We start from the raw sequence: 62,062 nt of genomic DNA, 5'->3' as shown, positions 1-62,062 counted from the left end.
CATGTACCAGCAGTGGACAGGGCACCCTTCTCTTGCAAACATTCAGTTATGCTGCTTCATGGGTTTTAATGGGTCTGTGAAGCTAGTGCTGCCTATCATGTAGAACAAAGCCTGTGGGCCAGATTTGCCTGTGAACTGTGTGCTAGGTTTTGGGTCCAGCTTTATTTACTTTAGGATGAGCTGCTGTGTGTCCTAGTGTGCAGCTATAGAATTAAGCTGTCAGCCATTACTGCTGTCTAAATGATTAGGGAGTAGTGTTAACTACTTTATTTGAGTATGATGATTTACAGCTGTAGCATGGCTCAGGACACAGGTAGGTCACAGAACATCATGTATTAGCCTGATTCCCTACAGAACAACCATTTTTTGCTGCTCTTCAGAATGACCTGCTGTTAGTGCACATGTATAGACAGCAAGGCTACCACTGCTCCTGCCTTTTTGCATGCATGCTGAGAAGAGCAGCAGAAAGGCACAGGGCAAAGCTAGCTGTAAAGTGGATTCCTGTGTGGCTCCTTCCTTCCTTCCTACCTAACAGTATACCAACTTGTGTTCAGTTTGTCTCGGACTTGGTCTCTGTCTGCTGCCTAGGTCCTCCTCCAGATGCTGATGAGGTCATGTTGCTAGTACCACACAATTCTATCAAGTGCTTGTGGCTCTGTTGGTCCTGGGCCTGGAAAGGATGAAGACATTTAGAAGATATAAGGATTGTAGCTTTATTCTTGACACTTAAAAAACTTTCCTTCATTCAAGCTACATGGAAATAAATTATTTTGATTTACCATGGTTAGAACAGTTTGACAATAGATTACTACTTGGCCTGAGGTGTAGGTTGAAAGGATTGTGATTTTTGTTCCTCTAACAGGGTTAGATTTCCTGGATTTTAAGAGCTAATTCAGAAATTACACTAGCTCAACAGAACTCTGGCCAAAGACCAGACTACTATGAGAGTTCTTTAAGTCCAGTGCCCCAGCTGCCTGACAGCAGAGAGCTTGCTTGTCCTCAGGTGAACATTCACAATTCAGTTCTGAGGTAGTATATTACATTATATGTAATTACCCTCTGAATCATGAAGTATTGTGTATTGGAAGGCAATCTCCCTTGCTTATCCATACTAATGTCTCTCATAAGAGTCAACTAGGGGTGGGCACCCCAAAAAATCCAGATCCAGGTTTCAGGGATCCACAAAACCTCTGAAATTCCTGAAATCCAGGAAAGATTCTCTTATCTGGTTAAGGCAGATCAGAGAATCTCAGATTTATTCAGCTGTTATTCCTGATGGGGAAAACTATCTGGAGGTTATTTATGGGGCTGGAGGAAGCATTTCTCAAGCAGAAACTTAAACAGAACTACTTAAGTTTGAGGAGAATTTTTAGGCTGGAGGGGGAAGGTTGAGTGGAGTGGCAGGATACAGGCCATCATGTTTCACAGGAGCGTGGTGGCTATTTTGCTCTACAGATGCATTACTGCCTTGAACAGTGCCTTCAGCAGATATTGGAAAGCTAGTGCTATTGTATGCATATCCCTAAACTTTATTGCCTAAATCTTAATACAAGTCATTTCACCAGTTCAAAATTTCTTTCTGAGAGTATAGCAATGAGAAGACAACTGTTAGACTTTTAATTTATACCTTGAATACAAAAGAATAGCATAATTTATAATAATATTATATCCTTCCTAACAAAACTTTTTATAGGTTTCATATAGTCTTTGCAAATTACAAAGCATTAAAAGTAGGATATCACATGTAACATGGTATGTATTTGCATATGCATATGTAAGCAATGTACATTCCTTAAATTGTTTTTTGGAGCTTTGAAGGTAACTTTTATGCTGTGAGATAGACTGAAGCTGTTGGGAGTGGGGAGTGTATATTACTGTTACAGCTGAATAATATGCCACATGCACTACATTAATTCATGGTGCATCACTCTAGTGTAGTGCAAAACCTCTACAGTATTATTTCAGAGAGCTTGCATTGCCTTTGTATGTAGCTGTCTACTATAATATTTATTGATTTGATTTGATTTATACCCTGCCCTCCCAAAAATGGGCTCAGGGCGGCTAACAACCTTCATAAAACCAGTGAATCAATCAAAACCATAAAATCAATAATAATCTTTAAAAGTCATTAAAATAGTCCAGATGCAGGCTATTTAAATAAATATTTGGGAGTCCATATATGGGCATAGCAGATGGCCAAGGGCACAGAACAAAAAGTGGTGGTTTTTGATGGAAGAAGGGGGGCACACACTGGCAGTCAGCCGAAGGCCCAGCGGAACATCTCCATTTTACAGGCCCTGCAGAACTGTAACAGGTCCTGCAGGGCCCAGATCTCCCAACGGGAGAGTGTTCCACCAGGCCGGGACCAGGGCAGAAAAAGCCCTGGCCCTGGTTGAGGCCAGACGGATGTCCTTCGGGTTGGGGACCACCAGAAGTTGCTTGTCTGCAGAGCGCAACGCCCTGCAGGGAACGTAATAGAAGAGGCGGTCCAGCAGGTATGCAGGTCCCAGTCCATGAAGGGCTTTATACACCAAGGTTAACACCTTGAACTGGATCCAGAACTCCACTGGGAGCCAGTGCAACTGGCACAGCACAGGATGAATGTGTGCTCGGATTGGTATTCCAGTAAGGATGCGTGCCACTGCGTTCTGGACCAGCTGTAACTTCTGGGTCAGGCCCAAGGGCAGCCCAGCATAGAGTGAGTTGCAGTAGTCTAGCCTGGAGGTGACCATTGCATGGATTACTGTGGCCAGGTCCCGGGGCAAAAGATAGGGTGCCAGTTGCCTGGCCTATTGAAGATGAAAAAAGGCAGACCTGGCAACTGTCGCGACCTGGGCCTCCGTTGAAAGTGTGGCAATCCAAGGTCACACCCAGGCTCCTCACCGTCAGTGAAGGTTTCAGTTGTACCCCATCGAGGGCTGGGAGCCGGGTCCCCAACTCAATCGCCCCACGACCCAGACACAGAACCTCCATCTTCAGGGGATTCAATTTCAGGCGACTCTGATGTAACCATACCATCACAGCCTAAAAACCCTTGGCCAAGGAATCCGGAGCAAGATCAAACTGGCCAACCATCAGCAGATAGAGCCGGGTGTCATCCCAACCCAGCCCAAAGCTGCGAGCTAACTGGGCGAGGGGGCGCATATAGATGTTAAATAGCATCGGGGAAAGAATCAACCCCTGAGGGATGCCGCATACCAAAGAATGGCGAGCGGACATCTGTTCCCCGACTGCCACCCTCTGTCCCTGATTGTGAAGGAAGGAATTCAGCCATTGCAGGGCTGTCCCACAAATCCCCACATCGGCAAGGTGGTGGGTCAGAAGATTATGATCGACCATGTCAAACGATGCTGTAAGATCTAAAAGTATCAGCAGTGCTGACCCACCTCGATCCAAGTGTTGCTGCAGATCATCTGTGAGGGCAACCAGAGCCGTCTCCGTACCATGGCCAGGCCTGAAGCTGGACTGGAATGGATCCAGGATAGAGGCATCATCCAGGTATACCTGCAGCTGTTCTGCTACCACCCTCTCAATTACCCAGGAATGGAAGATTCGAAACTGGTCGGTAATTAGCTGGATCAACAGGATACAGTGATGGTTTCTTTAATAAGGGCCACACCACTGCCTCCCTCAGTGAGTCTGGGAAAATCTCAGAACTCAGAGAAAGATTAATGATATCAGCTAATGGTGCCCGAATCCCATCACCGCTAGTTTTCACCAGCCATGATGGGCACGGGTCCAGTGAGCATGTGGTAGGTTTCACAGCACACAGGACCCTGCTTACCTCCTCTTGGGAGAGTGGCCTGAATTGGTCTAATAACAACCCTGTAGACGATCAAGGGACCCCCAGTTCACATACTGCATCAACCGTGGTGGACAGGTCCTGGCGGAGTGACAAGATCTTATCCGCAAAATAGTCTCCAGAAGCCTCGCAGCTTATTACCAATTTACATTTTTATTTGTCCTATGTGTGAGGGACATTAAAGACCAAATCACTCTGGTATGTTGTGCTAGGTGAGAACTAGTGGACGCAATGGAAGCTGCATAGTGTCTCTTTGCAGCTTTCACTGCTATCTCATTAGGCCTCCATAAACGTCCTATAAGATGTTCTTGTCACTTCGTCATGGAGTCGCCGTCACACTCGCTCTAGCCGTCTCAGCTCCCGTTTCATTTGTCGTAGCTCATCAGTGTACCAAGGAGCTACTCTAGTTCGGGGGCGGAGAGGGCGACAGGGAGCGATCTCGTCGATAGCTTCAGAGAGATGGGCATCCCAGTCCTCTATCAGCTCATCCAACGAGCCACCAGGAGGCATTGGATCCCGCAGAGCGTTCTGGAATTCAATTGGATCCATTTGACTCGGCGGACAAGCATAAATCAGCTCGTCACCCAAGCAGGGGCGGGTCATGGAGCCCTGATGAGCCCTCAGGACGAGGTGGTCTGACCATGGCACTACTATAGGTTCATCCAGATCCACCTGTATCCCCATCCCAATGATCAAATCCAGAGTGTGTCCTGCTCGATGTGTGGGCGTTGATACAAACTGGGAGGGTCCTAATGCCACCATGGAGGCTCTCAGGTCCATGGCCTGTGAGGAGGTAGCATCATCAGCATGGACACTGAAGTCCCCCAAGACCAAAAGCCTGGAGTACTCAAAGGCCCAGCCACCTACTGCCTCCAACAGGCCAGGCAAAGCATCTGCTGGTGCGCTGGGCGATTGGCCAGACAGATGTTTATACTCTCCTCGACATCCCACACCAGGCCCACACAATCAATGCCGGCAATCTTTGGCATGGGGAGCAGCCTGATGGGGAGAGACTCTCAAATGAGCACTGCCACCCTACCCCGCCCCCAGCCACTGTCCCATGACTGGTGAAGGACCGAGAAACCTGGGGGGGGGGCAGCTCTTTCAGGCTGACAGTTTCACCTTCCCATACCCAGGTCTCGGTCACGAACACCAGGTCCGCCTCTTCCATCGCAAAATATTGCTGAAGGGTTGCTGTCTTGTTAATATTTTTGTAACATTATAACATTAATATAGTTGTAACATTATAACATTAAAATTGTTAATATTTTTGTAACATTATATTTAACAAGATCATTTCTCCCCAAACCCAGCAGCTGCTCACACAGACAACTAAGATGCTTCTGGTCTCCTGACGCCTAATTTAGCAACCATGTCATTAACATGCTACCATAAACAAGTAGCCTAGACAGGCCCAGGGTCCTAGGTTTATTGCTCTTGCCTGAGCTTAATGCATCAATACTACATGTAATGTCATATCAGAGTATTAAGTATGCTACTGCTGACAGACTGATCCCCAGATCACTCTGAAACAGCCCTTCTACCCTGGTTCACTAAGTCCTCATGCTTTTCTCATCTTCTCTCACTTTACCAGTTTGGTGTAGTGGTTAAGAGCACGGGACTCTAATCTGGAGAGCCGGGTTTGATTCCCCACTCCTCCACAAAGCCAGCTGGGTGACCTTGGGCGAGTCACAGTTCTCTTGAGCTCTCTTATCCCCACCCACCTCACAGGGTGATTGTTGTGGGGTAATAATAACACTTTGTAAACCGCTCTGAGTGGGCATTTAGTTGTCCTGAAGGGCGGTATATAAATCGAATATTATTATTATTATTATTATTATTATTATTACCTGCCTCTCCAGCCCCCCTCTATGCACCTGCAACATTCTGTGAGCATGAATTTACTCTTTGCAATCAGTTAACATTGTGATATAAAACTGTCATTAAAATTGAGATGACAGGCTCTGCTTTATTGGGGACTGCTGAAGTAGAGTGTGTATTTTTGATCTAACCTTTCCCACCCATCCATCACCCCAGCTGTAAAAGGTGTTGTTGGAGTATGAGAGGTGAGAAGAAACCACAAAATATAATTCAGGGATCCTTTATCCCACAGAGATGTCTGGCCTTGAAATAGAGATAAGGGGCTGGCTGTAAACATAGTGAATCTATGTTGCTTCTCTTAGCGCATTGTAAAGTTTTCAGTTTGGATCATCTTGTCCAAGATTACAGTGACCCATCATTACCGTAAATCAGGGCAATGTAATCTGCCCTGGGCTTGCTTGTGTGGGGAGGGCGGAATAAAAATCGAAAACAATAAATAAATAAATCTGAAGAATATCAAAGGAGTTCTATTATGTAGAAAATATTTCTTTCTCCAGACAACTGACCATGAGCAGAACAACTTACTGAGCCAATACTATATCAACATACATAGGAACTGCCTCCCCCATATATCTTCTACAAATGTATTCTATCATTGAATCATCCTTCTTATATTTATTTAGGGATTGAAACGGCAGCATTTGTACTTGAGAGTCCTGATGTCATAACCTCATTAGTAATGTCAACAAAGCTAAAAATCATGATCTCTGTAGTCTTACTTGGCTAGAGACTCTGCTCGAGACCACCTCCCTCAAAAAGCTTAAGCAGATTAGCCAGGCATTGCTCAGCAGATGAACCCTTCTAAAAAACCTTGGCTGTTAGGACAGAGAATTCAGACCATGCCCAGTCTCTATGACAAAGACCCACAACCAAGAAGGACCCATTTTGAACCTTAAAAAAAAGCAAGAAAGAAAATTTATATTCATCTATAAACACAACAGACACTTTAACAATAGACTTGCCTTGTAACAAAGACTTAAATGTGCACTTTCTGCATTCTGCAATGTCCACAATAATAAATCCTGTTCTTTCAAAAACAGTAATTTGAATTCTTAATTAGAGTGCTTCTGAGTAATTGTGGAGTACCAAAAGCCAAAACACTACATTCAGGTTGGGGCACTGCTCTCTGGCATCAGGGTTTAAGGCAAGTCTTAAACTGGTGCTGATTTCAAAATGTTTCAGGAAGCACACACCCTGGCTGTAACTGCTGCTAGATCCATATAATTATTTGGCTCATACCAGAGCCCGTGTTAACTGTTCTAACTTGCCTCTGCCTGTGGCATTATGTGCTATCAAGCAAGGGTATTCAAAGGAGTGGAGAAAGATTTTTAAAACATAAATGGTTAATTAAGTGGAGCTAGATTTTATGACTCATTTCCTGCACCTTCAATCTTGGATGATAGTTGTCCTTGCAGCCTTTTTGGAATAGTCATGCATACACTAAAGCAATATAACCAGAAAAATATATAAAGGAGGAAATCCAATCATGTATCAAGAAATGGACCATAAACTGCAGATCTTATATATATATATATATATATATATATATATATATATATATATATATATATATATATAAAAAGACAAGTGTCCTGACTGACTCATCAATGACCAGCCCAAACCCCTGGACCTAGAAACGTGAAATTTGGGGAGAACATTCCTTTTGTGATGTAGAGGCTCACTAAGAAGGGATTTTAAGAAATTTGCCCCCTAAGGGGGTAAAAAGGGGTAAAATGTGCTTTCCCATAGGGATACAGCTTCCGTGTGTGGCTGGCAGGGTGCTCCCCGCCAATTGCCAACTCAGCCACTCTTCCCTAAGGTCATTTGCATATGCGGCCTGATTGGTCATCATCCCAACATTCTAAACAGTATGCAGGACACATACAGTACCTCAGGACACAGTCAATGACTCCCAGTCATTGAATGTGTCCTGAGGTAAAAATACACCTCCCCGTCTTCCCCTCTATGGTTGCCAATCTCCCTGTGTGGCTGGCAGGCTGATGGGTCAGCTGTGGAACTTTGTGTTCTGAGGTAAAAATCAGGTAAAGGAAACTGCAGACAGTTGAAGAAAGACAGCACAAGATTCCTGAAAAGGGATTTTATATAAAAGTCAGTATGGCAATTGAGTTTTTAAATGTTCAAGGGGAGATGGTGCACAACCTTTCTAGGGGCCATCTCAATGCAAACCTCTCACATGAACCTGCCGAAGTGCACACCACACCACCCCGCCCTCAGTCCAACTCCACCTCACACCTCTTGCAGCCATCACCTCTTACTGCCCCCAAGAAGCCTCCTGGCAGATGTTGTGCAAGATATACCGATGCTAAAAAGAGGAAGCAACTTAGAGATGTGGCAAAGAAATATGCACATCATACTCCTGCAGTGCACTGAGCAGCAGTGGCCAAGTGCCAGCAAGTCCCAAGTCCAAGGGAAAGGTAACCATCCCCTGCAGGCCTGGGCACAGTAGTGACGAGCCTAGCAGACCTAACAGCCATGATATACCCTGATATCACTATCACGGAGAAGTCCATGGACTGGCTGTGCAAGCGTGCCATTCTGACTCCCAAGAACAAAAAGGCTGCCATCATTAATGAAACACAACTCCCTCAAAGGGGCAGAAATGGAGTACAGATCTGTGGACTCAGTGGTGCAAATGGATGATGCGGTCCACTACCCTGTGGAGTTCCTCAACATGCTCAACCCTCCTGGCTTCCCAGCCCACAAGCTTCTCCTCAAAGTGGGGGCAAACCACCAATGAGGTCTACAAAGAGGTCCTTCAGTAGAAAAAATAAAGGTTGTACGTATTTTTCACTTTATTTCTTGCACTACAATCTTTTCCTTTTAAAAATCTCTTCAATAAAAGTTACATTTCGAAATTCACTTCATCAGTTTTTTGCATCAACATGCTTCGCTTTATTCAAACACCTTTGTGAAGCTTGGGCACTATGCTATTATACTACAAAACCAACTCAACTCCCCCCCACCCAAACCAAAAAATGTTACATACCCGTAAGTATTATAACTGGATTTAAAGTAGTTAAATACTGTAGCGAAGCACGGGCATCAAGCTAGTGAAAGATACTCTCTGTTCCCCAATCTGTAGAGTATGGAGGGGCAACTTCTGTATACTCAAGGGCCATTTTCAGAGGAAAAGTATATATTGATCCATACATTGATCTTATAGATGACTAAATTCTATACTAAAGTTGGAATCATGTAGCATAGGCAGGATATTGCATATAAAATTCAAAGAGGCAGATATAATATCAATGTGTAGACATACACAACTTAGAAAATGATTCTATGACTCTTGTAACTGAAATGTTGGCATTTTTTAAAACCAGGTCTTGATTTAAAAGGATAAACAAAACTGCCTTGTGAATTGCTCTGCAATATGTTTGGATATTCAGTTCTGTTCAAATTGATTTAGAAATTGCACTTAACAGTATATTTATTGGACATTACTCCATTAAAAAGTCTGAAGCAACTCGCAGTGTTCAGTGAACTACCATTAGACTTTTTGCCTGACTTATTAGTCCTCTACCTGAAACATTTTTGTATTAATGCACATTTTGTTTTGCTAGGCTTCTCCTTTAATCTACACACAAAACTAAGCTTTCACAAGTGGGAGCTACGAGCTGAGCTACTACAATGAGTAGATGGAGTAAACCCCTATTCCTTCCTTCCGCTAATCAAAAACACCCCCACGAAATGATGACATTGCCCTTATTCTTGCAACAAAGTATTTGCAGTCCAAAAAACTGTTGCAGAAAACCACATTATGGTAGAAGGCAAGCCAAAATTTTGAGCTGACACCTCAAGGTGAACATAAAAATAAGATTTAGCTAGTATGCATGTGGGTATGTTGCGTCTGCTCTTTTTCAGGTTTCCAGAGACACACCTGAAGTCCTTTACACACTAGCTTGGGAATAAACCCTCTTGGACTCAAAAGTGATTGTCTTCCAGGTAGATATGCAGAGGATCTAACTCATAATTTCACAGTACCTACAGTATTTTCAAATATGCTGAGTGACAAATGTCTAGAATACAAAATAAAGGATAAGATAGTTAAGATCCTCAGAAAAAAATGTGCACGGCCATGCAAAACCTACAGCCTATTTGCTCCCCACAGCCTAGAGGTGCCAGGTAATACAAGAGATTTAACATTTCATCCAAAAAAATCTCTGTAATTTCAGATTCCCTTAACAATGGGAATTAAATCTCTCACTGACACTCACGCACACGCACACACAAACAATAAAGGGCCTTGTGTAACTTAAAAGTTTCCTTTAAGATGCAACCTACATGTATCACACTTGCTGTGTAGGTGGCAGAACGAACACCCCACATTTTTTTTTAATTAACATGGTTTCACACAACACTAGACCTTCTACAAATATTTATAAAGAAGGCATTGTTTGAATTTGGCACTTAATCTGTAGGGCTGGAGCAGTTTAATGAATAATAAGTATATTCAACTATTTCATTTTTGCTGGTCTGACTTAATTTTTTAAAACTTACCCACTGATTTCCTGTGAATTGCAAAGGCAATCTTTATTCCAGTGGAAAAGGTTGAGCTTTTTAAAACTAGCATATGATCCAAGAAGAACATGGTGCCAAGACCAAATTATGCTCTATTACTATAAAGGCTATGGCATACTGGGACAAATATTTACATAATACTGTTCCCCAGTTCTAACAGGTTCAATATCAGACTTCTCCCCTGCTCCCCCCCAAACCTCCACAAACTCACTCCAGAAAGCTTGCTCTGCTGGTCATCCAAACAGGGTCAGCAACCCTTGTACTTCTTTGATCCTTACAGCGTGGTATGTGGCCAACAACAAATCTACTTGAAGAAACACTAGAGATGGGAGAGAAGGGTAAGTATACTATTTAAAGTCAACTATACCGACTGAAATCTATGTATATATAAAATATAGAAGGTATTTTGGTTTTGAGTATAGCATTTTAATAACCTAAATTTCTGTTGTAGTTGGACTACAGATTATTGGATTTAAACATATATGATACTTCCTTATACCGAATCAGACTATTGGTCCATCCAGCTCTGAGTTGTCTACTTTGAACTGAAGTAGGTCTGTATGGTTTCAGGTATAGAAATGTCTTTTTCAACACCTGCTACACGGAACACACCTTGTGATCTCCTGCATACAAAACATGTGCTCTATACCACCATGGCCCATTCTATAAAAGTTTAAGGTCTTAGCTGTAAGAAATGTCATGGAGCTGACTGTGCACAAAGGACTTGTCCAACGGCAGCTACTATTATTTTAAGCAGGCCTGGAGACCCTGTGAAAGAATGGTGAAATATAAATACATATAAAATAAGAGTCCACGTTGCTGAGCCAGTGTTTGCAAGAAAGTGTGATATTAGGCTCATTTGGAACCTCAGAGACTGACAGAGCCAGTTTGGTGCAGTGGTTAAGAGCACGGGACTCTAATCTGGAGAACCAGGTTTGATTCCCCACTCCTCCACTTGAAGCCAGCTGGGTGACCTTGGGCTAGTCACAGCTCTCTGGAACTCTGTCAGCCCCACCCACCTCACAGGGTGGTGTTGTGGAGATAATGACATACTTTGTAAAGTGCTCTGAGTGAGTGTTAAGTCATCCTGAAAGGTGGTATATAAATCGAGTATTATTATTATTATATTATCTACTAGCCATAACAACAAAAGGAGGAGTAGCTATTTTGTCCTGTTTCCAAGCATTTTTTTCCCTTTGGATGCTGAAGCTGAAAATCATCATGGCTAAGATTAGGCTGCCTGGCCCCATGACAAGTATTTTGGTTGGAATTGTTTTTTATACCACTTTCTTGCTTAGTTTGATGTGTTACTTACAACATGAAACAATGTCTGTGAAGGCAGAATGAGAAGGCAAGCTCCTGCTACTATATTTTGTTACTCTTCCATTAAAGGATCCACTTTAAAGAAACATGCACCCTCTCTAATGAGAAATGGAAAAGCAAAAAGACACAGAGTTTAAGAGTTGTTCTAAATGAACACTGCCTTATAACTGAATCAGACATTGGTCATATCAAGGTCATTACTGTCTGACTAGCAGCAGCGCTTGGGGTTTCAGGTCCAAAGCTTAGACTTTGGATACTTCCTGATCTTTCTACAGCTAGAGATCCAAGGGCTTGAACCTGGGACCTTCTGCATGCAAAGCAGATGTTCTACCACTGAGCCATGGTTCTTCCCATACAGTACATTTGATGTAAGTTTTCCCTGAGGTGCATTTTATTATTCCTGGCACTCTTAAAGAGAACAACAAATGATGAAGAAAAAAATTAGCATACATGTTGCAATTTGTTAAGTTTGCCTTTAGAAAGAAGCAGCCAACTTTATACACTTCCAACATGAAGGTCCCTACATATATTTGGAATATCTCAATCACTCTTGCTTAACTGAATTCTGGTTATAGTATACCTGACAGAGACATTTAAGTTATGATCTTGTGAGATTTAAGAAAAAATGCATTTTTCACTATTTATAGGCAACAACACACAAAATTTGGGGGAAGAGCTCTACAATGTAATTAAGAGCAAAGCAGTTGAACCAGCTGATGGGAGACGCTTCAGAGCTGGACGCTAAGTGTTGAAATTAGTGATGGTTTATATTTATTTTGAAAGCATCAGTTTGACTTGACCCCATTTCCCCTGCAGTGTACTCCGTAAGATGTAATTTTTAAATGAGGAACACACGCTATGAACACTAACCTTTGACAACTGCCCTTTGCCACATTGTTTTGCTTGAAAACAAGAACAACCCCAGTTGTCTTTAAATTATTTTATTCTGCTCTGCAGTTTAGCTTTACTTTTCAGGTCACAAACAGCTGGACTTTTTTCAGAGTATACATGCTTTTCATTTTAGATGCAAATACTTTCCCTATTTTGTATAATTCTTACTTGCAGCATTATCATAAAATACAGATCACTTAAAATATACAGAAATAGATTCTTATATAAATTTTCCATAAAAAAATAACAGGTATTTATCTATAAAGTATGATACTACAAAGTAGCACTTTCATATTAGATCAGACACATTTACATCTAAATATCAATAGTCTTGCGAAGTGAAAATGTCAGTTTCTTTGTACCTTTGTCTTCAATGTTTCATACACATACAGTGCTGCCATATTTTTCACACACAGAGCTCAGACATCATGCAAAACCATGATTTTAACTATGGTTAATTTTGTGAAACCAAAATTCTGCTCAGAAATTCTGGATTACCTCAACAAAAGTTGGTTTTCTCCAGGACAAAACCTGGATTAAGCCAGGATGTCTACAATCAGATATCACACAAAAACATAATTAAAACTTATTTATTAACTTGCAGTTAATAAACCAACTTCAGGCCCTAACTAAGTACAGTTAAGTGGTCTACATTCAGACACTCACACTAACCATTGTTTAATTAAACCATGGTTTTGCACAGTAGTCTCAATTGAGCCAATGGGTTGCATCCAACCATACTATTCCGAGTAAGGCTCCTTGGCACTGGAGGAATGGACTGCTATTAGCTGAGCAGACTGATAGGATATAATCCGTTATGCAGTAGTAAATGTTACTTTTTAAAAACTCTGTAACAGCCTCTCTACAATAGCTGAGCAATAAGATGGCAGAATTAATGGCAGAAATTTGTCTGGTATGTAACAAATGGAACATTTCAGCCGCTGAAAGTTCTTTTATAAACTGTAGACTCAACTTGTTGCAAGGGGAAGGGCTGGTTTACATGTCAGGCCCATGACATGTAGCCAGTCTGCTACTTCACATGAAGTATGAATGGTAACTTACATGGATGACCCACCCACCCCCACGACTAATTTTGGTGGCCCCTGTGAGAGGAGAATGATGGAGTAGAAAATTTTGTAAAATAAAATTAAAAGTAATTTGCATGCTGCTGCCTGTCAAATAACCTCTATGCTCTGACTGATGTTTAAATGAGCCTTTTGACCTTTTAGTTTGGAGAAACCTCACTAGCAAGATACACAATGTAGAATGTTTTTACAGAGTTTGGGAGATAGGGGGAAAAAAGATGTCTTACCAGAAGTTATGCCAGAGGGAGAGACCTAGAATAGTTGTACTGAGTTCATATCAACAGGTCACAATCTGTTTAAATGCACTTTGTCTTACCATTTTACGTAACTTTTACAGCAGGGCTATTCTCTTTTTACAATATACAGTGCTTTCACCAAGGATCAGTGTAACTAATTCTCAACTCAGCCAAATCTGTGGACCCTTAAATCCAGATACTGGAGCCATGGAGACACATCCCTTTCTACAATCCTGAAAAACACCACAGGTTTGCAGCCCCCGCCCCGCAAACAAAAAATGCAATGGGGGTTAAAGCACCTCAAAATAATAGAAGCAGCGCTTGTAGCTTTAATAAACCAGTCCCTCCCTGGCTGTTCCCTGGCAGCCACACAGTACAGCCAACCAGCTTTCCAGCCATGATTTGTCAGGGTAGGGAAGGGGGCAAGGCTGTTTCCACAGCTGTTTCAGCTTTTGAGGGATGTTAGTTAGGAAAGAGGGGAAGGTGGCTTTCCTTACTGGGAACTCCCCTAGACCAATTCTCCGGATAGCATCCTGGTAGTTGCTTGCCACCACTCGGGTACCCCCCGAGCTAGGCTGATCCACTGGGAAGGTGCCCTTCCAGCTCAGCCCTAGCAAAATAACCAAGTAACAGAGTGGAAACACTGAAAAATATCTTACAGCAAACCAGGTAGCACTCAAATGGTCTGGCATATAGAAAAGAGAGTCAGAGAGCTTTCCCAGAGCAATGTATTGTACTAAGGAAGCCAAAAATGCCTTTATAGAAAGGTTTATTATAGAAAAAAGGGGAAACGAGGGTAGGTTCAAAAGGGGTAGAGGACAAATGACAAAATACAGGGGAAAGCACACTATCACAAAGCACACAGACTCTCAAAAACAATATTGTAGAGGTAACTCAGCTAAGTACACTTTATCTAAGTTCTAGCAGGTTCCTCAAAGCAGGTACAGAGTTTCCAGTAGTACCAAGATAGTGGAAGAGCCCTTAACCCCTGGCCCACTTGTCTTGGGATCTCCAGATGTTCCAAAGTGAGAATGAAGAAAAGTCCAGAGTTCCCAGATATTTATGGGCAATGGAGTGTGACCTAAGCCAGCCTCCTTGGTTAGACTTAGTGGATCTAGCCAATCTCAAGAAAAGCTTTTTCTCTGATGTCAGAGACTATTTTTTTTTACCAATCTGAGAATTATTGCAGGATGGTCTCACCATTTCAATGGCTTTGCACTTCTATGACAAAAAGGGGATGTGGCCCAAACTGGTTGGCCTTCGTCAAAAAAGGACTAAGTTGGCCAGGTAGCCCCAATTCGGAATGGAAGATAAAAGCATTATTCTCATGTAAGATCATGTATTCTCTACGAACCCAGACATTCCAACTCTATGATTCTATTTCTGCACTATGCAGGTGGTTGGACTAGATGACCCTAGAGGTACCCTTCTAGCCCTATGATTCTAGGTGGCACTCTTGAGCTATACTGAATCTTGGGGTTCTGTCACAATGAAGGAGACAGGAGTGGAATGGGAGTAAATGATGGCCCTGGAAAAATGCCTTAACTCTGCCCCTCATGAAGGAGGGAGGAAGAGGAGCAGTCTACTTGACCCTGTCCTACCCCCCCCCAACTGACCAGGTGCCATCCTCCCTCACCTCACGTGGGGCTGTCACCATTCTCCCACACCATGCAGAGCTCAGGAGGGCCAGCCATGGCTCTTCTGCCACAGAGCTGGCTCAGCTCAGGTTGAGGGGAGGCAATTGACCCACTAGGAGGTAACGTGGTGCCAATCTGCCCCAGGAGAAGGAATCATGGCCAGGTCTGAAAGCACCCACTAGGCAACTTGGTACCACAACTTACATGACTCACCCAGGCTTAGCAGCTTGCTACTGTTCAACAGCAGCCACCCCACAAAAGCCAGTGTTGGGTAGCAGCTAGAGTTTTGGAGTAGGATCTGGGAGACCCAGGTTCAAATCACCACTATACTTATAGAGGTTTACTAGGTGAACTTGGGCCAGTCACTCTTTTTTAACTTAACGTACCTCAGAGAGTTGTTATGAGCATGAAATGGGAGAGAGGAGAATTATTAAGCTGCTTCGGTCCCCACTAAGAAAAGTGGGGTATAAATGAAATAATAAACCACAAAAGCATTGCCAGCCTTCAAGTCTTGTTTTCTGACAATAAAAAGGGGATGATCAAAGCCCTTTCCAGGGCTGTTTTTGCCTTTGAGGGAGGACTCACTGGAGCCAGGCCTGGCAGCACCCACTAAGCAACTTGCTGCCATGTGACTTACATGACTCACCCAGGTCTGGCTGCTGCTACTGATAACAGCAGCAGCTACCCCTCAAAAGCCACTGTGTTGTAGTGGTTAGTTTCAGATTAGGATCTGGGAGACCTAGGTTCAAATCCCCCCCGTCTCCTGCGGAAACTCACTAGGTGACTTTGGGCAGTCACGTGCGCGCACGCACACACACAAAATGGAAGAGAGGAGAATGATGTAAGCTTCTTTGGGTCCCCATTGTGTAGAATGACAGGATCAAAGAATCTCAGGGTTGAAAGGTGCCTCTAAGGTTATCTAGTCCAACCTCCTGCAAAATTCAGGAAATTCCCAAATTATCCCCCCCCCACTACACACAGTGATCCGTACTCCATGCCCAGAAGATGGCAAAACTCCATCTAGGATATACATGAAGTAAATAAATAATATAGCTGAAGGGGGGGGGGGAGGTAAAACATAGGTTGACTGGAGTTTGGGATGGAGAAGGAAGCAGGGGGTGCTGCCATGAGAAGAGAATGAAGGAACAATATAGGGAGGGGGAAACAGTGGAAAAAGAGGTGCCCCCCTCAAACTGTTGCAGGTTCCTCCACTGCACAACTGAGCCTGTCCCAGCAGCTGGCACCACACAAGTGAATCACAGTTTTCTTGGGTGGAGGCTGCCAGGGAGAGGGGAAAGAGGGGGAAGCTGCAGGCAGGGGCAGGTACAAGTAGGTTGGCTGGTGGGTGGGAAGAAGAAATCAGGAAGAAAGGAGAGGCTATGGAGATTTCAGTGAAAGGAAAAAGAGGAAAATGAGATGGTACCTACTTCTACTTTATAATACTGTGTCATGCTTTAGTCATATTTTAATGTTGCCACAGCTAATGACAATATTTGAATGGCAGGACAGTAATGTCTGCTTGTTAATTAGTATTTATTCTAGCATTTTTGCCCCAAATTTGGAGCAATCACCTTTTACATGATACAGAAATGTAATTATCACATTCAATAATGGCTCTAGTTTCAAAGCATATTAAAAATTCTACAAATTTGCTTTTATTTTCTTTACTCATACAACACAATTCCTTAATACGTACAAATGCTGGTAAAGAACTGTGAACATCTTTTTCTTTAAGTATCTCAAAAATTTTCAAAGTACAACCATCTTCTTTCTTCCCTGAAACTGAAGTATAAAGGACATTTCTATTAATAATGGTTAAGATGTTCTATAGTATTCATGTTACATCACTATAGTTTGATGGCTGTTTATTTCTCAATTAGGTGCCATTTTCATTTGATAAAATCTTAAGGGCTCAATCCATTCTTACTATTGGTGTAGTGCTCATGTAGAGGGATCCAAATACAGGATTACAGAAGCTTGTATTTACCCTTTCCTTGCAACGTGTGTCCATGGCTACTAGGGGTGTGCAATTTGATATATGTAGTCTGAACATATACCCCTCCAAAACTTTCACAGGCAAATGACATTGCTTCTTAGAGGAAGTTCAACTGTCTGTCCAATCACAATAATTCTCCCCATAGACGACATGAGAAAATCATCGTGATTGGACTGACAGTTGACTGCCTCATAACAATGCCATTTGTGAGTGAGAGTCACTTTGTTGGAGCTTCAGGGTGAGATTCTTATTTTTTTGGAGTGTGTGCCTCTTGCAGCCAGGTTGATTCTGTTGGGATTCTCTGGTTTGGTACTGGTTCTGCTGGGCTTTGTTGGTTCTTTTTGGTTGGTGGTTGCACTTTTGTGTTGGGCTAAGGCTAATTTGCCCTAGAGAAAGCACTGGACTCCCCCCCCCCCGGAAATAATTTGAGAGTAAGCTGGGGGAGCCTTGTTCAGGGGGGCGTAGAATTGGACACCTTGACCCAAACTTCTTGAAACTAGGGGATGGGTCTTTAGTGGACAGGGAACCCTAATTCTGCAGCAATTTTGGTGTGATTTGCATGAAAAACAGCCCCTCTACTCTTCAGAGTCCTCCATAGGGAATAATGGACGGGGTTCATTTTGGAACCCTTAAAAAAAACCTAGATCCAAATACAAAACCAGTATGGGAGGACCCATACATTGGGAATATCAATATTTATGCCCTTTCCAATACCTGAATTGGAAAAACACCAATTTATTTTTTGGGTACATTCCCTTAACAGATACTCAGCTCACCAAGCTGTTATAGGATACTTAAGAGTCATCTTGGCCCCTCCATCTGGGGAGGAACACAGTCCTTCTGTTCCCCATACCAGCCTAGTATGATGCCTGCATCTGCATGCATACCACAGGAGTGTTACACCCTAAAACTAGATCATTCTCCAAATGTTGCACTAGCTTCCTTCTAAATATGATTAAGTATCTTTCACAAATAAACTTGTACAGCATGCTGTAATTTTACAAAGTGAAAGGAAAGCACAGAGAGAGTACTAAGTGGCTCAAAATTTGACTTCAACAGAATGTTAAGTTTCCAGCCATTAAGGGCTTAATAAATATGCTTGAAAATGTGTGGGCAATGCCTGTTGGATGATACCTCAGAGGCAGAAAGTTGGTTAAGATTCAGCAGCTTTATTGTTGTGCATAATTTCATGCTTCTCCAGAAGAAATTATACAGAATACTAGAACACATTTCCTGTTTGCATCAAAGATTTTGATTTTTTATGGTGCAGAATTTGGATATTCATGGGTGTGTATGTATAGGAAATAAGCAAATTTGTTTCATGAGAGGAAGAACAAAAGTGAAATGAATGGAAACTTGGCAGGAAAGCTGGTAATGCACCCTAGAGAGAGCTGCCACTGTTGTTATGGAATCAGATTTCCAGAAATAATGATATTGCTTTAAATTTAGCTTCATAGGACGTCCTCCAACTTGCCTCTTAAAACATACAACCTGTACCCAAACCACTACTTTCAGTAAGTTATCTTTAGTTTCAAAGGCCTTGTCCTACAATACATTAAATGTTGCTTAGCCAAGATCTAAAACCAAGTATAGGCAATTATGTTGGGAACAGGTTGTATGTATTTCCTAAGACTTAGTGAAAGTTCATGTATCCACAATACACTTTGGGCTAGATTCATAGACACAACTCAGCGGTGTCATTTCAGGTGTGTGTGTTGGGGGGAGGGAGGAAGATTCAATTACAAAAGAGTCTTATTTCTAACTTGAGAGTACACTCAAAGTGACATACACTAAAACAAAATTCATTGCAAGGTTCAAAGCCTTGCTCTTGGATATATTCAGGATTAACAAGCAGAGCATTTTCAGCTACTATGGTAGCTACTTTTGTAAGTCTGTAACAACCAGAGGTATTGTGGCTTGAAACATGGAGGAGAAAGGATCAATTGCCCCTGCAGCCCTTCCGAAAAGCACCTGTACCTATGGGGACAGTGTATGACTAGACTACATGAATACCATGATACACTAATGCCTGCAAAGAATTGTTCTGGAAAAGACAGAACCTAAGATCTCTGTCCACCTAGTCCACCTATGTTTTGTACAGCAGTCAAGCAACTGCCCTGGAGGGCTAATACGGACATGAAAAATGGAGGGGGAGGGTAAGAAAAGTAGTATGCACCCCCCACCCCTTTTCCCCACTTGCTATAAAGTCCAAATGACATATAACAGAGGCAAAACTGGTTTCTTTAGATACAGGCACATCCCATTTATGTTATGAAGTTGTATTTATCGGGGTGGTGATGTAAGGAGCTAAAAGGGTGTGTAATAGATGGGGCTCTTATATTCTTTCCTAACAAAAAAAAATACACAGAGGCACTCTTCTATCAGCCATTCTCACTTCCAGTAAAGCGGGGGGGGGGGGGGATAGCAAGAGGAAATACACCCAGGAAGAATACAAGCAGCAGTGTGGATTAGAAATATGCCCAGAACCCACATGTTCCTCTGGTGTGCATCAAGAGGAAAATGTGCACACATACAAACAACCCAGTTTACACATGATTTAGGCAGACTCATTTAAAGGCTTTAAATCTGTAGGTTTGCTGTTATCAAGTATAACTTGGACCTCAGATCTCAAACAGAGGCTAAAGAGCAGAAGAGAGTTTAAATGAAGGTGTAGGTTGAGTCTCTCCCCACTTCTCCAACTTTCTGGCACAATAAGGCCAAGTTCAATTAAAGCTCTGTTCAGACACAGCGCCCGAAGCTTCCTGAAATCCTGCTTTCAGTCTTGCAGAAACAGAGAGATGGGAAGGGACGCTTGACATTTTGCCAAATCTCACATAACAAAAATTTTAAACAGGTGCTTGTTAGCTCCTAAATTGCAAGGGACTATAAGACTAAAAAGTGCTTTCATAGTTTCTCTTTTGGATGTTAACACTCATATGTAAAAATTCACTGCAGAATGTAACTAGTACATAGAATATGAAGCTAAAATATATTCCTTTCATTTTCCCAGAACTAAATCACAATACTTAGTGCTAAAACTGCTTATTGAAAAAAGAGTTTTAAAAAGCTTGCTCCTCTAAGATTACAAGTAAAAATGTTCCTTAAGGTATTAAGTGAGCAATTGTATCTTTTTATGTTATTACTTACAATCCATGGAGTGATTTTTCTTAGCAGCAGTACATTAAGGAGTTATACAACAATAAGTAATTTTTAAAAATCCAAGATCAGAAGATTAGTGACAAAATTTTCTTTCAGTTCTTTAAAAATAGTTTTGTTTTATATAAATTATTGTGAGCTTTGTGTAGAATTTTTGGAAAAATCTTAGCACTATTTTAGAATATAATTTTTATTTCATTGTAACTAAATTTGCTTGGATTTAATAGCATATTCTTAACCTAAAATTATATAAAATATAATGATTACAGCCCTGCTACAATTTTAACTCTCTGAAATCACTTTCATTTACAAAAACCAGCTAACACCACGACCCGATTAAAATCCTAATATTTAGAACTTTTAATGTTTTAAGAAGAGTTTTCTTCATTCTTTTCTATCGTTAAACTAGCAGCAGCTCAATGCTGTTTATCATCTTGCTACTTAATGATGGATAACAGAAAGGGAAAATACAGACCTGTAGAAAAGGTAAATTTCAAGTTCTTAAAATAAAAGAGCCTCCAAAGCTCAAATACATTTTCCTAAACGAATCTGTATAATTGTCTCTGTACTTTACAAGATTAGACCAAAACATGCATCTCAATAGCCTCCCTCATGTTATTAGACTTGACAGATGATATTTTGCAAAAAAAACAAGTATAGTCAAGAGACTATGAGATAAGAAGCATCTTAGGGAATGAAGGACAACAGCTAAGAATTGTCGAAGGCTTTCACGGCCGGCGAACGATGGTTGTTGTGGGTTTTCCGGGCTGTATTGCCGTGGTCTTGGCATTGTAGTTCCTGACGTTTCGCCAGCAGCTGTGGCTGGCATCTTCAGAGGTGTAGCACCAAAAGACAGAGATCTCTCAGTGTCTCAGTGTCTCTCAGTGACACTGAGAGATCTCTGTCTTTTGTGCTACACCTCTGAAGATGCCAGCCACAGCTGCTGGCGAAACGTCAGGAACTACAATGCCAAGACCACGGCAATACAGCCCGGAAAACCCACAACAACCAACAGCTAAGAAAGTGATATACCATGTTACAGAAAACCAACTATGCATTTTACTTACAAGTGTTCTTTTTCTTGGTTGTACATGAAAAAAGCTGATCCAACCATACTACCTGTGGGTCCAAAAGAGGTGAGTGTGCAGTTGTATGTTGGCCAGTAACAAAGCTGGGGAAGGGGCATTTCATACTCTTGCTTGTCACTAGCTTTACTGGGGATTCTCACTTTGCTAGACAACATTACTGAAGTAGCCACCAGGATCCAGCAGGCAATGAGCAGCTTTATGACCCAGTAGGCCTCAGTTCACTAAACAAGTTATCACATAGCTACCTCTCAAACTGACAACCAGCTGCCCAGTACTACAACATAGAGACAGCAGCTGTCTGGCTCTGATCAGACCCTTCCATCTAATCTAAAGATGAGAGCCATACTGCCCCTATGCACTGGATACAGATACCAGTGACACTATATATTTTCACCACTGAATATCTATCTGCCTATCTGAAGACTTCTCTGTTCTGTCCTATATGCATGAATTTAAGGACTGGATCATGCCCCGTGTTAATTAAGAATTCTTTCATTCTCTCCCTCTCTCACATAGGATGAATCTTTCCAAAATCTCAAAGAGGGGTGAAAGAGGAAAAAACTACATAGAGAAAATGAGCTCATGCTAACAGCGCACAAGAGCAGCATTTTGTATGGCTGGTTTTTGTCTTTATTCTGGTGAAGAGGGATCATCTTCATCCTCGTCCTCATCTTCATAATTAAATGAACATGGTGTTTCACCACGGGACTCTGAGTAGCGTGATGTCGCACGGCTGGACTGTTGACTGCTGGGGGCCAGGAGATATCCTGTAGCTAAGGCTACTTCAGCATCTAAACATAGCTCTCCTGGATTTCCACTATCAAAAAAAAGAAAATTAGTTTGTCAGAGAAACTCATCTCCACAGCCTATTAGACATATTTTAAAAGGTGAAATCCATTGAACTCTGTAGCTAAAAAGTTTTCATTCATTTCATTTAAATGATGCCCCAATACAACATCTGACGGATTGCAGAACACATGATAGAAGAAGGCTTGATTTGCACAGACATATTCACCGCATGCCAATTTTTAACTCAAAAATTACTTCTATGTGTTGTGAAAATGATGAAAGCTAGTGTAGTGTTAAGTACTAGACTAGGAGTGTTTGCCTTCCCTAGTTTGTCATGAAATTCATAGGGTGACCTTGGGTCAGTCACTGTCTTCTAGCCCAAAATGGAAATAGGAGAGAACATATGCCACCCCTACACCCCTTTAGTAGAAGAGCAGGAACAAAACAAAACAAAAAAAGCCCAATGAAAGTGTGACTAACCTATTCCAGACGAATTTCCACATACAGAACATTCCAATGACCCAACATCAGGTCATACATAGTATTTGTCAGAAGAGGAGAGAGAAAGTTTGCACATTCTGTTGAAGAGTCAACAGAGAGAAAGGGGAAATGCACAAAACAGTGAAGAACATAATGGAGATAGATTCCAAAAAGGTGCAAAGGAAAACATATTAATAAAAATTTGAATGCAGTTGCAGATGTATTTCAAAATTCTCTTAGGGGAATTATGAAACCATGTAAATGTATGAAACCATGTAAATGTAAATGACCATGCATGTAAATCTTGTTATGAAACAGAGACGTTAAAGAAAATCTAAGCAAGGAAGTTCAACTTCTCTTATTCACAAATAACATTTAAATGTGTATGTTCCACAATTCCCCTAAAGTTTTCAAAACACAGGGGGAACTGTATTCAAATTTTTATGAAACCTATCTTTAGTACCTTTTGGGGCTCTGCCTAGGTTACACATTCTGATAAGAACTATCAAGTGTCGACAAATCAACTGATAAAAGGGTGAAACTCATGCATTTGTGCCCTGATTAGTTTAAACTTGTAGTTGCGCAATTCCTCTTTTCCCAATCACAATGCAAAATAGGCCTAATTATTCTTAGATCTACATGTACATTTCCTCATTCAGAGATAAATCTGGAAACATGTTTAAAGGAAAGGCAATTAACAGAGATGTAACCAAATTAACCTTACAAAGGAACAACTTAATATGCTTTTGTCAGTGTTTAATAGGAAATAAAAGTTCTGGAGCAGCTTTTATAAAGAGCTATTTCAAATTGCATAAAAGCAAATCAGCATTTATTTACCTTGACTTAGAAACAGCAGCCTCCTCAGCTGTATCAAAATGTAAAACTGCTTGAGAAGAACTGAGAACTAGTCCCTTGTTCACCCAAGAAATTCCTGCAGACATATCTAAAGCAAAGCATAAAATTAATTACAATTCTACACTCCTCACTTTTAAGTTAAAAATAAAGTATACACGTAAAAGCAGTATTCCTGATCAGAACCATTCCAACTTCAGAGACGCATGCTCTCTGGTTACCAAGCTACATACCATTTTGAAATTTCAGAATCCTGAAAATTCTATCTTCCATGGAGCAAAATTTGTAAGACTTTTGGAGCTCAAGTGTTCTGTATCCCCCTCCTTCCACTGTATAAACTGTGTGCAAAGTATTCAGAGACTGTCAGTAGGAACTGTGTAGCATGGAGGTCTCCAACCTTTCTGAATCTATGGGCACCTTTGGAATTCTGACACAAGGCACAACCACAAAATGGCAGCTACAGAAGGAAGAATCATACACACACAGAAGCAGCCCAAGTGCAGAGGACAAGAAGAGTATTTTTAAAAATATATTCTGGGAATGAGAAGTGAGAGAGAAAATAAAACCAATGCTTTAGTACTTTGAATTTATTGTATGTGGCCATAGGCCTTCAGAATCCAAAACCGTTAAAAAACAGAAAAAAATGCTTTAGTGGCAGTTGCCATTAACTTTATTTTAATCTGCACAGCCAATCAGACCTCCAATGGCCAATCAGAAGCCCTGCTGGGCAAGAAGCCTCACCTAGCAGGCACCAGGAAAGGTGAAAGTGGGCACCATAGCACCCATGGGCACCATGTTGAGGCCCTCTAGTGTACCATCTGTACAGTTTTCTGTGTACCTTTCTATACAGAGCCTGATTTACTATCAGCATTAAAGGTTAACAAGTTCATGTTGACTTGTGTTTTAACACAGAAAAATAAACTTTTACATGAAAGTAGCATTTTGGGGGCTAGAATAATTAGGTTTACACCATGTAAAAAGAGGTCTTTGCTCCAACAGAGCTGGCATTAGTCTTCCTTTACAAACAAGCAAGTAGAATACCTGGATCAATGTGCTGATCAATCTGAATTCACACCTAACTTTGCAGCTACATTTGCTGGCTTTCTATTCCTTCCCTCATTTCCCTATGATTAAAAATATCGGCTGTGTTTCTCAAGTCAAGCATGGCTTTAGAGTCTGAGTTACAGAGCTGCAGTGAGCAAGAACAATGTATCAGTGAAGTTCAGTAGTCAAAACCTCCCCATTTTAACATGTCCTAGTTTAGCAAGGAAAAGACCCTTTTGAGGATAGAATTACATCACAGACCCAGTAAATTTAAACTGTAAGAAATTTAATCTGTAAGAACAGCGCAAAGGATCATTTACATAGGTTAGTAAGGAAGTGAATGAGATGAATTAAGTTGATATGCCTTCATTATTTGCTCAGATTTTCAAGAAATTGTTCTAAAAACAAGACACATAGGAAACAAGGTCCATATATATTACAAAGAATGAACTTCGTGGTTTGGTTAACCCTTTCTAGAGTTGCCATATTCATTGTATGAAATTAATACAACACAGTCACATTCATATAAGTGACTGTTCAGCATCTGAGATCTCAAAAGTTTATTCAATATATCTGGAGAGTATGTGGCTTATTGTACTTTATGTATTGATATCCTTGAATCTAAGGAGCCTCATTAAAGTTGTTCTACTTATAGAACTTCTGTGTAAACCATCACTATATCAACTGCCTTTCAGTCACAACTGTTTGGCACTGACAGCAAAGTAAATATTGTCAAGTTCGCAGAGCAAACCAATTTGGGACACCAAAACGGCCACCTGATACTAGAATTCCTGGTTAGCAATTATCAAAATAGAAAGTTGATTTACAAATTTGTAAATCCTAAACATACCTGCACTTTATCAAGCCATGAATCAGGACCAATATTATTTATGAACAGTTGTTGTTAAAGAGGCACATACAACCACTATGTTAAATTTTTTGTAAATTCTTATTTTTACATTTTCATTACATTTTCATTATAGCACAAATCCACCAAAGAAAGAATGGATTATACCAACCATAGGAATCTGGTTCCTATTCTCTTCTTGAAAGTTTTACAACGCATGTTTAAATGACCTACATTGTTTGCACAGGCCTCTGACTTCAATAGTCAGGCAGATTAGCCACAACCATGCTATAGTTATGTTATAATTATGAGAACATATAAGGGTCTTTGAACTATTAGGTTTGTTCTTTGATACACGGCATTAGAAAAAATTACCTGCCCAAGCCTCTCCAAACACTGGCTGTCCTAAAATTTGTGTCTGTTTCTTTAAAAGTATTTGCTTTTATATTTAATTTGATGTACAGTAAGGTTCTTTGGGTTCATCCATGGGGGAGGAGGCATATGAATAAATATACCCACTGTGGGAAGGGCAATTTCTGGGATGAACTTAGCCCTCACATCACTCCCTTAGAGCCAAACTAAACTTTACTTTTTTCATGAGTTTGCCATAGAGCCAACTCATGTTCCCTGCAGCTGCACAGCAGCTGTGGGGAATGACTTCTTAAAAGGGTGGGGAGCCCAAAAAGGCTCACAATACCTCTTCAGGAAGGAAGGGGAAGGACTCCACTCCTGTGTCCCCCCCCCCCGATGTTTTCCCACATACAAAAACAGTTCATGGGCGGGGGGGGGGGGAGTTATTTTCCTGTTTTCATCTTAGCACAAATACTCCATGTTGAACAGTGAAAATGGGAAAATAACTCCCCTCCAGCGCTGTTTTTGTGTGGGAATACAGCTGGGGGGAGGACAAAAGAGCAGAGTCCTCCCCCCCACCCCCATGGCAGCATTCTGAGCAGCTGCTGTGTAACACAAGTTGGCTCTGTGACAAAATCGTGAAAAAAGTAATGTCTAGTTTGGCTCTCAACTTTATCACAGAACAGGATGGACTGAGGACTTTTGTAAGGTGCTAACAGCGGAGCAGGTATGGAAGTCCCTAACTGTAGCTTCAGGACAGAGGATATCAAAAAGAGATTTTTGGTAGAAACTAGCAACCCATTTTATTCTTAAATGTCATGGATGACATTCTATTTCCTCCTTGGCATTCTTAAGCAGCTTTGTTGTTGTTGTTGTTGTTTTTAGTGTGAGGCAAGCTAATTAAGTTCAGTAGGCACAGGCTAAACATGCTTGCACTTGTGTTAGCTAAATGAAGTCAGGTAATATCAGGATAAACTTACTGCGGCCAAATGAGGGAGGAGCACCTCTGCCATTGGCTCTCTCCCACAAGTCTATTCTCTGGCCCTTTCCCCACCCCCTCACCCAACTATTACTGAACTTTCATCACTACCCCTTATGAACTTTATTGTCAGGATCCTTTCTGGGTTCTCATGCTAAAATCTGCAATGTCTCTCTGTACAGTACTCTTTAAACATTTAAACAAAGCCTTGGCAGCAAGGATTAACAGTTGCCCACTACGGTATGCCTGTACTGACATCTAGGTACACTAGAAAGTTAATTTTAAAGCTACCTTTAGGCAAGAAATCCTGCTGACTTTCATAAATCACTCAAAACTGTTTTATCTTCTTGAGACCTGAGATCATTAGAAAATACTTCACTAAGGTGAGGCTTAGCAACAATATGTTAAAGCCACAATTATCTTACCTGTGACGTAGCTTTCTAAAGCTTTTGGCACCAGTGATTTAGCAGTTCTTAGGTCTTCTGATGAGCATTTGCCTGCCTCTAAACCAAATGACATTCCCATTCGCTTCAAAACCTCAGCAGCATCATGGATTTCAAAGGTATTATCAAAATTAAAGAGGTATTCAAATCTGCAGAAAGAAAAAAAAATCAAAGTGAGACTATTTCCTATAGAAGCCCAGCTGCATTTTTAAAATTATAATGTTAACAAGTGTCCAAATTCAATTACACACAGGAGATTACTTCATGAGAAAGATATATTTAAAACATAGCTTGGTTCAGCAAGAGCTTTGATTGCATTTGTACAACTGGCACCTCAGCAGGGTTCAAATTATTACATTTCCCAATTAAAACACTTTTTCCATGGAAGGCAATAGGAGTCCATAAACTTCTCCCTCATTAAACAGATTCAAACATGAGGAAAATCTTGCTTAATCCAGAACCTTTCCTTGTACTAAGCCCAAAGGCTTATAAAGGTCATCTGCAAGCCCTGTCACAAAAACAAAGTTTGTTTTTCTTCTGCCCTTTTTTTCCACGTAAGTGTACATCCAAACACGTTCCATATACATCATCCTTACTTCATTCTGGTTTATAGTATATAAAAATATCTTTTAGAATGTATCTCCCAGTACTGCACTTTTTGGGGAGGCAAAAGGCATAAATAAGTAGCTCTGTAACTTTTTCCCTCTCAGGACATTGTTTACTAATGTATAAGTGATGCTGTTCTCAAAGTACTGTCACTTACTGTTCCAAAGAAGTATGTTACATACTGGGGTGACCCAGAGATTTTCTTTCCAGAACATTCTGATCCAAAGAAGTATTTTTATATACTCTGAGATAACACCCTCTGCTCTTATTCATAGAAAGATGACCTGATAACGGTATACAGATAAGTTCTATTTGAATGTAAATTTTGGTTGGATATGGTTAGCCAAATCTTCTTTTGTTTTGCAAAGTACCTATTTTGCACACATGGGTCACCTGCAAACTCAGATATTTCGCAGAAAGAAGATAGACATGCTTTCTTCTTCAAGAATAATGCTTCCCCCGACTTTTCAAGACACTATGCTAGAGTGAGAGTCTCTCTCAGGGCTTTTTTTCAGCCGGAACATGATGGAACAACGTTCCGGCACCTCAACATGTCTACTGGCCCTGCCCCCTGATCTCCAGACATTTCCCCTTCCATTGCTGGAAAGAGCCGGCACCAGATGTTCGCAAGCAGCCAGCTGGCTCCTGTCAAACTCCCTCCGCATAGCCAGCCGATGCGAGCAGGAGGAGGGGGTCCCTCCTCCCCCTCCCATGGCTGGAAAGAGCCGGCGCTGGGTGTTTGCTTTCAAACAGCCACCTCTCAGCTGGTACAAGGGGTAGGAAGGGGTCCCTTGCAAACACCCCACATGGCTGGCCGCTCTTTCCTGCTGATGCCAGCGGGAGGAGGAGTCTCCTTCACTGGTCAGCTGAAGCCAGCCGTGGGGTTGCTGGAGCATTAGTAAGAGAGTACTGGATAACATTTGAAGAAAACAGTAAGAGAGAGAGGGAAAAGGTGCTACCAGCTACAGATTCTTCTTCTGTTTTCCTCAGCAATTCTGATCAGCAAGAGTACAATTGCAAGGAAGAATCAGAAAGTGGTGTACAGGAATGAACTTAAGTTTATTTTAACAGGTTATTGTTTCAGTATCACTAATAAGGTTGCAAAACTGCCCAGGAGCTAAACTTTGGCCTTCTTAATACTGTTCATTATAAGAATTGCTTTAAATCTCAGTAAGGAAAATGATGGGCACAATAAAGCAGCCCAAGGGGCATTTCCAATTGGAGAAACAGCTTGGGTGAGAAAAATTACATTTTCTCTTCTGAGGTTTTGTGGCTGCTTCTGCAGCTCAGTTTCACATCTGAGGAGTGAAACACCGAATGGCAATACACTTCCCTTGTAAACTGAGCAAGGATATACCTTATGAGGAAACACAGATATCACAATACTTTGTTTTCCTAGTAAGCCAAATGTGGAGTGGGGAGAATCTGTGGGTGGGACACAAAAACTGCCACCACCATGACAGCAGCTCCAAGTGTGCTGCGAACACTTCCCTTTCCTCCATTAGCCCAAGCTAAACTGCAGACATCACATTATAAGTAAGCAAGGAGCGATTTCAGCTCCTCCCACTGCCTGGAGCCACCACCCCTTTTTCCCCTTTCTCTGCCAAGCTGCACTGTAATGCTACAACACAATACGCACACAAGACAAGGAAAAAAGATCTTTAAAGGGCTACCCAGCCTCACCCTACCCCCGCTCACCATATCGGCGGCAGGTGGAACCAAACTTGGCCTCCTCCAGGGCTTACAACCTCCAGGTGGGGTCTGGAGATCTCCTGGAATTATAACTGATCTCCAAACAACACAGATCAGATCCTCTAGAGAAAAGAGCTGCTTTGGAGAGTGGACTGTATGGCGTTATAACCTGCTAAACTCCTTCCCCTCCCCTCCCCAAATGCCATGATCACCAGACTCCACCCCTGAATCTCCAGGACTTTCCGAACCCAGAGTTGGCAAACCTAGCCTCCTTCCTGTAGCCTTTAATGAAAATGATTGGGAGATCACAGTTCTATCATGGCTCATCTAGTTATTTCCTTTGACCACTGTTAGATTTGTCTCTTCATCTTTAAAAAGTGGCACACCTCTCCAATTGCCTTGCATTTAGTAAGAAAGGGTTGGCATAGCCTCCTACTATGTTATTTCAGAACAGTGCACTCATGCTGAACTCCAGGTTATAGGGTTGCCAGCAGGGGTGGCGCCAGGGTTTCTGGTGCCTGCAGCTGCCCCTATGTGCGCATGCACATAGTGTGCATGGGGCCCCCCTGGACTGTGTGACGTCACCGCGTGATGACATCATCATGCAGCAAAGCTGGCCCCATTGGCCGGTGGGTGGCTGGGACGGCACACGGAGGCTGCCCGCGCTCTGCACGCCACCCCAGACACCTGCCATGCTTGGCCCGCAGCTGCTGCACCCGGCCAGGGGTGTGTGACAGCGCGGGGCTGGCAGGCTGCAGCAGCTGCGGGCCAGGCACATCAGCTCCGTGGCATGCGCCTCCGCCCCTGGCACCCCCTCTGGAGCCCCAGCGCCCATGGCACCTGCCTCACTGCCTCAATGGTGGCGCCGGCCCTGGCTGCCAGGTCCCCCAGGGTTCAAAGCAGGGCACAGGGAGACTGGGGGGGGGCATGATGGGAGCACCTACTTTGTGTTCAAGCTCTGAAATGCTTCTACATTGCAGTGGGAATGATGTCATTCCTGGCACAATGCAGAAGCATTAGGGGCTCCCTTTCAAGGCGCTTTAAATAGAAACCCAGGGCTGGCTTCAGCTGACTGACGGGGGAGCCCCCTCCTCTTCTGGTCAGCTGAAGCAAGCTGCAAGGCAAACTTCCCGCTCCACTGCTTATTTCACCTTATGGGAGGGGGAGGAAGGAATCTCCTTGTCCCCCTCACCAGATGGGAGGGGGAAGAGGGAACTCCCTCGTACCCCCCCCCATCGGGTGAAACAAGCAGTAGGGCAGGAAGTTTGTCCATGTGCTCCAAATTTACGGAGCATACCGAACGGGGTTTGATGTCTCAGCCCCTGCCTGGCAAGGGAGGCTAGAAGGGATGCCGTGGAGGCGGCGGCTTGTGCCCACCCTCTGAGGCTACAGGCCACGGCTCACCTCATCTCACACTGGCTCCTCCCTGGGCAGCAGGTAAAGGCTCCCGTACGAGGGGAAGAGGGCTGCCAGGCATGGCAAAAGGGCTCTCTTACATTCACCTTGGAGTTTGGGAAATTCCTGGAGATTTGGGGGTAGAGTCTAGGGAGGACAGGTTTAGGGGAGGGGATGGGAGGGAATAGAGTGGGGTATAATGCCATAGAGCCCAACCTCCAAAGCAGCCATTTTCTCTGGGGGAAGCTGACCCCTGTCTCCTGGAGGTCAGTTGGAATTCCAGGATATCTCCAGCCACTACCTAGGGACTGGCATTTCCCTTTTGAGAGTTCCACCACCTCTTTTCCCAGAAAAAAAACCCTGGTGTCTCTGCTGGTTGGTTTATTTTATTTTTAACTAGAAAGCTAAAACTATTTAATGGTAACTGTAGACAGGTTTTGTTTAGGTATTTCATTTCTTGTCGTGAAACTTAGTGGACTGATCAGTTAGACAACGGTTGTTGAAACCTGTAAACGAATACTGGATGTGCATGGTTAAATGAGACATTTACAGTTAATCTGTATCCATGATATTTCCATTTTGTGGGCATTGTACAAATGCCAAGCAGTAAAGACTGAGTCTATACGATGCTGGTATATAACTTTTACACATTTTACTGTAAGTTGGGTTTTCAAAATTGTGTGTACTGTACCACTGATAAAGACAGCATGTCAAACTACATCTGGAATTCTGTTTTATGCTTGACAACACAATTATTTTTGTATTTTATAACTACTGACACTTTCTGTGTACTCATTAAAGGATATTTATTTTGTTAAGACTGTACTTTTTGTGGCTCTTTTTTGTAGCTGCTACAGGCTCTGTCACCTCCTGCCAGCTGCTTGTCAGACTGGCACAAGCAGGGTCTTATGGTGAAGCAAGTGCCCTTTCCAGAACCACCACTGGGCCTGGCTTAGACTCTGTGGGACTGTGCCTTTGGTCCTTCTTTGGCCTAGTAAATGAGGTTGAGTGGCACCAGGACAGACTGCTAGGGCCTTACAAATGGCCAGAAAAGTTGCTTCAAGATGTGCAGTGGTGGCACGAGTGAACAAGAATACACACTTGTTTGGCACGGCCCCAACATATTTCTACAGCTTGTTGCAGCCAGGTGGTGGTGGCGTGAGTGTGCGTAACTGTAACAATTTCAGAATTTATGTTATTGTTATCTGTATACTGTGTACATACAAAGGTTTTGTTAAGGGATAGCAGGAGGCTTTCAAAGTGTTAAAATGTATTTTCAGTTGGGGAAGCAAATGATTGACGCTAAGGGGAAGTTAAAAAGTCTCTAAAGAACTTTCAAGGTAAGAATAGGTTTTCAATTAGGAGAAATGCTTTGAGGGGGCTCCTAAAAGCTGGAATTCCAGAACTAATCCGGCTTGCCCACCTCAGCAGCTGATTGGATGAGACCTCTCTCAGCAGCTATACAATGAGCTGCTGAGAGAAGCAGAGGGAAGGGATAGCAGAGATGCAGCTGGAAGGTAGCAGATCTTCCAGAAGAAGAAAGCTTCCAAGAGCTGAATGGGTGAGATGCTGAAGGCAAGAAGGATGTGCCATTAAAGAGAGGACAAGAAAAAGAGCACAGGTAGCCTAGGAAGAGACTAGAAGATCTGTGGTTCCATCTGTTTGAAGAGATGGGAAGAATGCCTAGCGTGGCCAACTCTGGCCAGCACGTTCCTAGAGATTTAGAGGTGGTGTGTGTGGAGAGGAGAATTGGGGGGTGGATTTTACCTAAAATCTATGGCATGCCATAGAGTCTGACCTTCAAAGCTGCATTTTTCTCCAGGGGATCTGATCTCTGTCATCCGGAGATCAGTTGTAATTCTGTGAAAACTACAAGTCACACCTGGATATTGGTAACCTTGATGCCCAAGCAGAACCAGAGGGAAGACTGCAACGAAGCCTGAGGCAATCCTCCGCCAGCATCAACAGAACCTGCCAGGGCAAGCAAGATATTGTCTATCAATAAGCCTATGAAGTACCATCTGGAGACAGAGCAGAGAGCCTTTTTGTTTTAATAGGAAAAGTAACTATTAGAGTAACAGTCTTTTACTGAAGGGCAGAGTGGCATATACATTTGATTTGCCATTTTTAAAAATTCTGTTGGGAGACTTTTTGTTTTTAGGGGACCTGGACTGACAACTGGGGGGGGGGGGGGGTTGCAAGCCTTTGGGTCTTATCAGGTTGTCATGAGTAACACTCAGAATTCCAAATACAGCTGTATTACCATTATATTTGAACTGCAGACTGCAACTTCCAGTTTAGGATTTGAGGGTACTCCCAAAATGAGTAGCAGTGACACAGTGAAGATATCATATCTGAAAACAGTGCGCCACGTGTGGGAGTTCTGCTTGCAAGGCATTTGCCTGTAAGCCGGCACAACAAGTGTGCTTGCACTACAGAAAGTTTACCTCACCACAGAGTTATATTCTTGGAACAGAATTAGCCCAGATGCACACAGAAATTACTAATGTTAGATGTTTTCTTTTCAAATGTATGAGTTTATATGATGATTTCATAATATGCAGGTTTAAAACATAGTTTTTGATGTTTCAAATTGAAAATAAAAACTACAGTTTTATAAAGAAACAGAACTGGTATAAGTTGTTCATAGATATCTGGCTGCCTTTTTTAAACCACTGTACTCAAAAACATGGGCCCATATATTTTGTTTTCAATGTTTGACAAAGAAAAAGGCTTTCTCCTCCCTTACATCAGATCCAAATAATCTTTCTATTTTAAAAGTTCTTATGTTAAGAGACTGTCTTGTGATATAATTTGTAATTACTAATATTTTAAAATTTATATATCAAGTAGGGGCAACTAGTCCAGCACTGTTCTATTTTCCCAGGCTTGCTTGTGCATGCATTCTCAATTCTTCAGTCTAATATTCCTTTCTGAATTTCCTTAAATGTTTTTCATCAGTTATGTCACAGTAAGAATAGAATCCATTGATTTTAGACTACTAGAAGTTGTAGAAAAAAATAGAGGGGTCAAGTTACAACCTAAAATGTAAAATATATTCCAAGAAGGTATTTATTAAGGATGTGCACAAAATATAGGTTAAAAATAAAAACATAAGGCCTGAATGGCTGGCTACATGCATATGTTAAAAACTGCTAAAACATTCTCCATACACAGATGATGCTACAGTTCAATGAACAACTCAAAGACAGACCATACGTGTCTGCAGACTGATGAAACATGCCCAAATACACTGGAAACCAAGCCTCAGAATACAATACAAAATGAAGAGCATTGTGTGAGTGCAGTCCTGGTCTGCAGTAACATTTGTATAATACCATACGATACAAGAGATAAAGCATCGGGAGCATTTCTATATTGGTTTCTGAATGTGTGGGTGTGTTTGATTATAAATATTGTACAATTGACCACTGAGGAAGGCCTTAGGGCCGAAACGCGTATGGTCTGTCTTTGTGTTGGTCACTGAACTGTATCATCATCTGTATATGGAGAACGTTTTAGCAATTTTGAACATCTGCATGTAACCTGCCATTCAGGCCTTATGTTTTTAACTACACCAGTTTGGTGTAGTGGTTAATAGTGCCAGGACTCTAATCTGAAGAACCAGGTTTGATTCCCCACTCCTCCACTTGAAGCCAGCTGGGTGACCTTGGGTCAGTCACAGCTTCCCAGAGCTCTCTCAGCCCCATCCACCTCACAGGGTGTTTGTTGTGAGGATAATAATAAAATACATTGTAAACCGCTCTGAGTGGGTGTTAAGTTGCCCTGAAAGACAGTATATAAATCGAATGTTAAATCGAATATTTAACCTATGCTTTGTGCACATCCATCATAAATACCTTCTTGGAATATATTTTACATCTTAGGTTGTAACTTGACACCTCTATTTTTTCCCCCCGTATGTTTTGGTTGAATTTGAGGGGGCTTTCCCCCCTACTCCTATTTCTTCTTTGTTGAAATGATACAACTAGAAGTTGTATCCTTTCAAATCTGTTAAATGGGCACCTGCTATCAGCTCAATTATTGCTGTACAAGCATTCCAATTTCTGCCAAGATGTGAGCATCTCCCGATTTCTCTGTGAACTTTCCAATTGCCAGTCAGATGCACGCAAAATCTACCAAGCATCATCAACAAGTCACTGAATTTAGAACTTGCTTCTGCTTGTTATCCTAAGTACATGTTTTGCAATGACTAGATCATATGTCACAAAGATATGTTTCTGTTGGCACTCTTTGCTATTTTCAAGATTCTTTTCAGAGTTTCTGCTGCAACCTGTAGCAATGTTAGCAATTCATTAGTCAGTGGGAAATGTTATTTTCTGTTGGGGAACTTGATCTACCAAAATTTTGGAATTCCAAGATGACCACATGGTTGCTTGTTAGAATGGCAGTTTTGGAAATGCCATAATTTTTAAAAAGATAGTTAAATACTCTATCTTATGATGTAATTAGATTGGCATGGGTTCTATAACTATTTGAATGAGTACGTGATGAGACAAAGTAAAGACTAAATGTGAGAGCTAAGTACATTCCAAATATACCTCCACTTCTGTAATAGCTGGGCTGCAAGACAAATTTAAACTTGTACATGGCAGCGACAAGGTATCTGAAATTTGTACAATAACATTATACTAAAATTAATTAAACGGAATACTCTTTTTTGTCATGAGTTTCCTAGACTTTTTACAAAATAGACTGAATTCTTAAGTGTATGCTTCCACATCACACTCACTTGTCAGAAGAGATGCTGCAATCTATAATTGTTCTTTTGCTTGTGTTTATTATTAGAAAAGGCAGTTGTATGGTAGAATTCAAAGCTGGAGTGGTCCGATTCTGATGTTCATTTTGTTGATTTCTTTGTACCAAATTTTTGAAAGCAATTTGCTGTAAAAAGAAGTGAAGGTGATCAGATTTTAACACATGCAATGTTTCCTAGGCTGCCATCTCAGAGAGTGATAGTTTGTGCTGTGTAGTATTGGCTTTGAATTTGGCAGTTCAGCAACAATGGGTCCTTAGACTATGGAATGTCATAACTATATACAAGCTAATTTAGAAAGTGTCATTTCTCAGAGTGAAGAGAGACAACCTGAAATAGGATCTATGGTTCACTTCTATGCTTACAAGAAGCAGTCACAAACCAATACAACTTCTTGTATGTCATGCAGCAGGAGTTCAGCTGCATGTCAAAAAGGAATGACTGAGATACCAAATTTATTTTAGCAAGCAAGTCTGGGATTTTGTTTTCAAGTAAAATTCTAAAAAATCTACCTGCAGTAGAAGCTCTTGCAATTGAGCTCTCTTCTGTTTTATTCGTTCTATACGTCTCTGTTTCTCTATCTTCAGAACAGATGTGAAATAAAAGATACAAAACAATATATAGATTAAGGAGCGTCTTTTCTGTGGGAAAATTTATATCTTTTGTGAGGAAAAGAATTTTTCAGGGAAGCAAAACACAGCACAACATTCCCAGATACAAAATTCCCAGATACATTCAAATTCTATTCAAATTTGTCCCACTAGAGTTAATGCCAAGATGTGATAAATACTCTATTACATCAAAGTTGTTATTCTAAAGTGCTATTCCTTTATTATAAAGACAACAGAGTTGGAAAGATTTCAGATACTTCCCTTTTTTAAAGTAATCAGCATGTATGTTCCACTACTCCCTTACCTCCAGATTTTGACATTCTTGAGCTGAGTTTGTAGGAAGACCTATCCATCTGATTTCTTTTTTCTCCTTTGAAATTATGTTCATTGCCATTAACACATTGAGTGCATCGTAAACTCTCCGTCTAATATTCTTCTGATCATAAGCCTAAGTAAAATACAGTGCTGTTAAATATATCAACTTCATACAGATATCAAATATGGCTAAAATTTTCTTTTAGAAAAGATTCAAATCAAGGTTCCACCATATGGCATGAATGTTTTCAGTTCTCATCTAGGAAAGAGACAGCAGGGTTCCATTATTATGACTTAAGCTACAGACAAGATCATGAAATTTTTTTTTAAAACATTCACAAAAGTTAAACTAGTTAGATATGGGAGGGGGAGGGGAGCCTTCTCTTCTCTCCCCCTCCCACCTCTGTGTGAGCCTGTGCAAGGAATAAGCCTATGTCTAGATTCGTCGGATACATTCAGGGTTTCATTAACTGTGTTTTGTAAGCAAGATGTTCATTTTAGCAGAGAGCCACATGATGCTGCATCTACCAACAGTAAAAGGTGATGGATTACTTCAAGACTTCATTTTTAAAATAATAATATGGAAAACTAAAGTACGCAATCACACGTAAAGATTAAGCATGAGTCTCTTTTGCCATTAATACATATTTGGGGCTCCGTGGTATCTTTTAAGTGCTGATAAGTCACAATGGACTTATAGTGACCCCTCAAAAGGTTTCCAAGGCAAGAGATTACCCAAAGTAAATTTTCCCATTGCCTTTCTCTGCAAAGCAGCCCCAGTATTTCTTGGTCACCTCCCATCCAAATACTAACCATAGCTGATCCTGCTTAGGCTTCCAAGTTCTCTTGAGCTAGTGTGGGCTATTAAGGCTGCTATCGTTTACATACTGTACATATTTTGTATATAGCGTTCCCTACAACTGTTGGGAAGTAAAGAATCCTTGATTCTATCCAAAGCTTGAACTGACCATAGTTCATTTACTGGATGACTACCTCTAAGAATAGGATTTTCAACTTTCTTGAATATAGACTTAGACTGAAATGTTGCAAGTTGCAACATGTTACAGTCACAGATTCATTTTCTCGCCATTTTTTTAAAAAAAAAATAAAAAGCAGTATGTGAATAGACTAAATTAAAAACATGCTTTTATCCACAGATAGTAAGTAATAAGCTGAACAGGCACAATTTAGCTCATGATGCTGAATATTAAAAACTGGCATAAACTTCCTTTTCTAGCCAACTTATGCTTTCCAGCCTAACTTATGCTTGGCTCATTCTGGGAAGCTCAGAATGCTTTTGTTTCCCCCTCAACCAATCCTCTTGTCCGCTTCAGAGGAAGGCTGGCATGGATGCTTCCTCCATCTCCACAAGCATGCTCTCCTCAAGAGTAGAAGAAAGAATGTGTTTCCTAGCTTTGTTCACTCGCAGCTCAACTCAGAGTGAAAATATCCACCCCAAAATAAGAAATGGGGTGAGGAAGAAAAGTCTAGACATCAATAAAGGACTATAATGCAGAAGCTTTCACTGATGCTGCATTACTGCAATCATCTTTTTATATATATAATTTTATTGAATCAAAAAGGGAACAGGAGGGGAGGGGACAAGGAGGGGAGAAAAAAGAGAGAATCAGAACAAATATATAAATGTGTACTACAAGGATTATTAATATAGAATACAAAAATCATAATCTTTATAAATATTAAAATAGTGATTAGAGTAATAATTAAGCCTATTTAATAAATATCGGCAATCACCTTACTGAACTACAGGCAGCGATTGTCCTTATTGAGTCTACCATACCTTGGCAAGAATACAAAGGCAGCTTATATAAAAAGGGCTCTGGCATGCCCCCCACCTCAAATTTCAACATTATCCAGGTGTTTTTAGGCCTTTTCTGACCAGTTTTGCTGTCTCCTACTGCCTATAGCTTGGCAAAACATCATGCAATATTTCAATTAGAATTTAAGAGCCTGATCATATACACTGCCATAAGCAGAACAAACACTAGAACAACTGTGCCTGCATAACCTCATTACCATGAGGTTGCCCTGATGCCACAAACCATGCTATCATGCTAAAGCAGTATGCTTCTACAACTGTAGCAGCAATGGTCACCCCTGACATAGATAACTTACTTAACTAATTCTAAATTGTTGAACTGTTTATAGAAAACGTAGTATGAGAGCAAATACCTCTGGTCCCTTCTGCTTCCTATAAGGCTGCAACACAACTTGTCCTTGCGCCCATTGGTGAAAAGCACCACCTACTTCATTTTGATCATAAGAAAGCTGACTGCAACCTGTCAGGCAGGGACAACAATGTGGTATGAGAAAATATTTGTCTCTCTTTACTTACTGAACCTGTAGCTATGTGACTATTACAATTTGTAAACTCTGACACCAGCTCATCTGCAACTTCATTGTACGACGTTGTTCCTTTGCGCTGGACCTTTTCACATACTTTCATTGAAAAATGCCTTAGACCTTTGCCATTCTTATCTCCTTTCTTGCTTCTTTTACTGCAGAGAAGACAAAATCAGATTTACATTAACAGAGAAGATTAATAACTGACTTTTTGATCACACTGCAGCATTTGGGGGTTTTTTATTGTGGGGTGAAATGGTAAACATAAGTAACAGTAGAGCTAAACATATGATTTCAATTTCATCCCCCTGTCTCAAGGTACATATGATTTCTAATGCACTAGTTTTTCTGGAATGTTAGCTATGAATTCTACTTTCTAACTGTTTCCAGAGATGGGGCTTTTTCAGCAGGGACATTTCACCTGTGGAATACCCTTCCCCTTGCCGCTTGCCCGATGCCTACCCTACTCTTTTAGGTGCCACCTAGTTTTTTTAAAATAAGAAGTTTGATCTTTTAAAAAAATTTGTTTACAGTCTGCTTGTGGACTGAGGATTGTTTTACAAGTTCATTTTAAGATGCTAATTTTTTTGCTGTTTTTATACTCTGGCTTTTAAAAAAATAATTGCGAACCAACTCAAGCAGACTCCCTGAAGAGGTGATATATAAGTTCCTCAAAAAAATAAAAGTACAGCCCAATTATTCCACTGAATCAGATTAAGATAATATGATCCAACACACATTTATCATACAGGTTGTATGTTTTGTACTGAAGCATACCTGTTTTGTTTTTTAACTACCAGATAACCTTTGGGCTAGATGATCAGTAGATCCTATTCTCATCTAATACATTCTAAATATTACTAGCAAAATACCCATCATTGTGAAAGGCAGGGTAAAAAGCAATGCATTGAACCCTCTTCCACTGTGATCCTCCAGTAGAGGCAGAGTTGCTCAGTGTTCTCTATTTTCCAAAAGAACTCCGGATCTATTTCTAAGCCAATAGCTCTCTACATAGCTCTATCATGAAGTTAGATTTCTTAGTAATGCTGAAGTATAATAAACTGATTGAATCTAGCAACTGGGTTTTACGTGCAACGTATCTTCTATTCAGAACACCAAACGAACCTATGGCCCCAAGTATAAAGCTACACTTGAAGGAAAAATATAAACAAAATGTTCTTTGAATCTCAAAAAGATTATCTAGAGAGAAACATACCAGATAGCAGAATATCTGTACAGGTCAAGAGCTGCATTTAATAAGACTTTTTAAATTACAGCAACATGCCTTTGGATTTTGAAACAAAAAGCTACCAATTTTCAAGGCATTTTAAAATTGAATGTCAACAGAAGATTGTCTCTCCCTGCTTCAGTGAATACTGGCTTGGACTATACATGGAACATTCTTTAGCGGATTTTAAATACATGAAGAAAAAATGTCATTTAATGATAAGTAGGTCAAGAGACATATTCTGGAATTCTGGGCTTCCCAAGTGCCTACGGGTCGGATTCAGATCAGGACTGCAGCTCACAAGAGGAGGGAGCTCAGACCTATGCAACATTTTTCTGACCCACTGTGGGCTTCATATGCACTAACAGGCTACATACATGGTATGTCCCAGAAGGATGATGGATACAGAAAGTTTCCTGAAATCTCTTTGAGATTTTCCATTCAGTAAAGTTGGTGCTCCTGTTGCAGCCCTGGTCAATCTATAAAATATGGGGACGACCCAGGCTGTAGAGATGATTGCCCCAGAATGCACTATACCCACTTGCAGAGCCTAGAATGTTCCTTGGTTTATTGAGGAGCTAGAAGCGATGAAGTGGTTGGGCAGATGGTTAGAATGCAAGTGGAAGAAAACTCAAATGTGATTGAGCACAGGTGAGAGAACATAAGTGTGCCTACTCTGTGGTGCTGATGGCAGCAAAGTGAGCTCAGTTCTCCACCAACGTTGTGTCAGTGCAATGAATTCCAACTGAGTTTCTCTAGGTTGTGAAGGGGCTGTTATCCCAAGTTTCTGCAAATGCAGAAACATAGCAGCGTGTTCCCAGAAAAGGTGCAGAAAAAGGGAAGCTAAACAGCCCGCAGCTGTTTTGCAAATGGAGCTGTCTGGATTCCTGGGGAAAAGCCACCAGTGTTCAGTGAGTGGGCTGTCCCTCCAAGAGCGTGTGAAAATGGTGTTGGTCAGCATATTTACTTTATTTACTGCATCTGGTCCAAGATGCGATAGCTCAACTATTGTCAGAGGATAGCTAATGGGAGCATATGTTTCCCATTATGGAACAACTCTACTGGCTGCCAGTCCACTTGTGAATTCAATTCAAGGTGCTGGTTATATAACCTCTAAAACCCATCATGGCTTGGAGCCTATATATCTGAAGGACCATCTCCTTTCATATGCTCCTATGAGCGAGCCAACTACAAGTCTTCAGACTGCTACTACACTTAAGAGTGGTGCACCTGGCATTGACTAGAGCCCAGGCCTTTTCCACTGTGGCTCCCACTCTGAAGAATGAGCTCCCTGTAGAGATGCCCTGTTGTTGGAGATACTTAGGAAGTACTACAAGCCCTGTTTGTTTCCAGGGTTTTTGATGAGTATGAAATTGCAGACATCATAGAAAGACATGCCTTATGATTTGCAGTTTTATTTTGGTTTTAACGTGTAATATTTTAATTATCACCGTAAGCCACCTTGAGCCAAGGGGAAAGGGAGGTTAAAATATTTTAATAAATAAATTTACAGTCCCTCTGTCGTGAGTCAGCCTCAACTGGCCACCTTACCTCTTGCCCCAGAGTCCTCCTCAGAAGACGAGCAGGAACAGCCAGCAGAGGCTACTCTAGAGCCAGAGCCAGCCATGGAAGAGCCAGCAGGGTCTACTCTGGAGCCAGCCATGGAAGAGCCAGCAGGGTCTACTCTGGAGCCAGAGCCAACTGCTGCTCCAGAGGAAACTCAGCAGGAGCAGCCAGAAACCTCTGTGCAGGCTGGTGGAAACAAAGACTCCCCCAGAGCAAAAGAGAAGCCTGAGCTCCCTGGGCCAGCAGAGAAGAGGAAGCATAAAGCAAAGGCAGCTCTGTGGGAGCAGAGAAGGAGTGCTCATTTGCAGGCTCAATACCGATTGGAGCTATCAGGCAAAGAGACAACACCTGCTCCTCGTTAGGACAGTATAAGAGAGAGAAGCTGAAGTAGCCAAGTGTGGAAGCAAGTTCACTCACCACTCCTTGCAACCAGAGCCCTGTGCCTGGAAGCTCCTTGTACCTTCCCCTGCTGAATGACTTACTGGACTCTGACCTTGGCCTGCCTCCTAGACTCTCCCTGCTGCCTGCTCCTCCATCTGACGGACTCCTTGACTCTGACCCCTGGCTTGTTTGTTGGACTCCCACCTGTCTGCTCCTCTGCTGGACTGATACCTTGGCTCTGACCCTTGGCTTGCTGTGACTACTCGCCTGCCTGTTCCTCAGTGGGACTGCTGCCTCTGGCTAGGTTGCAACACGCTCTTTCTCACTGAGACTCAAGGCAAATTTGAGCAGGAGAGTAAGATTTATTACAAATCAACACAAACCTTTCTGAAAAATCTGTTTCCATAAAGTCTCGAGTCCGTTTTCTGTCCCTTTGAATATATTAAAAAAGTCAAAACATTAGAATGTATATGGTTACATGGTATTACATATTTTGTAACCCATACATGTAACACCAACATAAGAAAATTGAAGCAACTGTACCAAAATTCCATAGAATCATTAATTTGATTATTTAGAATCAGGGTAAGAATCCTTTTTCTAAAAGGCCTCTATAGCGCACCTGCAGAATTAAAACCAACTTTAGTCTATCAATTATAACTTTAAAAACCAATAAAACCCCAACAGTCAACAATGAAATACAGCTGATATCAAAAGTCTTCAACAGCCTCCTCAAAGAGACATGCAACTCTAAGAGACCAGTCACAAGGAACGAGTGTTTCATAATATTGGAGTAGCTGCAGAAAAGACCCTGTTCCTAGCAAATGCAAGACTGGCATCTGTCTGCAAAGGAATTCAGAGCAAGAGCTCACTAGCTTTCTTAAAAAGCATGTAAAGGAATACTTGGGAGAAGACTGTCCTCAAGTATTTTGTATCTAGATGTACAAGAAGTTCACCCAAGATAATTGTTGGAGTATGCAACATCTGGTGTAGAAAAGTACAAAAGCGGAGAAAAATATCCTGTAGGGAGAGCTGCAAAAGGCTATTTAGATAGAAATGCAGGGTTAACTCAGTATCTTCTTTCTAACAAGTGCCTTTCCTTGTCTGTCTCCAAATTGCTACTCTTAGAAAAATATCCTTTCACCTCAGAACAGTCTAACTCTTGCTCAGCTAGCAGGACACCTACTGTAGGTTTCTCTGTCTATCTCTTCTCTACAGTATCAGGCTTGTTAGTTTCTAAAAAACATTTCTTTACTTTTTAATCAGTTTACATGTTAAATTGCTGTGTAATTGCTCTGCCAACAATAATCCCATCAAGTCTGTTTTTTTCCTCTAACCTGGTTCAGTCACCTAGACTTTTGTCCACTATCCATGGGAACAGAAGAGTATCTGCTTTTGATACTATCAACAATATTTATACTATCAACAATATTCATCCTATGGTTGTTGTGGGTTTTCCGGGCTGTATTGCCGTGGTCTTGGCATTGTAGTTCCTGACGTTTCGCCAGCAGCTGTGGCTGGCATCTTCAGAGGTGTAGCACCAAAAGACAGAGATCTCTCAGTGTCACAGTGTGGAAAAGATGTAGGTCATTTGTATCTACTCAGGAGGGGTGGGGTTGAGCTGAGTCATCCTGTAAGAGTTTCCCAGGGTGTGGAATGCTAATGGCGGGAGGCTTCACTGTATCCTGAGGCGGTTCTTTTGCATATGGATTGGTACTTGATGTGCTAATCTTCTCTGCAGGGCTATTGTCGGGGATAGAATGTTTTGTTAGCCTGGTGTTTTTCAGAACTGGAAACCATGCTCTGTTCATTCTTAAGGTTTCTTCTTTCCTGTTGAAGTTTTGCTTATGCTTGTGAATTTCAATGGCTTCCCTGTGCAGTCTGACAAAGTAGTTGGAAGTGTTGTCCAGTATTTTGGTGTCCTGGAATAAGATACTGTGCCCTGTTTGAGTTAGGCTATGTTCAGCCACTGCTGATTTTTCAGGTTGTCCAAGTCTGCAGTGTCTTTCATGTTCTTTTATTCTTGTCTGGATGCTACGCTTTGTGGTCCCGATGTAAACTTGTCCACAGCTGCAGGGTATACGGTATACTCCTGCAGAGGTGAGGGGGTCTCTACTGTCTAGCATCCAGACAAGAATAAAAGAACATGAAAGACACTGCAGACTTGGACAACCTGAAAAATATCCAAGGTCGGAAGGCGGTGGGGACTAGGAGTTGACGGATCTCCCTGCCTCTCTCCTTCACCAGGTGATACCAACGGCCCCCCTCCTGGATGACCCGCGGCCACCGTTTGGCTCGGCGGGGATCTAAGACTCGCCCGTTACTTACTGCGGTCGCCCGTCGCAAGCTCTCCAACGAGGGGTCTTCCGTCTGGGCAGCAGCGAACCGTGGCTCCCTATTCCATCCCCGGAGTGGCTGCATCGAGGCCCCTTCTGCCCCCTCTCCCTCGTCTGGTTCCGAGGGGTCGCTCACAGACGCTCCAGCCAGTGTCTCATCGCCGTCCACCGGCTCCGGGGGAAGGGCGGTCCGCATGGCTAGCCGGAAGTGGGGGGCGTCCCTCTCCAAGAGGACGGGGTAGGGCAGGGTGTTCACTCGAGCCAAGTGCGTCTCATGGGTTTAGCCACGGTAGGTCACGGGCACCTGGACCACTGGGCACTCCTCGACGTGGTGATGCACGCAGGCAATGGTGGCTTGGCGGACTACGGGCAGGTCGGGCGGCAGGAGATGGGTCCTGACCATAGACACTGAACTCCCGCTATCGAGCAAGGCGGTCAATCGCCTCCCGGCCAGTGACACCAGGATCAGCATGGGTGGCGGCCTGGAGGACCGGGCGGTGGTTGGCAGGGCAGTGTCCCAACCCAAGTCGCACTCCATAAGGGGGCACTCCCTCTTCCAGTGCCCGCACTGCCCACAGGTGAAGCAGGGCCCCTTGTCGCCGGGGTCCCGGCTCGCTCCGGCCGGCTTGGTGGGTGGGGTGGTGGGCGGAGGGAAGGTCCACCGAGGTCCCTGGGGAGGCCCGGTGGCTGGCCGACCGGCGTTGAGCGGGGTGGGGGGGCGAGGCCCGGACCGGGCCCGGCCACCCTTCCCGCCGGGACCTTGGCCCCCTTCGCCACCCGGGCGAGCTTCTGCCTTCGGGGGGTTTCGAGCCTCCACGGCCATCACGTTTTCCCAGAGGGTGGTGGCCTCCTTCAGGGTGCCGGGTTTATTGTAGGCCACCCAGTTTCTGGCTCGGGCGGGAATCACCTGCAGCAGCTGCTCGAGGACCACCTGGTCCACAATCTTCCGCCCCTCGTCGGTGGTGGGCCTTAGCCATCGGTACGCCGTATCTTGGAGGGCGGTTACCAGCGTGCGGGGGCGGTCTGACTTTTGGAAGGTGATGGCCCGAAACCTCTGGCGGTAGGTTTCCGGCGTTATCTCGTAGCGGTCGAGGGCCGCCTCTTTGAGCTTGACGTAGTCGGCACTCTCGGCCTTGGGGAGGGCCTTCAGGGCGGCTTGGGCCTCTCCGTTCAAGTAAGGGCCAATGATGAAGGCCCACTGGGCCTGTGGCCAGCCCGCCGCCTCCGCCGTGGGTTCGAAGGCCTCCAAAAAGGCGTCCACGTCGTCTTCTGGCCCTAACTTGGCCAGGTGAAAGGGCGGGCGGGGGTTGGCGCCTCCCCCGCCCCCGCCGGCTCCGGCCCCCGCCTGGGCCAGGGTCTTTTGGAGTCCCCAGATCAGAGCCGCCTGAGCGTCTTGCTGCTGGCGGGCGAGAGCAGCCTGGGCATCCAGCTGCTGCTGGGCCACCTCCTTCAGTAGCTGGCCCTGATGCTCCGTGAGCCACTGCCCGAACTGGGTGAGATCCATGGCGGGGCCGGCCGGGGGTGTCTCTCCACTCGGCTTCTGCAGCACTGCCGTGCGTATAAGGGTACGGGAGCTGCTCCAGCCCGCGGGGGTGGGTAGGTGCGGAAGCGGGTGCCTCACGGGGCTGCCAGGGCCTGCATTCTCCACCAGTTTGTGAGGCCCCGCCCCGCCCCCAACCGCGCCCTCCTTGCGCTCCGCCGTCCCTTCCTTCGCCTCCAGGGGGAGGGGTGAGTTCCCTCTGCCTCAGACTGGGCTGGGACCGTGGCTGCTCCAGAAGCCTCTGTCTCCAGCCAGCTGTCTCCGAGAACTTCTCCTTCCCTCTCTCTGTGCCACCTCTCAGTCAGCTACTCCTCCTCGGCGTCATCGGGACCTCCCCCTTTATAGCGGCTCTCCTCCCCGCCTCTGGACCCGTCACCAATCCCTGTGCGTGCCACCTCCACCCTCTGCTCTCCCTCGGTTTCCCCCCGTTCCCTTTGGTCACTGTGCCCGTCCATCATCCTCCCTCCTCCCTTCTTCCTTGTCTCGCCAGCTGTCTCCTCTTCCCCGTTGCTGGCTCGCCGGCGCTGGCCGTGCGCCAACCCCTGCCCGTGGCTCACACCAGCGAGCCCTCCCAGGAGCCGTCCAGCCAGTCAGGGGATGGCGTGGCTGGCTCTCCGTCCCACCCCTCGCCCCGCTGTCGGCCAGGCCCGCTCCTGCGCCCCCGCCCCGGGTGGTGCGGATGGCCGCGTCGGCGTTTCCTGGGCCGCAGCCCTTCCCCTCGTCGGAGCGGCTTCCCTTGGCGCGGCGGCCGTCCGTGCCGGCCCATGCGGCTCTGTTGGCAGTGGCGGCGGTGCGGGTGAGGGCTTCCTTGTTTTGGCCCGGCTCGCCGTGCGCCCCGCCCATGCTCCCCGCAGGTAGGGGGTCCCCGGGGGGTGTTGGGGGGGTGTGCGGGGTGCGCGGGAGTGGGGGGGAGTTCCACGGGTGGGGAGGGGAGCTCCGCGGGTGGGGGGGGGGAGCGCCGCGGGCGGCGGGGAGGCCGGCGTGCGTGCCCAGTCCGGGGCAGGAGGAGCCTGCTCCGGACAGGATACAGTGAAGCCTCCCCGCCATTAGCATTCCACACCCTGGGAAACTCTTACAGGATGACTCAGCTCAACCCCACCCCTCCTGAGTAGATACAAATGACCTACATCTTTTCCACACTGTGACACTGAGAGATCTCTGTCTTTTGGTGCTACACCTCTGAAGATGCCAGCCACAGCTGCTGGCGAAACGTCAGGAACTACAATGCCAAGACCACGGCAATACAGCCCGGAAAACACACAACAACCATCGTTCTCCGGCCGTGAAAGCCTTCGACAATACATCAATATTCATCCTCTTCCCAATGCCTATGATCTGAACTGGGACTGTTACTCTTACATAATTTCAGGAGCTCCCTTGCATAGATTGTAGCATTACTCATGCTCTACCTCAAGAGGATCTGCATTGTAGCCCTCTGCATTACAATAATCTAACTGGATTTTGGGGTATAGTCTTGAATCCTTCAGGCAGCGATGGCTACTTCTCAGATGTATATATTTACTGAAATATATCTTACCTACTTCTTCACCTCCCACCCTAGCCAAACTAACTTTGGATTCATGTCCCAGCAGCAAAAACTACACTTTTCTTCTCACCACTGCATTAAAGCAGCTAGACAATAATGGCATTTAATAAATTACATATGTTACCGACTAGGGACAATATTTTCACTTTTATACCCTGTTTCCTCTATTTTTAGAAGACATTTAATCAGTGTTTATTATTTAAATTATAAATTTGATAGAGTTCTTTAGTAACTTGGCTAAAAAAGCCTACACATGCTTTGTAACAATTGTTCAGTATAAAACACTGAACACAGAGATCCCAAACACAAGGATAGAAGAAACAGTCACTAGCAAAGCTTATATTCATAGAAAAGTCCTGCAACTTAATTCTGAACATATATTCTTCTTAATTTATCACCATCAAATAAAAATCTTTAATGTTCTAAAATGCACTGAATATTTTTTTTCCAAAATAGTACTTATTTGAAACTCTTTGGAACAGATGCATGAAAGAAGCGATGACTTTTGTAGTTCAAATTCCTTTAAGTACAGCTTCACATCCCATACGTTGGCAATTTATCGTTTTTCATCATTCAGAAACCTATGCTGGCAAGTAAGGCTGTGCTATACTTATTACGTAATCATGCATTAAAATGTTCCACTCTTGTTGAACCTCTTTCCCTTCAACTCAGAAGCATTTCATTCATTCTTTCATAATGGCAGCTTTTCTCCATTATAAGGGTGACAGTGTAAGCTAAATACAAATTTATGGAAACAGTAAGGACTTGTTTTAATTGTGCAAAGCATCTTGATTGTTCCTCCATCAACTTAAATATAAATTATGCAGCTTAAAAAACATTAACCTAAGTCATGTAGTAACCTGTTTTCACACAAGAGTCAAAAGGTGATGAGCGAACTCCCTTAGCTATGAAGAAACAAAGGAACTTGAAGCAAATGTGGAAGAATGGGAAAAGATAAACAGGTTGTTTACCCCGGGACCCAGCCAGTTGCTTCTGTTATATGCGCCTGAGTGACCATGGCTGGCACTGTGGTATACGAATTTCCAATCAGAACACTTCCTGAATTGGTCAGTCTTTGCAGTGTGCTTATAATCTATGAAAATTAGATATATAATAAATTAAACTCTGCAAAATATTTTGTGCTCAGAAGTACAAATGAAATCTTAAATAGAATTTAAGCAAAAATAAAGAAAACAAGAATATCAGTATACTTTCTCAAAGATGTGTCGAGTTTAAGATAAAGCAACTCGATGTCACACATCCCACTGCAACCATAAAGCATATGAAACAAAATAATCAACTATCATGAATGAGGACAGCATTGCCCTGGAGCACAGGCCAAGACAAGAAATACAACAGATACTTCTGACCAATTCAGTTCTTTTGCCCTATTCATGAATAATCATGGCTGCAAGCCTAATGATGGGTTGAATTTACTGACAGCAAGACAGTCAGAATTGTTATTGGTATAGAGCTGTATTGAGAAGGGAAATGTTGGCAATAAATAATAGGCCAGTAAATAGTGGCTAATTGTATTTCTTGCCTTGAATTTGATAACTCCTTCCGAAACACTGTCCACTAGAATTCGGTAGTAGAGTCGTGCCCTAAGTAGGTTTTTGTTCACTTTGAAAGTTCCAAGCAAAGTGGACCACAAGCTTATTCTTGCACACTACCCACAGTTATGACCTAAACATTCTGGTTGGAAAAGTGCAATTTATACAGCTGCTATCCTGCTTTCCAACATGAGCCAAAGTTACAGACATGTAAATTTAGCAACTGTACAGCAATATACAATACAATACGTCATGCTGTTTTATATAAGCATTTGATCCAATCTGTTGTTTCATTGTGTGAGTCCCCTGTATTTGCATTTGGATTGCATTTGCCCTGTTATGAGGAAGAGCCTCAGATGATCACAAGAGTGATTACAAGGGGGAGTTCTGACTCTTTCATATCAAGGTGCCACGAAGTGAGGAAGTTCTAGTATAATCTGATTATTATTTCTCACAGCCTAAGATATCTGGTTTTGGCACTACTATTTTTTAGGATCTTAGCCTTACAGGTACCAGAAATGTTCAAGGAGAACTTACCAAACAGCTTTTGAACAGTTTTTTTTCCTGTCTAATACCAACAACATGTGGGTCCATTTGCATCTTAGAAAACAACAAAAACCTGATGAACAATGGTTACAGGTAACTGCAATCCCATTTTCATCTTCATTCTTCTATGTAATCCCAAATTGGGAGATTACCAAGCTACACACAAAGAAAGTGGGTGAATCTCTCTAGGAAAAATAGAACTGTTTTATTAATAAAAACATAACCGGGTGCAAAGTGCAACAATAACTATAATAATCACTATAAAAGAACATTTAGAAATATATATAGTCTAGTCTTGTTTTTCCATTTTCAGGTAAACAAGGAATGTAGGACAGCCTTCCCAATTGCGGATTCTTGCCTAGAGTTAATGTCTATGGCGCAGTGTCTTACAAAGGTATCTACCTAGGACCATGTGCCTGTCTCACAAATGTCCAGTAGAGGGACTCCAAGACTGTGGATGAAGCCTATGACTGCGCTATACCTTTGCATAAAGGGGATAGGACACTATAGCTTGTTGGTATGCCAACTGGATAGTTGAAACAATCCATCTGGTTAAGGTCTGAGATGTGGCCTTCTTACCCTAATTTGGACCGCCATAACACAAAAAGAGAGGAGGGTCTATCCAAAACAAACATGTTCTGTACAAATAGAAGGAAAACGCTATTTTTACATCTAGTGTGTTTAATGCTCTTTAAGCCTTAGTTTGAGGTTTTGGAAAGAACACAGGAAATGTGATGTCCTGAGACAGGTAAAAATGAGATGATACCGTGGGCAAAACTTGATCATAGGGTTGATTCTCCCTACAGAGAGAGAGAGAGAGAGAGAGAGAGAGAGCGAGAGAGAGAGAGAGAGAGAGAGAGAGGAGAGAGAGAGAGAGAGAGAGAGAGAGAGAGAGAGAGAGAGAGAGAGAGAGAGAGAGAGAGAGAGAAAATATGAATGTCTTCTGACATTCAAATGGCAAGTGGTTCAAACAAAAATCTCTTCAGGAAAAAAATCTATTCCCTCTTCCGGGAATAGATGAAAAGAGCTACCAACAAAAATTCTCCTCACTGCGGCTAAGAGAGAACTGAGGGAAGGAGTTGCTTCTCCCTCAGAGCATATGACCATTTAGGAGGAAAAATGGGCTCTCACGTGCTTGGGAGAAGCAGCCCCATCAAAGCTCTAAAGAAGCTAAAGAAAACTCTTTTGAGCGGCAGGACTGCACAGAAGAACAAAGATGAAAAACAAAGCATTTGTGATGGTATTGCTAAAAAGTTAAATTTAATCAGACATTCAAATGATATTAACACTTCAGCTGTAAAATGTGATCAACTTCTAATAAAGGCAGTCCATCAAAGCTTTTCCATACAGTATTTTCCCACCAACGGAAGTACAGATTTTTCTTATTTACAACACACAGACCATACATTTTTGTTCTAAGTTATGCTATCAGGGTGATACTGCAGCATAAAACCCATAACGTTTTGTCAGTGAAAAGATGGTAATGTTGCATTATGGGCAAGAAGTGAAAGATAACCTCTTCCACACAATCAAACATTTTTAAAAGGTGGGAGTGGTACAGCAGCACTGTTGGTTTTTCTGCAGCAAAGCTTTTCCCATCTATATCCAACTGGAGTTGGAAACACTAAGAGACTTCAGGAAGACCATTCTAAGGATGGATATACTTTGCAGGATCACATGAGCAAACTGTTCTATTTAATACTTAAACAGAAAATGAATTTTCTTTATATCTTTATTATGGATCACAGTCCACAGACACAGCATGATTTGGCAGAACTGGTTACACCCTTGAGGATCTCTCTTTTGCAACAAGGTCAGCATGATGTGAACATGATGTCAGCCAGATGCTGTTCTATCAAGAGGACACCTTCTTTGTGAGAGTGCCAATTAAAACACACAAACATCCTTGATAGCAGACAGTGTTCTCTGACCTATTGGCTCAAGAAACTTCATTCACTGTGATTGTAATAGTAACACAGTCCTTCTACTGTCCAAGAATGAATATTATTTACACTAAATTTCCAAAGCTATCTTTTATCTAAAAAAACACAAATGAATTCATGTTATTTCCCTCTCAAAGAATCTTCTCTTTATATTAAGTAAAGTTTACTCTGAATTTCTGTTAAGAAACAGGAATATGTGATTTAGCAATAGTTAAGGTCATCATACATTTGTCAAACCTCTTCTGTAAATTTATGCTTGCGTTTCAGCTAAAGAGCATAAAATATTCCTGCGGATATTTAAAGATTCCATTATTCCATTATTCACAGACATGCTTACTTTGAAACAAGAGCGTTGCATGAAAGAAAATATCAGGAAAGCGAGCAGCACATTCATCACCTGGCAATTCCTTTTACTGACGTGAAAACCAAAATTGTGCAAGATTCCAATTTTTTTTCAGTGTGCCTGTTCAGACAATGGCAGAACCCTAGGGTAAAGTACTGTTTGAACAAGCCCAAAGTTAATGTGGAATTCTTTTGAGAATGACATTCATTCATACATGAAAAAATGTTATTCCACATATATAAGCACTGGTAAAGTTTAATCTTTGCTGAACTATGCTTTTAACACAAATGGACAGAGACATAAACCAATAAAAAAGTATTAAACAAATGCAGAAACATCTGCGCCCTTCAGGATACAGGTGTACAGTGTACTACTAGCAACAATATGGGGCATATTTACGAACCAGGATTCAGGACAGGTCTTCTGAGGCAACATGTTAGCACTAATTCTTATAGCACGCATTTAGCTGTTTTTGTTTAGGCTAATGTTAGAATACCATATTCAGAATTACAAATAGCAGCACTCTGGTTTGTGACAACTGAACAAGGTAACACATTTCTCTATACTGGTAAACAGCACAGTTAGTGTAACAAATCACGCTTCTTTACCACAAGGTTTGAATATTTTCACATCTGCAACTGGTATGCCAGATTTTCCAATGTCAAGGCCAAGTCAAATTAAGTGAATATTTCCTATTATTTAGAATAAAAGCTATTAATGATACTACTGCTCCATTACTATGACAACCAGTACATTATATTTAGACTGAGAAAGCTTCATTAAACATTGTATCTGAATATGACACAAGCAGATTTCTAGTTACAGTATCTTCTACTCTACTGCCACCTACTGAAAAGAAAACACAGATCTGATTACAGGATGTGTTATTTAATGAGATAGGAGCCACAAACCAGAACCAAAGCAGACGGAATCATTTTGAACTTTGCCCTTCCAGTTGGCGTTTAAGCAACATTCTCTGGTATGAAGCAGAAGGTCTAAGGGTTTTGGTTCCCAACATCTCCAGCGGCTGGTGGAAAGACCTTTGCCTCAAACCTTGGAGAGCTACTGCCAGTTAAAGTAGACAGTACTGGGCTGGATGAATCAATCGTCTGACTCAGTATTAAACGCTTCATATATGTTCTTCTGAATATAGAGGCAGGATGCAGAAGAAAAACAAAAACAAATGACCCCTTGGGGTGGAATGACAGAGGACAGAACATTCCAAAAGGGACTGATGTTGTTTCAGATGGCTGAAGGATGTTGTTTCAGATGGTTCAAAAGGAGAGTTCTGATTTGCACATGTACTAACAGGAAAAACTACAATTTTGATGTGCCATAGTATTTTTGTAGTAAAGACAGCAATTGCTCTACAGCCTACAGGATGTGGCATAAGACCCAGAAAGTTCTGCAGTGCACAATAATTACTATACAATAATATGAAGAAACAAAAGTTCATTTCCAAGGACTGTGTGTATGTGTGCGCGTTAGATTTCTGGCAACCTGTATAGCAAACATTAGCAAACAGTAGAACAAAAACAGAATATTTAGACATTTATATTCTACTGCTGATGAGGCTACTCACCAATTCATTAAAAGAGCTATCTAAAAACTCAAGAACTGGTTATATGTCTAAAGTTTCTAATTCTGTTAATCCACAATTGCTTTGGTAGTAGTTGAAAAGGCACATGCACTATTTTTAAAAAACTTTTCAAGTCCACAGACCTCATATATGGTGGGAATTTGTATTATGGTTTGGATGCCAGAAACTTAAGGTTATCCCCAGTTTTGCTCAGCATATGATTTGTTTACCTCAATGTCCTGAATGTCAATTAACAGCTTATTAACTTTTTGAAAGTCAGACAATGATTGGAATATATAAACTAACTTAATTTTTAAACAACTAACAAATCTGTTAACTTTAAACTAAGGACTTCCTGCACCATCTTCAACAATGACTTTCCTATCTACTAGCCCCCCACCCATATCTTTTAGCAGAGGAATCTCTCTTTTGTACCCTAAGCAATACTGTAAACTCAGGACAGAGATGAGTATTTCAAAGGACAACACTGGCAGATGTACTGCTTTACTTTGTGTTCTCGAGCAAATAATATCTAAAACAATGGTCAGTGGCTGCAGTATAAAGATACTGCTGGTTAACTACAAGAACAGATTCTAGTTGTGGTGAAGACAGATAGCCTTCTGGGAGGTTTAACCAACTCCCATGTTTTCTTGAGTCTTATTTGAGAGAACACTTATTCCTGAACAGCCAGACCTGACATATGCTAGCTTCTTTTTGCCACACCATGCTGTAGACTGAAAACTAGCAACTTACACCTTATGTTTTAGTCTGCAGTTGCAGACAATTTCTGCTTTAAAGAATGACAATTTTACCAGCTATGATCAATTTCACTGTTCTAAGCATGTGCTTGAGGAGATAGCATTAATGCTATAAGAAAAGAGACAGAGTGACAAATAAAACCAAGTGGAGTTTTCAGAGGAAAAAATTGGCAATTCATGATTCATGTATGGGAGGAAGGACAACATCATATTGAAACAAAAAAGTGCACAGCTTGGGCTGCTGAACTGGGGAAAAATCTATATAGAATCATCCTACATCAAAATAATGTAAGAAGTTTCATCTGCTAAATGCAGCTTTACAACTCTATAAATCCATTTCTTCCCTTTTGAGTTGCAAGACTGTGCACACATGAACTGAAAGTAATGTACTGGTCAGCAACATAAATCGTACAATTTTACAGAACTGTCTTATACAGAGTACTACTGGATGCAGAAGTTATATATGGGGCTCTTGATTATAAGACTGATATGCAAATTTCTCTTCTCTACCATGGCATCATTTTTATAAATAATTGATAAAAAATCCTAGTAGCAATCTGCTTCTACGATCATAAGAAATACAAAATTATAAAAATGTAATGGAAACCACAGTGCTGACAGAGCTAGCGCTATCTTTTGTTCCATCATAAAATATGCAGAAAAAACTGATCAAAGAAGCAAGGTGAAATTCTCAAAAGCAATGCTTTTGCTGTTGTTACAATCAGTAGAGCTAAACCAGTGACCTCTATTTATTACATTCATTTGTTTAAAGCCAAGAATCAAGCATACAATGGGAGTTTATACTAAGCAAAGAAACTATTGCAGGGGAACAGCAGGAAATATTGTTTAACTATTTCTCAGTTTTTTTAACCACTTACGGCACCCAGGCAAATCTGTGTTTAACAATAACATTCCAGATTGATAAACATTTATATCTTTACAAAAGCAACTGTATTATTGTTTGCAAAATGTTCTCTCTAGATTAATCATAGAAATCTATGCACCATAAAGCACAAATTCTGGTGTTCTTTTCAGAATCCAAAAATATTACACCAGCAACTAAGTTCTATGATTACTGCAATTTCCTAGCTGAAGAATTATGCAAGATAAAGATACCCATAGTTCATCTCTTGCCGGGAACAGACAAAGCATTATGAAACATAAGTTGAATACTTCATTCTACTTACTACCTTTTCTAGTTTTCTGATAAACATGATGTCTGCCATATACTTGTATCATATAGTACTATTAAAGAACTATACTTACCATTTGGGGTCCACATTCACATTTATCAGTGCTAATAGTTTTGGCAAAATCTTATCTGGCAAGTTGGTGGCAGTCACTTGAAGTACAATTATGAAAACAGTTTCTAAAAATGACATCAAACAACAAAAATATTAGTATTTTTACACAGATAAGCTACATGGATGCACAAGTGATTTAATCTCTAAATTAGGCCAACAGTCATCCTGCTTAGAAAACATGTTGACAAAGGAGCAAAATATTATTTACCTAATATTTACCCGTATTTCCTCAAGGTTTTCCTTACAATATCAATATGGAGTAGGATAGGGTGATAGAGACTTGCTTCAAAGTCACTGGGGAAATTCACAGCCAAACAGAAATTTGAACACATTCAAAACACAATCTACTGAACCACAGTAGGATATGAGAGAGAAGCAACAAGCACTGCTCTGTGGAATATGTAGCAGAATCCTAAAGAATCAGAGGCAAATCTCACATATACTGATGTTTATTCTTAGGCAAGAGCCCCATGACTCAGAGTGGTAAGCTGCAGTACTGCAGTCCAAGTTCTACTCGCAACGTGAGTTCAAACCTGGCAGAGGCCGGGTTCAAGTAACCGGCTCAAGGTTGACTCAGGCCTTCCATGCTTCTGAGGTCAGTAAAATGAGTACCCAGTTTCCTGGGCGTAAAGTGTAGATGACTGGGGAGGGCAATGGCAAACCACCCTGTAACAGAAGTCTGCCAAGAAAACATCGTGATGCGACATCCCCCCATGGGTCAGTAATGACTCGGTGCTTGCACAGGGGACTACCTTTACCCTTTATATTCTTAGGCAATGGCTAAAAAGAAGTTATCATAGGAAAATGGGCTAAACTGAGGTTATCATAGGAAAAGAGAAAGACCTAGCATGAGATGGATTGACTCGATAAAGCCTTCAGTTTGCAAGACCTGAACAAGGCAATCATTGCTAGGTTACCGTAAATCAGAAGCAGTCAGAAGCAACTTGACAGCACATAACATGCATATGTTTACATAGGATAGTAGGCTCAAGATTCAAGAATGTATGTGCACATTGCTTCACACTGCAGAATAACAGAGACTGGGGAACTGAATCTGTGCATTTATTGTCCCTGGGAGTTTTTCACTCCACTCACTGCAAGTACTTCCTATTCAGACAGAATTTTGGCATAGCCCTATTTTCAACAAGGCAGCATAGTATAGGGACATTTTATTAACGTGAAAATGCACAACAGATTTCCTTCTTTCTCATCCAAGGTACAATTGGAGAAGCACACTGAATCTGAGCACTAAAGTGCAAAAGCTCTAGATTCCCATGATTCAATTCAACTGTGTATATGTTTTTCGTTTTCTGAGATCAACACTCCAAACAATAGCCAAAACTCTCCTGAGATGGCACAGTGAGCCTGCAAAGTGTGTGCTACAGCTGCCAGTTTTCTCGCTGCATACTTTTCACACTTGTTCAAAGATTGTTTCACATTTATAGGCAGGAAAGTTACACAGAGCCTTCTCGTGCTGACAGAAAATTAAGCAACGAAATACAGACCATACACTTGCAAAATACTCACACACCCACATACCACCTGTTTTCGCTTGGATCTTCCACAACTAGGAGCATTCTTGATCTAAAAAACTCCCAGTTCTCAAGGCAGCTACAAGTGCTTGCAATAGCTATAGCTGTATACACAGAGCTCGTTACATAATTAGCAATGATGCCAATCAGCTGTTCAGAGGGACTGAATCCTGCCCCTCCACTCAAACAGGTGAATGGCACAATTTCTAATCGTCTGCCCAGGCTATGTGTATGCAGCCCCAACAGCTGAACTAAGGAAAAGCTGCATGCTTAGCATCTTTTTTGTATTGCCTGTGGTTCCTCATGCCATTAGGTATATGAGCAAATACCCCCAGCTGGATTTGGGTGAAAGAAGTTTTATACTTTGTAAAATTATTTTCTTGGACTAGAATGCAACGTTCTTAAGATCAACATGCTGGCCAAACACTATGCTGATTAAATACTCCTTTTCCTAACTTCAGACCTTTGCATTACCATTTGACCATAATGCCTCATTTATATATATTGGCAGTCCTTGGCAAGTAAATCCCCAAGTTCTCCACAGCAATCACACAGGTGGTTTAGTTGAAGTAACTTTTATTAGAGATCTATCAGGTTCAAGATGCTCAGACGGTGGAATTGGCAGAAGTGACATGTTGAGGGAAAGCATGGTTAGTTATAGGTTAAGGTCCCGCCCCAGGTTAGTAGCCCGTTGCAATTCTGGCACAAACGCCAGAGACAAAAAGTATCAGAGTTTAGACTACAATAGGCAACAATAGCAAGTTGGGAATGAAATCATCCCTGTTCTCAGGGAAGATACAATTCAGCCTAGCTGCATCTGGCCTCAAGGCCGTTGGCTACAAAAGCGAAAGTGTTGAACTTCAAAGGAGAGATAACACACTGAACTTCCAAATAACAGGCATTGAAAGGTACTCAGAACTCTCCATAGTGTCAGAGGATTAATAGGTTGCACATAACATATCCATGGCATGTACTGCAGGCAGGCATGCATGACATACTGCCCCCTCCAAAATCAACTCCTCCCCCCTTACAGGGGTCCCAGTCTCTGAGGGTAAGCTTTAAGGAATTTGCAAATCAGTTTGGGGCGTTTACATCAGAGGCTTTCACCCACTCCCTCTGTCCCTCATCAAAATGCATCTAACGTATTAAGTAAAACAATACTCCTTGTTTTAGCTTTGAGTCCAGGATTTCTTTGACTTCATAGTGCTGCTGTTTGTCCACGAGGGGGGGGGGGGAATCCCGCGGCCAGGATGCCATTTGTCAGGAGGGGGCGCTTTCTTCAGGAGACTGAAATGGAAAACTGGGTGGATATTCTTTAAGTTCTTGGATAGTTTTACCTCTACTGTTACTTCATTTATGATCCTTCTAATTTGAAATGGGCCCAAGAATCTCCAGCCTAGCTTCTTGCTTGGATGCTCTCCCTGTAAGTGCTTAGTAGAGATGTATACATAGTCTCCCACCTGTAACTCCCAAGGAGTTGATCTCTTTTTATCAGCATATTTTTTGTAATCCTCTTTGGTTTTTTCAAGCATCTTTTTAATTGTGTCCCATTGTTTTGTCAGCTTAGTCCACCATTTCCGCAAGTTTCCTGGTTGCTTAGTTTCTGGGGTCCGGGTAAAGGGCATCGCTGTGCCTTAATATCCTTGAGCCACCATGAAAGGGGACGTGCCTGTGGATGTGTGGACTGTGTTGTTATAACACTATTCCGCGAAAATGAAAATTTTGGTCCAATTATCCTGTTGGTAATTGATGTAATATCTTAAGAACTATTCTAGTACTTGATTAATCCTTTTGGTTTCGGGATGATAGGCAGAGCTGAGCCCCTGCTCAATCCCCGCTACTTTCAATAGCTTCCGCCAGAAGTTGGCAACGAATTGTACTCCACGATCTGAAATTACCTTATCAGGAAATAAGTGCAGCCATACCACGTGCTGTATGAATAAACTGGCCAGTCTTTTTGCAGTGGGGATTTTAGAGCAAGCTTGTTTAGAAAATAAGTCCACCACCACCAAAATCATAGTTTTCCTCTTAGAGGGGGGCAGGTCAGTGATAAAATCCATGGAAACCACTGCCTATGGTCGAGAGGGGGTCTCTAGGGGGCATAGCAGTCCAGGCGGCTTGCCCCCTCTAGTTTTCCCCATTTAGCATACTTGGCAGGCAGAAACATATTGAGAAATATCTTTTCTTATGCCAGGCCACCAAAACTGTCTCTGTATTAGGTGCAGTGTTTTTAAATATCCAAAATGCCCGGCTAATTTGGAGTTGTGACATTGCTTTAACACTTCCCCCCTTAAGCTGTCTGGAATGTACAATTTCCCGTTTGTACCAGCCTCCCAATTCTCCTCTTTGCAGCACGTCTTTAGGCAGGGCGTCCCCTTCTTTCTAGGTCTCATTGGAGACTCTTTCCTCCCAGCCTGTGGGAATGGCATCTGGTTTCACTTGCTGGGACTGGCTTTGGGTGATTAGAGGCCCTCCCAATTGAGTCGGTGGAAACATAGTGTTTATTACTTCCTCCCTTTGGCTTTCATGACGGGGCATGCGTGATAAAGCATCCACCAGGAGGTTAGATTTGCTGGGGAGATGCTTCAATGTGAAATTGAATTTGGAGAAGAACTCCGCCCACCTTAGGTGCTTGGCGCCGAGCTTGCGCAGCGTTTTTAATGCTTTTAGGTTTTTATGGTCAGTCCGTACCTCAAAAGGTACTTTGGCCCCCTCTGGCCAATATCTCCAGGTAGACAGCACCCATTTAACTGCGCTGGCTTCTTTGTCCAGATCGCCCAGTGGCGTTCCGTTTCAGAGAATTTTTTGGACACATATGCACAAGGGTACAGTTTTCCCTTATCATCCCTGGAATCAACTTTTCCAGGATCAGAAACAGCTTCTGGGAAGAGAGGAAATCAGAAAGGATCTACAATCCCAGTGTGATCAGCTTGATGGATCCATCCCCATATTTGAGGCCTTACAGTCTCGCCTGTATTCTGTAGCAAATGAATGACATATTGCATGCATCAGAATACAGTTATCATATGCACTCTAAAAATAAGACACATTTACCTTTCATAGATTTCTTATGCTTTTCATCATTCTTTTTGCTATCTAGAAGAGATGTGTAATCCATTATAAAGGGCTTGCTAAATTCCAACATGTGATCTGTTTTTCATTTAGGATTACAGTCTTCTGCCATGAAAATGTTGGAAGAATGTAAAGTCAACAATTTATTACAGAATCAAGTCTAAGTAGCTGGACTGAGGAGAAAATGTATGAACATAAATGTCTTCAGTATATACTGAAAATGAAAATTTCAAAACCATTATTCTACCATTAGACATACTGCACTGCTATGAGAAACATGTTAGATCCTAAAGATCACCACTCCAGACTGCTGCGCCAGAAGATCTCATTGAGCAGATTCAAAGGTCAGTTTGGACAGGAAATAACTCTTGTTATAATGTATGTGAATACATGAACACTATTTAAGTAGATCTGGGCCATCTGAGTTAGCCAAAGAAGTCTGATAATTCCTGAAATAAGGACTAAAGGAAAACAGAGTTGCGCTTACCGTAACTACTGTTCATTGACGTCTTCTGTGCAGACACACATGGGACTGCGCCTGCGCAGGCCTGCCGACCGGATTTTTCTTTACTAGCAAACGTCCACTAGGGGGCGCACGTCCGATCCAATGCGCATGCGCGGCCGTTTCCCGCCCGAGCGACATTGGGCGACGTCGCCCCCTTTCCCCTCAGTTTCTCCTTTTGCCGCCGAATGCCTTCACATTATCTGGAAGAACACAGCGGGGTAGGAGGGAGGGTTGTGTGTCTGCACAGAAGACATCAATGAACAGTAGTTACGGTAAGCGCAACTCTGTTTTCACTGTCCGTCTTCTGTGCAGCCCCACATGGGAGACTCACAAGCCACTTACCCAGGAGGCGGGCATGTGTTCTCACCGAAAAAGAGACTGAAGCACTGCATTACCAACAGCAGCCTCTTTCCTTTCCCACACATCTAGTGCGTAATGCTTAGCGAACGTGTCAGAAGACGACCACGTTGCAGCCCTGCAGATGTCTTGCAAGGGCACGCCCCTAAGGAAGGCCGCCGAAGCAGCCTGTGCTCTGGTGGAATGAGCTTTTAGTTCCAAGGGGCAAGGTAACTGAGCATGCGAGTAGCAGGCTCTAACAGCTTGAGTGACCCAACGGGAAATTGACTGGGCTGTAGCAGCCTTTCCCTTCCTGGGCCCATAATAGCACACAAACAGGTGTTTGGCACTCCTAAACTGTGACGTACGTTGAAGGTAAAATAAAATAGCCCTTCTCACATCCAAGGAATGTAAAGCCCTTTCAGAGTTATCAGAAGGGTCAGGAAAAAAGATAGGTAGGACAATGTCCTGTGAGGTGTGAAATTGAGTGGACACTTTGGGTCTAAAGCGAAGGTCAGGTCTCAGCACCACCTTATTCTGATGGACCTTCAAAAAGGGAGGGTCCCACCTCAGTGCAGCCAGCTCGCTAACCCTACGGGCAGACGTAATGGCTATCAAAAAGGCCACCTTACAGAATAACCATTTTAAGTCACAGGTGGCCAGTGGTTCGAAGGGTGGTTTCATAAGCCCTGCCAACACTACGTGCAGCGACCATTGGGGAACAATTTCCTTGACTTGTGGAAACATATTATACAACCCCTTCAAAAAAGACTTCGACAAGCTGTGGGAGAACACCGTCTTCCCATCTATTT

At 42.4% G+C, this 62,062-nt stretch overlaps 1 protein-coding gene across 1 annotated transcript; it reads right to left on the bottom strand.

Annotated features, from left to right (window-relative positions):
* Nucleotides 1-21,577: 21,577 nt before the first annotated feature.
* TFDP2 (transcription factor Dp-2) lies at nt 21,578-55,858 on the bottom strand. The gene is made up of 10 exons (XM_054984193.1): nt 55,768-55,858; nt 48,751-48,872; nt 42,741-42,788; nt 39,175-39,337; nt 36,808-36,951; nt 36,405-36,473; nt 35,869-36,020; nt 27,405-27,571; nt 23,744-23,849; nt 21,578-22,454 (listed from the first exon to the last, which is right to left on the bottom strand). Exons 1-10 carry the CDS (start codon nt 55,768-55,770, stop codon nt 22,268-22,270), a joined length of 1,161 nt encoding a protein of 386 aa, XP_054840168.1. The 5' UTR covers nt 55,771-55,858; the 3' UTR covers nt 21,578-22,267.
* Nucleotides 55,859-62,062: the final 6,204 nt, after the last annotated feature.

Source organism: Eublepharis macularius, chromosome 6 (assembly GCF_028583425.1).
Source record: "Eublepharis macularius isolate TG4126 chromosome 6, MPM_Emac_v1.0, whole genome shotgun sequence".
Classification (NCBI taxonomy): domain Eukaryota; kingdom Metazoa; phylum Chordata; class Lepidosauria; order Squamata; family Eublepharidae; genus Eublepharis; species Eublepharis macularius.
This window is presented reverse-complemented; position numbering and strand designations above follow the sequence as displayed.

Excerpts from the sequence above, each read along its gene's own strand:
- TFDP2 (XM_054984193.1), bottom strand. Across the intron at positions 39,338-42,740 it reads GAAACAGATTTTTCAGAAAG|TAAAAGAAGCAAGAAAGGAG; the intron begins GTTTGTGTTGAT and ends TCTTCTCTGCAG. Across the intron at positions 36,474-36,807 it reads AAGAATGTCAAAATCTGGAG|ATAGAGAAACAGAGACGTAT; the intron begins GTAAGGGAGTAG and ends TCTGTTCTGAAG.